The sequence below is a fragment of the Sarcophilus harrisii genome, chromosome 2, assembly GCF_902635505.1.
Source record: "Sarcophilus harrisii chromosome 2, mSarHar1.11, whole genome shotgun sequence".
NCBI classification, from domain to species: domain Eukaryota; kingdom Metazoa; phylum Chordata; class Mammalia; order Dasyuromorphia; family Dasyuridae; genus Sarcophilus; species Sarcophilus harrisii.
Window position 1 is genome coordinate 340888371 of NC_045427.1, and position 67743 is coordinate 340956113.

Sequence of the window (67743 nt, forward strand, 5' to 3'; positions counted from 1 at the left end):
TTTCTCTGGGTGTAGATGGCTCTCTTCATCACTGAACAAGTGGAACTGGTTTGAATCATTGTTGAAGAGAGCCATGTCCATTAGAATTGATCAGCATATAATCTTGTTGTTGCCATGTATAATGATCTCCTGATTCTGCTCATTTCACTTAGTATCAATTCATGTAAGTCCCTCCAGGCCTCTCTGAAATCATCCATTCTATTGGTTATTTCTTACAGAACAATAATATTCCATAACATTCATATACCATAATTTATTCAGTCATTCTCCAATTGATAGGCATCCATTCAGTTTCCAGTTTCTAGCTACAAAAGGACTGCCACAAACATTTTTGCACATGTGGGTCCCTTTCCCTCCTTTAAAATCTCTTTGGGATATAAGCCCAGTAGAAATACTGCTGGGTCAAAGGGTATGCACAGTTTGATAACTTTTTGAGCATAGTTCCAAATTGCTCTCCAGAATGGTTGGATCCGTTCACATTTCCACCAACAATGTATCAGTGCCCCAGTTTTCCCACACTGCCTCCAACATTATCTGTCATTCTTTTCCGGTCATCTTAGCCAATCTGAAAAATGTATAGTGATATCTCAGAGCTGTCTTAATTTGCATTTCTCTGATTAATAGTGATTTGGAGCACCTTTTCATATGACTAGCTTCAATTTCTTCATCTGAAAATTGACTGTTCATATCCTTTGACCATTTATCAATTGGAGAATGGCTTGATTTCTTATAAATGTGAGTCAATTCTCTATATATTTTGGAAATGAGACCTTTATCAGAACCTTTGAATGCAAAAAATGTTTTCCCCATTTATTGGTTCCCCTCTAATCTTGTCTATATTAGTTTTGTTTATACAAAAACTTTTAATTTAATATAATCAAAATTATCTATTTTGTGATCAAGAATGATCTCTAGTTCTTCTCTGGTCACAAATTCCTTCTTCCTCCATAGGTCTGAGAGGTAAACTATCCTATGTTCTTCTAATTTATTTATAATGATACGTTTCATTTCAATATTATTTTAGTATCAATTAAATTTTGTTAAGTCAGATGAATAGTAATTTTCTTTTTTTTTTTTAGTTCAAATCCTATTTTTTTATTAAAGCTTTTTTATTTACAAAACATATGCATAGGTAATTTTCATCGACCCTGCAAACCTTTTGTTCCACCCTTGCTTTCCCCCATCCCCTCCTAGATGGTAGGTAATCCAGACATGTTAAATATATTAAAATATAAAATCAAATATGTGAACATCAATAGTTATCTTTGTTAAGAAAACAGATCAAAAAGAAAAACTGAGAAACAAAACAAAATACAAGAAATAACAAAAGAGGAAAATGCTATCTTGTGGTCCACACTCAGGTCCCACAGTCCTTTTCTGGTGTAGATGGTTTTCATTTGAACAATTTGAAATGGCTTGAATCATTTATTATTGAAGAGGGCCATCCATCAGAATTAATCATCGAAGTCTTGTTTTTTGTATAATGATTCCGGTTTTATCATTAAACCATTTTTAATTAACTCTGAGAATGTTAGTCACTTAATTTCGTTTTTAATATCTCCCATCTAAAACATGTGACAATAGTATCGTGTGGTTAAATAGTATTTTTATTAGTTACCTTTACCTAAAGTACTTTCAAAATGTGAGTCCTGGGTACAGCTTTGAAACCATTTAGTCCATTTGTCAAAATTTTTTTGTAAAATTATAAAACTATTCAATTGGATTAAAAAGAAATTTTAAATTTAGCTTTAATTTTATTTTATTTATTTTGAATTTTAGGCATCAACAAACATGATTTACATATGACTAGATGAAGAGACTGTGTAATGTCTGGGCTAGCTTGAAGATCTTAGAACAGCCCCAGTCCTTGGTCTTTATTAGAGAAGTAAGAAGGCAGAGGAGCCACCACTGGGTGGTCAAACATGGAGGCTAGTGTTAAGTCTGACTGTGTCTTGGGACTGAGAGCTGTGGCTGAGAGGTCTTCTGTGTCTGAGACTCCCTTATATATCTCAGTACCATTATATCACTACAGCAAATTGAGCACACAACCATCACCATAGAGAATCATTATTTACATTGAGTAGGTGCTCAACCACGCCCATGCTGTCTTTGATTCAAGTATATCTTTTCAAAGTTCCAATTTCACATCTGCCACTTTTCTTTTTTTTTTTCTTTTTTTTTTATTTAATAGTTTATTTACAGGATATAATGGTAACTTTAGCATTAAAATTGCCAAACCCTTGTTCCAATTTTTCACCTTTACCCCCCCACCCCCACCCTCCCTAGATGGCAGGATGACCAGTAGATGTTAAATATATTAAAATATAAATTGATAATAATAATAATTTTGACCAAAACGTTATTTTGCTGAGAAAAGAATCGACTCTGAAATATTGTACAATTAGTTGTAAGGAAATCAAAAATGCAGGTATAAATATAGGGATTAAATTAATGTAATGGTTTTAGTCTCCCAGAGTTCTTTTCTGGGCATAGTAGCATTATTATTCCATTAGAAATGATTTGGTTGATCCTTGTGTTGAGGATGGCCTGATCCATCAGAACGGTCATTCAGTATTGTTGTTGAAGTATATAATGATCTCCTGGTTCTGCCTTATTTCACTCAGCATCGTTCTGTAAATTCCAGGCCTTCTGAAATCATCCTGTTTCATTTCAAGCAGAATTTCCATAATTTTCATATACCACAATTTATTCAGCCATTCCCAACTGATGGAATCCATTCAGTTTCCAGTTTCAGCCACTAAAAAAGGGGCCCACAAACATTCGTAATACAGGTCCCTTTCCTTCTTATAACTTTTGGGATATAATCCCAGTAGTCACTGTGGATCAAAGGGTATGCACAGTTGATAACTTTTGAGCATAAATTCCAAACTACTCCAAAATGGTTGGATTCGTCACAACCCACCAACAATGCATCAATGTCCCAGTTTTCCCAAGATCCCTCCAACAATCATCATTATTTTTTCCGTCATCTTTAGCCAATCTGACAGGTGTGTAGGTACGAGTTGTCTTAATTTGATTTCTCTGATTAATAATGACTTAATCTTTTCATATGACAGAAATAGTTTCAATTTCTTCATCTGACAATTGTCTGTTAATCCTTTTGACCATTTTTCAATTGGACAATGTCTTATTTTTATAAATTAGAGTTAATTTATACATTTTGGAAATGAGGCCTTTCAAACCTTTGACAAAAAATATTTTCCCAGTTTATTTTCCCCTTCAATCTTGTCTGCATTAGTTTTGTTTGTACAAAACTTTTCAGTTTGGATAATCGAAATTTTCTATTTTGTGATCAGTAAGATCTCTGTTCTGCTTTTTATAAAGACCTTCCTTCCACAGGTCTGAGAGGTAAACATCCTATGTCTCTAATTTATTAATATCTTTTTATGCCTAGGTATGAACCCATTTTTACCTTATCTTGGTGTAGCTTAATATGGATCGCCTGTTTTCCCATATTAGTTTCCAATTTTCCCAGCAATTTTTATCAAACAGTAAGTTCTTATCCCAAAAGCTGGGATCTTTGGGTTTCAAAGACTAGGTTGCTATATTTGTTGACTGTTTTATCCCTTGAACCTAATCTATTCCATTGATCAACAATCTGTTTTACAATACCAAATAGTTTTGGAACGGGCCTCTATAATATAATTTTAGATCTGGACAGCTAAGCCATTTTCATTTGATTTTTTTTTTCATTAATTCCCTTTGAAATTTTGACCTTTTGTTTTTCCATATGAACTTTGTTGTTATTTTTTCAGGTCATTAAAATAGTTTTTTTGGGAGTCTGATTGGTATAGCTAAATAAATAGATTAGTTTAGGTAATATTGTCATCTTTATTATATTTGTGCCTATCCAAGACATTTAATATTTTCCAATTGGGGATCAGACTTAATTTGTGTGAAAAGTGGTCTGTAGTTTTGCTCATAAAGTTTCTTTGATTTTCCTTGGCAGATAGATTCCAAATATTTTATATTATCGTAGTTACTTTAAAATGGAATTTCTTTTGTAACTTGACTGTTGGATTTTGTTAGTGATATATGAAGTTTAATTATGTGGGTTTATTTTATAACCAGAACTTTGTAAAGTTGTGGATTATTTTAATAACTTTTTAGCAGAATCTGGGGTTTCTAAGTATCATCATGTCATCGCAAAGAGTGATAATTTGGGTTTCTCATTGCTATTCTTTTCCTTAAATCTTTTTCATTTTATTGCTAAGCTACGTTTCTAATAAATATTAAAAGTAACGGTGATAGTGGGCAACCTTGTTTCACCCAGATCTTTTGGGAATGGGCAGTTTGTCTCCATTACATATGATGTTACTGATGGTTTTAAATAGATGCTGCTGATTATTTTAAGGAAAAGTCCAACCTATACTCTCAAGTGTTTTTAAAAGAATGGATGTTGATTTTATCAAATGCTTTTTCTGCATCTATTGAGATGATCATGGTTTTGTTAATTTGGTTATTAACGGCCAATTATATTGATAGTTTTCCTAATATTAACCAGCCCTGCATTCCTGGTATAAACTTACTTGATCATAGGTATTATCTTGGAGATGATTTTCTGGTCTTTTTGCAATATCTTATTTAAGATTTTAGACAATATTCATTAGGGAGATTGTCTAATTTTCTTTTCTGTTTTCAGTTTACCTGGTTTAGGTATCAGTACCATTCTGTGTAAGAAAATTTGGTAGGACCTTCATTCCCTATTTTATCAAATAATTTATATAGAGGGGCCAATTGTTCTTTAAATGTTTGGTAAAATTCCATGTAAACCATCTGTCCTGGGGATTTTTCAGGTTGTTTAATTGCCTGTTCTATTTCTTTTTCTGAAATGGGACATTGCAATTTACCTCCCTGTTAGTCTGGGAAGTCTGTATTTTTGGAGGTAGTTCCATTTCATTATGTTATCAAATTGGCAAAAGTTGAGCAAAATAACTCCTTATTATTTTCAATTTCCTTTATTGGGGAAAGTTCTTTTCATTTTTAAGACTACTAATTTCTTTTCCTCCCTTCTTTTTCTAATCAGATTTACAAAGGCTTATCTATTTTATTTTTTTCATAGAACCAACTGTTAGTTTTATTAATTAGTTCAATAGTTTTTTACTTTAATATTTTTAATTCTCCTTTTAATCTTGGAATTTCCAATTTAGTATTTGATTGGGGTTTTTAATTTTCCTTTTTAGTTTTTTATTGAAGCCCAATTCATTAATCTTTTTCTTTCTGTTTTATTCAAGAAGCCCTAAGGATATAAAATTCTCTTATTACCGCTTTCGCATCCCAAAATTTTGGTATGATGTCCATCATTGTCATTATCTTGAGTTAAATTATTAAGTTCTATAATTTGCTGCTTCACCCAATCATTCTTAAGATGGATTGTTTAGTTTCCAATTACTTTTGGGTCTATTTCCAACTTTTTGTTGAATGTAGTTTTTATTGCATCATGATCTGAAAAGAAAGATTTACATTTCTGCTTTCTTGATTTAATTTTGAGGTTTTAGTCCTAAATATGGTTCAATTTTGAATATTCCATGAACTGCTGAGAAGAAAGTTATTCCTTCATCTCCATTAATTTTCTCCAAAGATCCAAATACCTAATTTTTCTAATATTCTATTTACTTTTTAATTTCTTTTCATTTGTTTTGTGGTTTGATTTGTCTAATTTGAGAGTGCAAGGTTGAGATCTCCATATTAAGTTTTGTTGTTATTTTCTTCAACCTCTTAATTCCTTGAAGTTGAGTGCCATACCACTTGGGGCTATATGTTTAATATTATAGTTGTTGTTTATGTTTTCCCTTTAGCAGGATAGTTTTTCCTTATCTCTTTTAATTGATCAATTTTACTTTGCTTGATTGGATAAGGATGGCTACTCCTGTTTTTGACTTCACCTGAACATAAAGATTTTGCCCAGCCTTTTACCTTTACTCTAATCTATCCCCTGTTTAAATTGTTTTTGTAAACAACATATTGTAGGGTTCTGACTTTTTGATCCAGTCTGCTTCTGCCTCCTCTTTATGGGGGGAGTTCATCCCATTCAATTTACGGTTAGAATTACTAAATCTGTATTTCCTGCCATCCAATAACCCCAGATTATGCTTTGCTTATTCTTCCTCCCCAACCCTTTCCCCTTTTTAAACTTATTTCCCTTGTATCACGATATTATCCCTTTATAACCCTCCCCCCTTTGAGTCTTTCCCTTCCTTCCCTTATTACTCTTTTTTCTTTTTCCTTTTCCTCTCCCCGTTTTAATGAGGTAAGAGAATTTTCTAAACAAAATGTCAATTATTTTTTCTTTGACAACTCTGATGAGAGTAAGATTCACAATGTTCCTCCCCTCTCTAAATTCCCCAATAGAAAGTTTTGCCTTTTGGGATGTGGTTTCTTTTATCCCTCCTTCCCACCTTATTCTGCCCCAATCCCTTTCCTATCTACCCCTTTTTATGTTATATCAGTAAATCAAATAATGTTTCTTTTTTGTATATCCAAAAAGAAATACAATTCTCAAGATTTTTTTTACCTTTTCTGCATCTCTTGAGTTCTATGCTTGAGATCAAATTTTTGTTTGCTTTTTTTTCTTCAGAAACAAATGGAATTATTTGTTTATTAAATGTCCATCTTCTTCCTGGAAGAAAAGCTCGTTAGTGGGTAGTTTATTCTTGATCCCAAGTTCTTGTCTTGAATATCATATTCCAGGCCCTTCGCCTTTAATGTAGAGGCAGCCAGATCTTGGGGTGATCCTTATTGTGGCACCTTGGTATTTAAATGGTTATTTTTTTGGTGTTGTAAAATTTTTCCTTAATCTGATAGTTCTGAAATTTTGCCACAATTTTTGGGGTTTTTATTTTAGGGTTTCTTTAGGGTGTTCAAAATTCTTTTCAAGCCAATTCTGATTCTATTAATCTGGGCGTTCTTTTTGATACTTGTAAAATAGTATCTAGGCTCTTTTTCATATAGTTTTAAAAGTCCAATCCTCAGATTATCTCCAGACATTTTCCAAGTCTGTCGTTTTGCAAGTAGATAACCTGTTTTTGTTTCATTTTTTTTTGTTGACTGATTCTTGCGTCTCAATGAATCATTAGTTTCATTTTTGTTTAATTTTAAAGAATTATTTTCTTCATTAGCTTTTTTTACTTTTTTCTGTATATGTCCAATTGAGTTTTTAAATGGTCTGTGAATTTTTTCCATTTTATTTTTTTTTTTTTTTTTAGTGAATTATTTTCTTTTCCAATTCACAGATCCTAGTTTTTCGTGTTCTTTTGTCTTTCCAATTCAGGATCCTACTTTTTGGTTTCTTGTCTTTTTCCAACACAAATCCACTTCTAGTGAATTTTATTTTTCCAACACAATTTTACTTTCCGAGATTTTTTACTTTTTTCCACCGTATTTCAGGAAGTTGTTGCCCTTTGTAAGGCTTCTCTTTCCTTTCCCCATTTATCTTCTAACCTCTTTTGAGACTTTAATGGTTCTTTCATGAGAGCATCATGAAAGGAGGACAGTCTGATGATGTTTGCTGTTTGAGGTTCTTCGTTTGGTTGACCTGCCTTTTTCTGGGTTTAGGGTCGACGTTTTTTTCATCTTTTTATTCATGTTTTGCCTTGGGGTAGGTCTCCAGGGCAAGGGGTTACAGCTTCCTCTGCAGAGAGGAAAGATTAAACCATTCGGCCCGGGTATGGGGGCTCTGAGTGAGAGTTTTCCCTTCCCCAACAGGAAGTGATTCAGCACGGCCGGCTATCAAAGGCCCAGTTGGGCTGAGTGGGAATTGCCTCGGCCAGAGACTGGGGGAAAGTGTCACGCCCCAGGCCAGCCCTTGGGATTGGAGATTAGCAGCGACGAGACCGCAGACTGCAGACCGCAGACCGCCGAACTCTGCCCAGCATCTCGCCTGATGCAAATAGGCCCTGAAAAAGTCCCAGGCCCCAAGCCGAGCCCCCACTGTGCAGATTGGAGGCTAACCTGGCTGTGTCCTCCCCGCAGGACCAGCCCCCCAAGGAAAAACCCCGACTGGGGTTGGGGCTGCCGGCTGAGATTTGGTTTCACCTCTGAGGCCTCAGAACCCAACTCTCCCTGTCTGTGCTGATCTCCCCCGGCCCCGAACCAACCTTTTGGCTTAGACTGCAATTTTCTTCCCGGGAGTTGTTCTACTTCTTATCTTTAGGAATTGAGGTCAAGACTATTTTGAGGCTCGAATAATATTGATAAAGAGGGTAAGAGGAAACTTAGAAAGTCGCGGTGTCTTTCTGCCCTTGGCCCGCCCCTGAAAGTTTTCAAAAGAATCGGATATGAAGATAACACCTAAATGTTAATTTTTTAAATATCACAAACACTTAAGCTTTGAAATAGCATTGAACTAACTTTGAACCTAAGATTTCCATAGTGGCTTTTAAAAGGACTTTTGTCATTTACTGAGTAAATTCAATGCATAATAACATGTTCCTGATCAAATATCCTGTACCCTTTGTCCTTTTGCAATAGATATTACTTTGCTCCAGTAAACTGTTTACTGGTTTTGTAAAGTTCTCAGTGATAGTTAATTGCTTATAGCCCTTTTGTATCTTTTCAAAGTAGGTGTTTGTAAATTGTAAATTTGTTTTTCTGTATTCTTACATATTATTGTACCTTGTTAGTATAAACAATCAGCAAAAAACAAGCTCACATGTAGCACAAGAAGAGCTTTCCTTGAGTGACTTCATGGAAGGTAGAATGTACATCTCTATCCCCTTCTCTCTCCATTCTTCTCCAAGGGAAACTATTTCTTCCCAGTACTCAGGAAACAGGAAATTTGAGCTAGAAACCAGCACTTTCCTCTCCTCAGGGAGAGGGATGACTATGGTTGAAGTATATCTATCTATTCTCTTAAATATAGTTCATCTGGGAACACATGACTAATTTCTACTTAACTTTTGGTCATTTTCATTTTGGGGAAAAGCAGCCCTAAACTTTATATCAAAAATTTGACTCTATTCTCGACCCAATACCAATTCCACAAAACAAAAAGCAAAAAAACCCATTTATTTAAATCTTAGCAAAACCTTAATCAAAGAAAGTATATATAGGAGTATATTCCAGACAATTCAGAGTAAAGCTTTCCCTTTGGAAGCAAGATAACTAAGTTCAGCCAAGAGAGAGTATCTTTGATTTCACCCAAGGAGAAACTTTCCAACATCTCCAGGATAGCAAACTGGATAGAGGGACATGGTAGAGAATTGCAGTTCCTCACATGTCTTCCAGAAGTCTTTTCCTTCAGCATCCTGAAGTGAGGTTAACCTTTTCCATCTTTTCTTTTAAAGCTGGAAGCCAGAAGTGCCTGAATTGTAATAAAGTATAATAAAGAAGACTGTTTTGGAGAATCTCCAGAGGAAACTGAATATTGAAACTCTTAACTCTCACAAACTCGGCTCCACTTCTTATGCAGGGTAGGGCCTTTTATCTTCATAAATAAGCCCTCAAATGGGCTTCAGGAGTGAAGTTACAAATATAATTGCATCATATCTAAATTATCTCTGTGCATCTCCTTTGCTTTCAAGTTGAAAATCTATTGACAACTTTTGTCAACTCTAAAATAACTGGGTCTTAGTTTCTCTTTTGGGTACCACAGCAACACCTAAGAATAATTCCTGTGTTTAGAGTATAGGGAAGATCAAAAAACTCCCCTTGATCTTTAGTGAGCATGTGAATCCCTGCACATATAAATGAGGCTATTTTGCTCTCCTACTTCCTTGCACATATATATGAGGCTATTCTGCTCCCCTACTATCTGTGTATTGATAAAATTTGAATTCATCACAAATGTTATTCATCCATGGAACTTGTTTGAATTTTTACTTTTTTCAATGAAATTAGGTATCATTCATAACCTTTCTTTCTTAATGCTGAATCTGGACAACCCATTCCTTACTGATTTTAATTCAAGACTTCCTCTTTAAGAAGTGTCTTGTTGTTATTTATTTCATGGAAGTCAAATGAGGAAGAGGATAAGCCCTCAGCTCCCTCAACCCTTGTGTTGGGGTTTCATATGTTCTAGGAGTTCATTTAGGGTTAGATTTTCTTTCCAAAAAGGTATACTCAGAATTTTCTTTTTCCTATTTTCCATTTATTAGCTTATTTGAAGTTTTAATTTTTTTCCCTAGGTGTTTGAATTGAGAGAAATTTTTAAATTTATAAGCAATTAGCTTTTAATAAACTGTAAAAATTTTCATAAATTTTTATTTGGAGACAATTATAATATCCAAGTATACTAGCTATAAGAGGCTTTAGCCTTTCTAAAGATTTAAGGACAGTGCTGAATGAATTACTTAGGACTTTTTATATTGCATTTAGGAGGCCATTAAGTAATGTGCCACATAGACTTTATTGAAACTCTTTAAATGCAAGGTACTGGGTTGGGAGAGGGGAAGAACACTTGAACAGATGATGCTTAATCACCCTTCAGCCTTCAGAGACCTTTCCATAACTGGGGAATATGGGGAAAAATATGTCCCAGTTATTTTGCTGAGAACAGCAAATATTTATATATGTGAGTGGTGGGGAGTATAATGGGGGGGGAGGGAATAGATTATGTGTGAAGCTCCTGTGTCAAATTTCAAGGAATATATAGCTCATTACTGAAAGAACTGGTGTTTGGGATGAAACAGTTGCTCCCTTGGTCTTCTTATCTACTCTAAGAAGACGATTACTAGGAAGAGAAAGAACCTAAGTCTTGACCTAGTTTATCTGAAGACACAGACAGAGGGAATTGTTTGGGAAATGTGATCTAAAGTAAAACTGAAAAGCAAATCCAACAATTCTACTCTACTGATTCGCTCAACTCATTGCAAAAAGAAATTATTCCAAAACTTCTTTTCTTCTCAAGCCTCCCATTTCTCTCCTTTTCCGTCTTATCTGAAAACCTTAACTCTCAATTTACTGATAAAATTGAAGCCATTTGATATGATGTTCCTTTTCTTCTTTTTATCTTCAAGCTCCTTGAAATCAAGCCCAAATCTCTTCTCTTTTTCTCCAGTTCCTGACAAAGAGGTGCCCTTCTCCTCGCCAAAGTCTCTGGCCTTGATTGGCCTTGATTGCATACCCCTTTTGTCTTCTCCAGTAGATTGTAGCTTCTATCATCCTATGTATATATTTTTAATTTTAAAGTTAAATTTTATTTTTTCAGTTATCTAGCATCCATTTTTATTTCTCTTAGGTCCATTCTGAAAAGAAAAAGAAAATTCCTGCAACAAACTTGTATTGTTAAGTAAAACAAATTGCCAGTTGTACTTAATACCAGTTTGTTAACTGATTGACTAATAAAAGGATTTATCCAATATCATGTGTCTCATTCTGGATATTTAGCCCATCTCTTCTCTGATGCATTTTCTATCAGTGATTCTCTGGAACTATGGTTAATCAGAATTCTTAAGTGTCTCAAAATTGTCTGTTTTTTAAATCTTTTTATAGTATAAATTGTTCTGATTGTACTCTGATCTGCATTTGTTTATACAAATTTCAGATTTTTTTCTTCTGAAATTGTTTCTTTCATTATTTTTTACATCACAGTCTTGGAAGGGAAATAGGATAAGTGCAGTGGATCAGTGTTGAACTTGGAATTAGAAAGACTTGAATTTAAATCTAGCCTTTAAGGCACTTAATTTTTTTCTTTAAAATTTTTTTAATGGTAATTGATTATTTTTACCTTTTTTTTTCTTTTGAGTTCAAAATTTCCTTTCTCTTCCCTTTCTCTTTCTTCATCTCTTCCCCCTATTCAGTAAGAAGGCAAGCAATATGTAACTGTTACATATATGAAATTAAGCAAAATATTTTCCATACCAAAAAATCAAGAAAAATAAATTGAGATAATTATATTTCAATTTAAATTGCTCTAAGAGGTCATCAATTCTCTTTGGAGGTGGATAGCAATTTTTATTAAGTTCTTCCAAATTGTCTTTGTATTGATCAGAGTAGTTAAATCTTTCATGGTCAATCATAATTACAATATTGCTAATACTGTGCCCAATGATCTTCTGGTTCTGCTCAATTCATTTTGCATTCATGTATGGGGTCTCAGGTTTTTCTGAAACCATCCTTTTCATCATTTTTATAATACAACAGTGTTGCATCATAATCACACACTTGTTCAGCCATTTCTGAACTGATGGAAATCCCTTCAATTTCCAATTCGTTGACACCAAAAAAAGAGAACTGTTATAAATGTTTTTGTATATATAGGTCCTTTTTCATTCTTTTAAAGTCTTTTTGGGATACACCTAGCTAGTGGTACTGCTGGGCAAAAGGGCATATGCAACGTTTTAAAGCCCTTTTGATGTAGTTCTAAATTGTTCCAAATGGTTGGAACAGTTCCCAGTTTTATCAATAATTTATTAGTGTACTTATTTTCTCCAATCCTCTATATCATTTCTTATTTCTGACAGATTAAGTTGATACTTCAAAGTTTTAATTTTCATTTTCCTAATCAAATTTTTTTATTTGACTATAGTTTTGATTTATTCTGAAAACTATTTGTTAAATATTCCTTGACCATTTATAATTTAGGGAATAGCTCTTATTTTCATAGATTTGACTCAATTCCTTGCATGTTTAAAAAATGAGGGCTTTAACAGAGAAATCTGGTATAAAAAATTTTGCTATTACTTTATTATCTGTAGTAACTTTTTCTTTCTAATCAGATAAGACATAATAGATTCTGATCCTTATCTTAGCTATTCATTTTAATTCCTTGTGTATCTTTCCTGTTTCAAGCAGGTGTCTTATAAGCAACATAATATTGGATTCTGGTTTCTAATCTATTTTGCTATCTGTGTCTGATTGGTGGGTTGATTCATCTCATTTCCATTCACAATTGTTAATTGTGTGCATTTTTCCCTATTCTATTTTCTTCAGATTATTATTCTTTCTCTTTATGCTGTTCCTTTTCAAGAGTCCATTCTACTTCTGACTACTGCCTTCTTTAATCTGCCTACCCTTTTATCACACTTCTGTTTTCTCTTGTCCCTTTTCCTCCTAATTTCCTCCTTGAGTAAGATAGATTTCTATACCCAACTGAATATGTATATAGTCTTCTTTTATTAAAACAACTGTGATGAGAGTGATATTCAAGCACTGCCCACGACTTCCATCCTGCTTTTTCCCTCCATTGTAAAAGCTCTTCCTTGTGACCCTCTTTTGTGTGATTTCCTCACCCCCCCTTTTTTTTTATCCTTTCCCCATTCTTCTAATGTGCATTCCTCTTTCTCACCTTTTTACTTATTTTGAGATTATCCCAACATAATTTCCTCAAACCCATGTCCTTTGTCTATGTGGACTTCTAGCTGCTCTAAAAATGATAAAGTTCTTAGAAGTTATATGTATCATTTTCTTTGTAGAAATGTAAAGTTAAACTTTACTGAGTTCCTTATGATTTTTCTTTCCTGTTTATATTATTTTTGAATGTCAAATTTTCTATTCAACTCTGATCTTGTTTAGAATCTTTTAGAGTTCTCTGTTTCATTAAATATCAATTTTTCCTGACTGTAGCTCTATGGTATTTGAATGGTTTCTTTCTGGCTACTTGAAAGATTTTCTCTTGACCTGGGAGTTCTACAATTTGACTATAATATTCCTGGTAGTTTTCATTTTGGGATTCTCTTTCAGGAGATAATCAGTGATTTCTTTCAGTTTCTCTTTTACTCTCAAATTCTGAGATAGTGTTTCAGTTTTTCTTTACAATTTCATGAAATATGATATTTAGGCCCTTTAAAAAAGTAATGAATTTCAACCCAATAATTTTTAAATTATTCATCTTCCATCTATTTCTAAGCCTGATGTTTTCCCTTTTTATCTTCAGGTTATTATTATATTTTTTGGTTTATTTTTCTAGCATGTTTTTTGATTTTGAATTTAATGTTAAGAGTTAGACTCAGTGCAAGGGATAATGTAAAAAAAATTACCCTGGCATGGATTCTGTCAATAAAAAGTTACTATAAAAAAAAAAAAAAGAATCCATTGTCAGTCAAAAAAGCAAAGAGGCCAGAAACAGGATGTAAACAGGGAAAACTGAGTTGGCAAAACAAAAGCCAGAGAATCCCAGTACAAATAGGAAAATGAGACCTTAGCAATCAAAGATCAGTTCAATAGACTTAAAGCTTTTACAAAGAGTTTGCATGCAATTTTACTCAATATAACTGCCTCTGAAGGACTGGTAAGTGATCTTAATCTTGCTCATCTTGATAATCTAAAGAGTTTCAGCCATAGACTTCTCATGACAGCTTTTAAGGTTTTCCTCAAATTTGAGGATTCCAATATAATATAAGTACATTATCTCAATATATTTCTTCAACTGAAAAGATCAATAAACTATTGAAAATCATAAAAAAATATGAAAAAAAATCTTACAAATCCATACCTGGAAGAGTGTGTTATTGTGGTTATGGCATGTAATACAATATATGTAGGTGTAGCTCCGAAATATTGTAGATCTGGTTCTGGACCACCACAATAAAGTAAATATTGAACTAAAAAAAAAAAGACTGCTCACCTGCAGAGTGGGGGTCATTTATCCAACTTAAGGTTTTTTCATCTTGCTTTCATAGTTATGTGGTTCTGTGACTTTTTTAGTGTTTTCAAGATCCTGGAAGAGGATTGCTTTTCTGGTTTGGGCTGTGGTTCTTCATGAGGTTAGGCTCTTGCTTCCTTAAAACCATATGCATTAGTGCTTCTCATTGCCCTGAAACTCTGACCAGGGCCTTGGTGTTCTTCTTCACTTTGGAACTGAGAATAAAGATTGAGTCAAGTCTACTGGACTTAGCAACTAAGAAATCATTATTAACTTTGAAGAAAGCCATTTCAATGGAATGACAAGGTCAAGAGCTAGATTAGAAGAGTAAGAAGAGAAAGAAAGTGGAAGCACCTATAAGAGATAGCTTTTTCAAGAAGTTTTAGCTACAAGGAAAGAAGAAATATAGGATGACCCTTAGCTGTGATTGAATAATCAAGTGAGGGTTCTTTGCAGGATAAAAAAATCATGGGAATGTAAGCAGTAGAGAATGAACTAACATACAGAAAAAAATTAAAAATAAGTTAAAAAAATTAGGGATGACAGAGGGGGCAATCTATTGGAAAAGACAGGATGGAATGGGATGAATTGAAAAAGTAGAAAGATTTGCCTTGGTAAGAAAAATGCTTCATCATATGAAATAGGATTAAAGAAGGAGATAAATGATAGTAAGCATCTGAGTGATAGAAGAAGAAGGGAGAAAAGGGACCTCATGGAAGATGGCCTTAATTTTTGAGCAAAATGTTAGGAAAAGTTTTCAGCTGAGAGAGTGGAGGAAGGGAGACCCATGGGAAGTTTGAGAATGGATAAAGTTTAGAAAAATGATTGTGGAGAGTAGGATAGTAAGATAGGAAGGTAAAGTAAGATTGTCTAGAATTAGTGAGAACACAGTTGAAATTATATGAAACTTGTAATGGATCTAGTCAGAACAGTTGTAATTTTCTCCAATTCTATTTTTGTAACGTGTCTAAGAATAAAAGTGATGAATTTTTGTTTTAAGAAGTCATTCAAGGTTAAGGGTTGTCATGGTATTTTGAGACACCATGTTTTCTAGAGTTATACTCAGCAAGCAAACTGTGCTGTGAGCTTGGCATAACAACAATTTTTTGAGCTTAGCTTCTGGATAATCTCACCCTCTGGCAAAATCACATAATTATTTTTATTGCTTTTACCAACACCAGGTGTTTTCTGAGCTTAGACATCTGAGCTTAGACAAGCAATAGACAATCTCAGACAAGTTCCAGTCATGAAGCTCTGCCCCGAATCAAACTTGCCACATTGTTGCTGTTCATTTCCATTGTTCCCTCTTTGTCAGGGTCACAGCTCACTCAGTAGCCATATGTATAAATATTGGGATTGGCCTATACTTAAGTAGGTCCCACCACCAGAGGTGGGCTCCTAGCTTGCAAATCGTGACTCTCCCATCTAGAGATAGAGATAGACTGTTCTGTTTGGCTTCAGCTGCCCACAATTTAGAGGCTCATTTATCCAAGTTGACAAAGTGACTGGGTATAGTATATATATATATGACAGTATAGAATTGAATTGGTTTTGAGAAAGAACCAAGATAAAGATGATAAAATGGCTAGTGGAGGGAAGATGGCTTGGAAGAGAACTGAGGGGTAAAAGAATTGGAAGTCACAATGCAGATGAAAAATAGGGTTTTGTAAAGGAAGGCAGCTATTTCAGAATACTTGAGCAAAGAGGTAATGCATCAGTTGGTGATGACAAGATAAAGATTATAAACATCCTTGTCTGTGTTTGAAGAGATTAGAGGAATACTTAATGAGAAATCAATAGGTTAAGGAAATGAATGGTAAAGGTGTTTGAGGGAGAATTAATATATGTGAAGTTCCTAGTGTGAATCTCAAAGGAAAAGAGGTGATGAGAGATGAAAGCAGAGGGAGAACATGGAATACGCAATGGGATTATTACAAGGAGTATTACAACTCCCCTGCCTCAAACCAATGAGCTGAATCAAATGAGGAAAAGTGAAGGCAGTACTCAAAAAGTTGACCAGAAAAGATGGAGAGCCAGGTTTCAATAATTGTCATTTATCCTTCATTTTCATCTATTGAGATTATCATATGATTTCTGTTAATTTTGTTACTGATATGGTCAATTATGCTAATAGTTTTCCTTATATTGAATCAGCCCTGCCTCATAGCGTATTATTTTGCTATTAAGTTGTTGTAATCTTTGCTAATAGTTTATTTAAAAATTATCAATTTTTAGTTTATTTAATAAGTAGTTTATTTAAAAAGTATCAATATTTTTAGGGAGATATGTATAATTTTCTTTCTCTATTTTGGTTCTTCTTACTTTAGGTATCAGCACCATATTTGTCATTCTTCATTTTCAGAGGACCAATGACATTACAAGAGTGCTATCTTGACTTGTGAGTAAATTGGATTTAAGTGAGGCACCCTCACTGTCTCTATCAGAGTTAGGGGAGTTCAGTGACTAATAATGGCCCAGGATGTTTCTTGTTTAATCACTAGTCTTTGAAGTGATGAGGAGTTACAAAATTGAGCCTCACAAATGACCATGTGTCTTCCATATCATAATGCATTTGCCTCATCCCTACAGCATTCATTGGTACTGAGATTAGTATTTGTCCAAGTTCTCTCAAACTCCATCTTAAATTTCACTAGCTGATCAGCCTATCTTGGCAGCCTAAATCCAACCATGATACAGTTTGGAATACAGGGTCTAATTATTCCCCAGATAGGTTGGTCATGGAGTCTTGCAGGTAGTGGGAAGAATTAACATAGATATAATCTATGAAATATCTTTTTTTAAGAACTTCACCCCTCCTTTGTTTCTCCAGTTTCCTTATGAGGAGTTGACTATAGTGGAAATTCATGATTATTATTCCTGTGTAACTTCCTATTTTAGTCAAATGAACAGTGACCAAAAAATGATTTCTGTGTGGAGAATATAAATGGTTCATATTTTTTATTTCCTATTTCTTATTTCCTATATATTCTTATTTCATAAAACATTTCTTGAGGCTTTGGAATTCTGCTGTAGAAAGAGGTTTCTTGTTGGCTTCAGAGCCATCAGAAACTATTTTTCTAATGCATCTTTAGTCTTCTAGGTGAACTTCTCTTGCAATTTTCCCAGTTCCTCAGTGCAGTGGTCCTTCCTTGCTCTTTGTGGAAGAAATTATATTCCAAGGGGAAGTAATGAAATAAATCTGAGGCATTCTTATAATCAGTTCTAACATTTTCTCTGCACTCAGTCTTTGATGTGATGCAAGAAAACCTTTGGGTTGGAGATTGTGTTTCAGAACATTGAAGATCTGTTAGTTACTAGCAATTTTATGTTGCAAAGTCCTTAAAAGCCAAGAGTTCTATTTTTTATTTCTGAGTGGGCTGGTCAATTTACTTTTAGAAATCCTATTATGCTGACACTCCAAATTCCTTCTCCAGCACCTGCCTTGGACAAATTGATTTTCATCAATGGTAGATTGTTCAATTTATACCTAGCAAATTTCTATTGCTTTCAGGTTCACAAAGAGCTTTACAAATATTTCATTTTATCCTTATGCCCATTCTGGGATTGGTGCAATTTTGATCTCAGTGACTTTCCATAACTAGTAAGTATCTGAGGCTATATTTGAATTCAAGTCTTTCTGATTCCACATATTAGCTGTTTCACTGAGCAGATTCTCCACATCCCTTCAGAAATCCTGACTTAGAATACCTTAGTGTAATATGTTGTCCTCCAATCTCTCCACATTATTGATTTGCATTGCCTTTCTACCTTTTCAACTACAATTCTATCTTGTCTCAGTTACCACACCAAACCTTAATTAATAGCATTCTGGCCTTGATCAAGTCAAGTTGAGGTTTGGTGTTGTTTCAAAATGAAACACTCACTCATAGATGTTTAGCAGTTAACAAAAAAAGTTTATTTACCTATCACATAGAAAGGATAGTAATTAAACAAGGATACTGAATCATGTAGCTTTGGTTGATGTGTTCCCCTTCCTTGCATATGGAAGCCTGTCAGGTCAACAAAGCAAGTCTGAAGGCCCTTGATTTCACTTAAGTGGATCTAATCCATGATAAGGACATGGAAACCTTAGTACATCGTGGTTTTATAACATGAAATGACAGATCACAAGACCCTGAAAGCCTCAGACATTTCTGGAGCAGCTAGGTGGTGTGGTGGATAGACTGCTCAGCCTGGAGTCAGAAAGACCTCACTGCAAATCCAGCCACACACACTTAATAGCCAAAATGGGGATCTATAAAATAAATATTAAATGGGGATAATAATGGTGCCAATACCTTCTAGAGCTGCTATGAGGATCAAATAAGATAAAACATGTAAAGTCATGGTATCACTTTCCCTGCTGTTATGGTGGTCTTCAAGAATGAAGAACAAACAACATATTTGGGATATTGATGCATATTTAGAGGATTTACAGGAATAGAGAAGAGCTCAATTTGTAATACTGAGCTTCTGGGTGTGTTGGGAATCTGTCATTGTAAACATAAACATGTAAACTGTAAACATTCCCTTTATCTGGTTACAGCATTACAAAAATTCTGACAGTGGCATCATGGAATTCTGGGTCATCCAAAGAGGCTGGCTAGGATCAACTGAGAAGAGGAATTGGAAAAATTGTATAGTAGCTGAGGAATAAATAAGCCTTCATGTTGACTGGCTGAAGTATAGGTATTGATTAATAGACGTCAGCAAATTATTAACATCAGACAGAAACAATGAATTTCTAAAGTGGGACTAACTTCTGACACAAAAATAGGGAAACTCTTAACTGGGGAATTGTCTCTCACACCCACTCCCCTTCTTTCCATTTGCTTTCAATAAGAACTTCTCTTAAATCACATAATCTTATAGTCCAGCAGCCTAACTCACAAAGCAAGGATTAATACTGATATAAAATGGAGTTGGGTGATTAATTAATTTCACATTTTGAATCTTTCTTCTCTACTTACTTACATTACTATCTTAGTTCAGAATGGTACCTCTTGTTTGATGTATATAACAGAATCATAATTGCTTTTCTTGTTTTGAATCTCAATTTTTTAACCCATTCCCTCAAAAGTAGCAAAGTAATATTCCTGAAATATGGATCTCTGAGCATGTCTTTCTCCTGCTCATTAGCATCAGTGACTCGCTAATGCTTATAAGATAAAATACAAACTACACAACTCTTTATGTAAATGATGACAACTCATAGTGTTTTGGAAGTCCTTTATATATCTCAGTAACCCTGTAAAGTGGAGGTACAATTATTGTTCCCTTTTTGCAGATATGGAAACCAAGATTCTAAAGGTCATCCAGGATCTTTCTGTGACCAGCTCCTGCCTGCTTTCCATTATACCATGTTGTCTCTCAAAATCTAGTTTTATCATAACTTCACAGAACTATTGCATATAATTCCAATTTATAGGTTCCATATATCATTCAAACAGACCTACATTCATTAATCCAATCTCATATATGGATACGATTTACAGGGCAAATTTGATTTGATGTCAAAATATCAAGTTTGAATTTTGACTCTTCTGTTTTATTACTTGTATGATCTTGGGAAATCCAGTTAACACTTCTGCTTTAGTTTCCAGATTCAGTTAAAATTCTACAAGCGTTTTGTTAGGTATAAATAAGGCATATAAAGCTAACAATCAAATATTCCATTCCTCCATGGAGCTTATAGTCTATTGAAAAGAAGCAACATATACATAGCAAATTAAATAAAAGTGCATACAAAATTTTTCAGGGGAGTATACAGATCTAATATAAAGGGCAGTGTGTTAAGTTGAATACAGAAGATTACAAATAGAGGGGTAAGATAGATTTGAATGAGTACAGGAAGAATGATGGGTTTGACTAGATGTTTTTTAAGGTCATCCAATTCTAACTCTGTGATCCTATGATCCTTTCCCCAGGTTATCTTTCAACCTTGGAATGCACGTCTGCCTATGATCCTTATTCTAAGTTTATATCAAATAACACATTTTGTGAAAAGCCTTTGCAGACCCACCTAGTTGTCAGTACTATCTACTTCCACAAACAGTATTTTTATTTACTCAATCTGGGTAAAAGTATACTCCCAGTAGAATATAAGTTTCTTGAGGGAAGGAACAGTTTTTCATTTTGTTTTTGTATCCCCACCCAGTACCTAGAACAATGCCTCATACATAATAGTCATTTCATAAATTCTTGTGTAATTGAATTGAATATAGAATAATATTCTAAACAGACTAGACCAGATAAGTCAGCTTCACATGTGAATTTGCAATTGCATAATGTTTTAATCACTATGTGATTCTCTATTTCAAGAATCTAATCTTGTGAAAAATCAATTCTAGTTGATAATCCTTCTTAATACTGTCCAATAAACAGCATCTTCAGATATATTAGAAACCTGCCTTCACTCAGTCATGAGCCATAATCTAGACCAGTTCTGGGAAAGGAAATTTACTTCAAACTGAACACAAAACATTACCTTTTTCATTAAAAGTCTGCTACATTCTCACTGGATCTGAATTTCATGACCTACACAAAGCAGGTTTGGCAAAAGAATTTCACTGGGGGATAAGTGGAAAAAATAAATAATAACTACTAAGAACAAAGCACAATTGCCCATCTTGTTTCCAAAATGTAATTTTTAAAATTTTAGTTGGTGGGCTGAAGAAGGTTAAATTAAAAAAAACAAAGCAGGGAAAAACTTAAATTCTAAACCAAGATCGTGCTTATAATGTTATCGTCACACTTGGTTTGAACGGGTTAGAGTTAACAACTCTAAAGTCCGGAGCCCTAGGAACTACTTATCAAATTTACCTTACTGAAGAAGACGAGGCTGCATCCTAGCCCAAGAAAAAAGGAGGAAGGGGGAGCAGAGCTTTTGAGGCTTGTAGGAGGAAGGCGTGTAGGAATAAACAGGAAGAGATGAGGCAGACTAGGCGGAGTTTGTGGTTTAGAAATGAACCACTGCAGGGAGGCAGAGCGGGTGCTAAAATAAAAACCAAGACTATGGGAGAAAAAACCCTGGTCGTTGAAGTGACAACCGAAGTCCCAGCCCTTAGTCTTGGGTACCGAGACCAGTCCCACGACCGGCCTGGCTATGTCAGATCCTGGTTTAGCATGGTGTTTAAGGCGCTAAGGTGAGTATACTTGCTTCCTCCTCCCGGTTCAGCCACCATTTCTGGTTCCTGGGCAGGCCTCAGGACCTCCCTGGAAGACTTCGCCTTCTAACTTGTTTGCACTTTATAATTTCCGCCTGTACTAGTGAAGTACCTGGGGTTTTGGGGAGGGGCTACTGATTGGAGTCTGTTCAAGAGCCAGTCTCTAGCATGTCAGAGCTGATCTTCCTTGAAGAGGAGAATCTAATAAACCGAAAAGTGGAACCTATAATATTTTGACTTGATGCCCAGCAGTAAAGGCAAGGTAAAGACAAAAACAAGGTAAGAACAATTAGGGAGTAATTCCTCATTGGCAAATTATTGGATTGGGAAGGAAAAGAGTCCTTCAAGTTTTGTTCATACTACTATTAGCCTTAATCTCAGAAATGTGTCTGGGACAAGGTTGCTTCAAAGTTGAATAACTCACTGCTCAATAAATTTTAGTGACTTTGTCCCCTTTGGATTCTACTGCCTATCTGTTTGGCATTAAACACATTGTTAAACTCTTCACAACCTATCCCCTAACTATATTTCCATGCTTATTTTATGTTCTTTCTAGTTAGGCAAAATTGGCTTTCTTGCTATTTCTCCTATGACATCCTGAGTTCCATTTAAGTCAACTTTTACTAACTGCTCCGTATTCTTTCTTCTGCAACATTCCCAGACAGGATTCCCATTCTCTCCTTTCTTCCCCTCCTTCCCCTTTTTCTCCCCTTTGATGAAGTTTGTCACTGAGAGGAACAGATGGAAACAATTATAGCTTCACCCTGAAAAGCAAAGCTAATAGTTTGTGTTGAACACACCCAATGTATGAGAAGGCTAAGGATAAGTAGAGGGTGAGTCAGACATTTAGATTGTTTAGTTTGCTGATATGTTTTATTAAAAGCTTTATCTTGAAGGAAGTGTTCTATCTTATTGTTGCAGCTATAATTATGCTAAACCGATTGAAATTTTTTTTTTTGTTTTGAGTCAAGGAAATATGTATTTATTAAACACTTACCATGTACCAGGTGCACTGTGCTAAATACACAGTCTAATTGGGAAGACAACAGCCAAAAATATGAGAAAGGAATATTAAAAGTTATTGACAGTATCAAAGAATGCAGGTGTAAAGAAAAATGATGACTGAGGAAAGACCACTCAATTTGACAATTAAGAGATAATTAGTAACTTTAGAGAGAATAATTTACATTGAATGATAAAATCCAAAGGCAGATTGTAGAATTAAGCTAAGAATGAGGATTGAGGTACCAATTATAGATTTTTTTTTTTTTAAGAGTTTAGCCAGAAGGAACTGGAAAGTGAGTGAATGCCCATCAGTTAGGAAATGGCTTGAATAAGTTATGGTATATAAATGTAATGGAATATTATTGTTCTATAAGAAATGATCACCAGTGTGATTTCAGAAAGGCCTGAAAAGATTTACATGAACTGATGCTAAGTGAAGTAAGTAGAACCAAGAGAGCATTGTACACAGCAGCAAGATTATGTGATGATCAATCCTGATGGACATGGTCCTTTTCAACAATAAGGTGATTCAGGTCATTTCCTGTTGTTCTTTTTCCAAAACACAGCCAGGTGATAAAAGTTCAGATCTTTTATTGCGTCCTTCAATATAGCCCGGTCAGTTCAGAGGCCTATCTCTCTGCTTGGTTCCAAGAGCTCCCTCCAAATGTCTCCAAATCCAAAGGTTTGTCCTTCAGACTCCAGCCAGCACCAAGATGGAAGATGCAAAGAATCTCTCTTGCCTCAAGAGAGGGCTTCTAGGCTTCCTCCCAGAGTGCTCCTCTCTGACCCCTGGGAATGTTCCCAAGTAACTCTTTCCAGCTCTAAGAGCTTCCTGTATATATATGATCTCCCAAAGGTTAACTCCTCCTTCTGGAGAAAGAGGGATTCTGGGTTATCTCCCAGAGTGCTCTCTGGCCCTAAGAACTTCAAGGGAGGTGTGAATTCGGATATCTCATACTAATCCCTGAAATCTCCCAAACATGTGAACGCCATTGAGTACTTAGATACTTATGAGTTCTCTAAAGGTGTGAACACAAGCATAGTTTCTATCAGTTGTACTTAGTACCTTGTTTCAAGTTCTGGCCCAAAATATCTCCTTCTAAGATCAAATTAATCATATTGAACCATGCCAAATTAGATAATTATTGTCTATATCAACTCCAATGGCTTAACAGTTTGTAAAGATTCCAACAATTTCCAAAGTTCTTGTGATGAAGAGAGCCATCTGTATTCAGAAAGAGGACTATGGAGATTGAATATGGATCACATCATAATATTTTCACCTTTTTTTTGTTGTTTGCTTGCTTTTTTTTCTTTCTACTTTTTTCTTTTTAATCTTATTTTTCTTGTGCAGGATGATAAATATGTAATTATGTATAGAAGAATTGTGCATGTTTAATCTAAATTGGATTATTTGCTGTCTAGAGGAAGGGGAAAATAGGGAGGGAAGAAGAAAAATTTGGAACACAAAATTTTGCAATAGTGAATGTTGAAAACTATCTTTGCATGTACTTTGAAAATAAAATATATATATATTTTAAAAAGTATAACCAGAAATCAGGAGATAAAATATGGATACCAGTTATGGATGGATCAAGGGAAGGATGGGGAAACGTGAGCATTTTTTAAAGATGCTGGTGGTAGGCAGTAGGTAAGCATGTAGCTAGCAGGCAAAGAAAGACTGAAGATTTTTGAGAGAGTAGGGATTATGGAGAGGGCAAACTGTTGGGACAAGAGGAGATGGAATGGTATGGACAGGATGTAGAGGGCTGGAACTAAGTACTGAGGTCGGGATTGCTGAGCACTTGAGGCTAACTACCGATTGGACAATACTCTATGTACATATGCTTGGAAAATGATCCTTTCCACTGTCCGTACTGGCTCAATGATTGGTGTATAGAGGATTATAGTCCTGACCTCAGTGCATAGTTCTAGTCTTCTACAACAGTGAAAGAGATGGTGGTCAAAGGCATTTGAGTGATGTGAGGTGAGGAGGAAGGTAAAAAAAAAAGTTTTTAATAAGTGGTTGAAGTGTTTTCTGTAAAAATATGAAACAAATTTGTTAGCTGATGATGGAAAAGGGGATCTATGAGAGTTTTTAAGGAAGAATAAAAAGATTTGGAAAAGTTGTGGTGAGAATAATAGTCAATTTAGAAGATCTCAATTGACTCACTAAAGTGAGGGCACATTTGAGAGCATATAAAAATTTGTAGTAGTCTGTCAGCAGATGCAATGTTCGGGCTAGCTTTCTGAAGGACCTCGGGATCAGCTCGTGTCCTTGGTCTTAGTCCTTGGTCTTCATTTGGAGGAGTGAAGGAGGCAGGATAGCCACCACGAGGCTGGTCCAAGATGGAAAGTCTCATTTCCAGTCTTTCTCAGCCCCCTTATATACTTTAGTACAATTACACCATTGCAGCATACTGAATATGTGTGAACTAGAGAACCATCATCTCATCAATTTCTCTGAGTTAACATCTTATTTCAAGTATACTTCTCCAGAGTTCCAGCCCTCTACAAGCAGAGGTCATGATTTTTTTCCCACCTTCTTTCAGAAGTACATGAATAGAAAAGAAGGCAATGAATGATTATTATAAGTCTGCAAAATTGGCAAAAGAATAAGTGGACAATTTGGAAGGTTAGTGTGTTTGAGGGAATATCAATATGTATATTTAAGTCCTCTCTTATAAAGGCAGAAGTAGAGGAGGAAGTACTGTGAGCCAGACACTAAATTCATTAGCAAAAGAAGAGTTGAAGTTGGTAGACTGGAATTCCACTCACCACTGGAATCTTAATTGAATGGAAAATATATGGATTGAGTGAGCCTTAAAGGAGGAGTAATTACTGAGTGACAGTGGTAAAAAGGAAAGCCTGGAAGTGGCAATGGGGAGTAAAGAATAATTCATCCCTTCTGCCTTTAGCAGTTATTCATAAATGAGTGAAAATGTAATCAGAGCTGGAAAGAGGAGCCTGGGAAGTTTGGTTACTGGGAGAATCTCACTCACTTAAAGAAAGTGAAAAATGTATATTTCAGTCTTAATCTAGAGTTCATCAGTTTCCTCACTAGAAGTGAGAAGTGTTTTTTCATCAGGGATTTTTTGGAATTGACTCATTGCTTTGATCAAAATTGCTAAATCTCTTACACAGTTGATCATCCTTACAATATTGCTGTTACTGTGTACAGTATTCTCCTATTTCTGCTCACTTCACAGTTGATCATCCTTACAGTATTGCTGTCACTGTGTACAATATTCTCCTATTCACTGCATCACTTCATATAAATCTTCCCAGGTTTTTCCAAAACCATACTATTCATCATTTCTTATAGCACAATAGTATTTCATCACAATAATGTACCATAATATGGTTAGCTATCACTCAATTGATTGACCTCCTTTCAATTTTCAACTTTTTGCCACCATAAAAAGAAATGCTAAAAATATTTTTGTACAAATATGTGTTTCCCCCCTTTCTTTGATCTCATTAGGATATTAACTTAATTGTGGAATTGCTGTGTCAAAGGATATGCAATTTCTTTTTTTTAATATTTCAAAATATATGCAAAGATAATTTTCAACATTCACACTTGCAAAACCTTGTGTTTCATTTTTTTCCCCTCCTTTCCCTTTATCCCTCTCCTAGAGAGCAAGTGATCCAATATAGGTTAAACATTAGCAATTCTTCTATATATATTTCCACACAAGAACAATCAGATCAAAAAGAAAAAAATGACAAAAAATAAAAAGCATGCAAACAATAAAAAAGTGAAAATAGTATATTGTGATCTACATTCAGTCCCCAGAGTCCTCTTTGTGGATGCAGATGGCTCTCTCCTTCACAAGTCTATTGGAATTGGCCTGAATCAACTTATTATTGAAAAGAACCATGTTGTCCATCAGGATTGGTCATCACATTCTCTTGTTGTTACCATGTACAATGTTCTCTTGCTTCTGCTTAGTTCACTTAATACCAGTTCATTCAAGTCTGTCCAGGCCTTTCTGAAATTATCCTGCTGATCGTTTCTTGTAGAATAATTATATTCCATAACATACATATACCATAATTTATTCAGCCATTCTGCAACTCAGTTTCCAATTCCTTGCCACTACAAAAAATGCTGCTACAAAACATTTTTGCACAGGAGGGTTCTTAGGATATGCAATTTCTATTTTACCTTCTGGTTCTGACAATAATGGGGCAATTTTCTTTGATCATTTATTGACTCTTCCTTTCAGCATGGCATTTAGGTAGTCCAGCAATTTGAAAATCATCTCTTTTTGATTTATTTTCTAGGTCAATTGTTTTTTCAATGAGATTTTAATATTTTCTTCTTTATTTTATTAATTGACTTTATTCTTTTTCTTGATGTGTCATTAGCTTCCACTTGCCCAATTCTAATTTTTAAGGAATTATTTTCTTTAGTAAGCTTTTGTATCTCTTTTCCCATTTGGCCAGTTATGTTTTTAAGGTATTATTTTCCTCTGTTTTTGTGCCTCATTTACCAAACTGTTAATTGTCTCTTCGTAATTTCTTTTCTCACTCTCATTTACCAAATTTTTCCTCTACCACTCTTATTTGATTTTTTAAAAAGAAGCATTCTGGGTTAAATGACTTTCCCAGGTTTACACAGCTTATAAGTATCTGAGACCAAATTTAAACTCACGTCTTCCTGAATCAGGGCTCTATTTACTATAGTCCCTCTTATTTGATTTTAAATGCTTTTTGATTCTTCCAGGAATTCTTGTTTGGCATGTGTCTATCACAGTTTTTTTCCTTGATGGTTTGCTTGTGTTTATTTTAATTAACATTGTCTTTTTCTGATTTTGTGTCTTGATCTTTTCAATCACTTTAGTATCTTTAGATGGTAAGGATTTTTAATTTTATTTACTCATTTCCCTGCCTATTTCTTGATTGCTAGACTTTGTTCCTAGCATGGGAGTCTGGGGGAGAGGCATTATTTTAATTCAGCCTTAAGCTTTTTGGCATTTCTGTGTCCCTGCTCCTATTTTACAGATTTTTTTCCTTCAGACCTGTAAGTTATCTTGTGCTTGAAGAATGTCTGACCCTGACTTTTTGTTGAGTTTGCCTCTCCAGAATTCAGTTTGAGGCATTATTTCAAAAAAAATTTGGAGGGCAATGTTGGGAGATCTTGACTTAGTGCTTACTCTGTTCCACCATCTTGTCTCCATCCACCAAACAATGATCTAGGGATGTTGGAGTAGTAGAAAGATTTTGAAAATAATTCCTCCATGAACTTGATTGAATAAGATGTGTGTTTTAAAAAAATTGTTAATTGTTGGGCTCCCTTTTGTACACACATTTTCAAATAGTTGTCCTTTCCCCTCTGCAATGTAATTATTTTATTTGTCTTCAGAATTTTTTTCTGGAGTGCTTCTGACTCCTGACTCCTCCCTATTTTCATTCTTTCCTTTTTTCTTTCTTCTTTCCTTCCCCTTTCTTTTCTTTCTGCCATTTTTCTCTTTCCTTCCTTTTTGTTTCTTCTGTCCCTCTTTTTCCTTTTTATTTATTTTATCCTATTTATCCTACTTATTTTTCTTATGAATACTTTGAAATATATTTTTTTGGGGGGAGGGGAAGGTGAGATAATTTGGGTTAAATGATTTGCCCTTGGTTACACAGCTAGTGTCAACTGTCAAAACCATATTTGACCTCAGGTCCTCCTGATTTCAGGGCCAGTACTCTTATCTACTGCACCAGTTACCTACCTCTTGAAATACAAAATACAAAAAATTTCTAAAATACATGTCAGATTATGTCAGAGTTTCTTCTCTTCTTTCCCAAACTCCAAGAGGAAGTGATAACTTATCCACACAGTTTTTTTTTTTTTTAATAATACTGTTGTATAGAATATTTTCTTCTTGGTTCTTTTAAAAATTAAAATGATCTTTAAAATAAAACTAAAAAATTATGGTCTATTCAGCAATAATTCCATGATTCCGTGATTCTATATTCTGGAAATAAATCCTTTTACTTTCACATTTTGATTTCTTTCACCATAATCAACCTTTTGTAAATTAACAAAAGAGATAACATACTAAAGGCAAAACCTACAATATAGGTAGGTAAGATAGGGAAAAATTGATAACTTTTGAGCAAATCCAGTAGTTATCCCAAATCTGCCCTTCCTTTTATTCTTATCTCCTTTGACACCCTGTCATGATGTAGTTAATGTCTGAAAGGACTACTCTGGGAAAGCAGAATCTATTTTTCTTTTTCCCTTTCCCCCTCTCTTCCTTTAATATCTCTGTACCCATTATGTTAAAATACTCCCTCCTTATTAGCATCTAATTAAGATTCTTTCCTTTTAACATTCTCCACATTTCCCCCCTCAGCTCCCAGCTCCTAGATTTGGTGAATATCAAAGGATAATGTTTTCGTAATTATAATGCCAGCTGTGACTTTCATCATTAGTCCCTATAATTTAAATGTGACAAACTGAATGTAGGCATGAGATTTTGTAAACTTTGTATGCTTTGTATTTTTTGTAGATCCTTTTCATACTCTGGACCAAGACTCAGAAGAAAGGTAGTCTCTCTCTATGAAAGCTTTGTTAGCAAATCCTTAAAAGAATGCTTTTTCCCAGCCATTATAGAAAAGATTATTTTCTTTAATTTTTGTAAGTATTAACATTTTATGGGTTTGACTGTGATAATAATAGCAAAAACAGTAATTATGTATATTTTTCTGGATATATAATAGAGCATTTGTGAAGTGACAGATTGTGAATAGTTATTTCTTCCTTATTTAAAGTGGATTGTTTAAACTTCATGTAATTAAAATGATCAGTTTTATTTCCTATAATCTTCTGTCTTGATTGGTCATACACTCTTCCATGAGAGGTATATTTTTCTATGTTTTCTTAGTTTACTTATGATACTTTATGATTAAATCATGTACCCCTTTTGACCTTTTCTTGTTACAAGAGGTTGTTCATCTATATCTAGTTTCTGCCAAACTACTTTCTAGTTTTCCCAGTAATTTTTGTCAAATGGTGAGTCCCAAAGCTAGGATCTTTGTACATAGTACTTTAGATTACTATGGTCACATTACTACTGTATATTGTGTACCTGATCTACTCCACTGATCTATCATCCAGTTTCTTAGCCAATAGCAGGTTATTTTCATGATTACCACTTTATAATGTAAATTGAAATTAGATACTGCTTCATTGCCTCACATCACATTTTTTTTCCTTGATTCCTTTGATATTCTTGACTTTGTGTTCTTCCAGATGTATTTTGTCATTTTTTCTAGCTCTATAAAATAATTATTTTTGATTTGATTGATATGGTACCTAATAAGAAAATTAACTTAAAGATAATTGTCATTTTTATTATACTGGCTTAGTTTATCCATGAGTAAGTAACACGTATTTTCTTCAGTTTTTTAGATCTGTGTTTATTTGCATTCAAAGACATTTTGTAGTTGGGCTCATAAGAGTTTGTCTAGACAAGTAGGCTTTCAAGTATTTTATGCTGTCTGCAGTTATTATTTTTTTAAACATTTTATTTTCCCACAATTATCTGTTAAAACAATTTTAAACATTAAAAATTTTTTTCTGTTCTAAATTCTACTTTTTTCTTTCTTTCTCCACTTCCTTCCTTCCTCTTCAAGACAATAAACAGTCTGATATAGGTTATACATGTTCTGCAGCTGTTTTAAGTGGAATATTGCTGTCCATCTTTTCCTGTTGGATTTTGTTGGTAGTTTATAGAAATGTTGATTTAGTTGTTTTTATGTCCTGAAACTTTGCTGAGATTGTTAATTATTTCAACTATTTTTAGTTGACAATGCAATTTTGTAAGTATAACATTGTATCATCTGTAAAGAGTTATAGTTTTGATTTTGTTGCTTATTTTTATTTCTTCAAATTCTTTTTCTTGTCATTGAATTAGACTAGAATTTCTAGTATTATATTGAATAATAGTAGTAATAATGGACATTCTTGTTTTACCTTTGATCTTATTGGCAAGTTTTTTCCCTATTACACAGCATGTTTTTCCTTAGTTTTGGATCAATTACTACTTACTGTTTTAATATAGCTCATTTTATTGCTATGCTTTCTAGTATATATATTTTTTAAAAAAAGGAATTAGTATTGCATTTGCCAAAAGCTTTTTCTTTATCTTTTGATTTAATCATATGCTTTTTGTTGTTGATAGGATCAATTATTCTTTCAATTTTTCTAATGTTGAACCAGCTCTGTGTTCCTAACATAAACCTCACCTGCTTATTGTATATTGTTTTTGTGATATATAACTAATTTCCCTTCTAGTATTTTATTTGAAAATTTTCCATTGATATTCACTAGGGAAATTAGTCTACAATTTTCCTTCTCTATTTTTACTCTCCCTGGTTTAGGTATCAAAATCATATTTGCCTCTTGAAAGGAATTTAATCGGATTCTATTTTTTCAAATAGTTTATTTGGTATTGGTATCAAATGTTCTTTATATGTTTGGAAGAATTCATTTGTGAATTTATCTAGTTCTGCAGATTTTTTTCTTAGGGAACTCATTGATGGCTTGTTCAATTTATTTTTTTTAATCTGGGCAATTAATATTTTTTCTAAATATTCACCCCTCTCAGAGTGTTCTATTTAACTGTGATTGGGCACAATAACTGCTAATAATTGCTTTACTTTCATCTTCATTTGTTATGTATTCACCTTTTTCACTTTTGATATTGTTAATTTGTTTTCTTATTTCTTCTTTAAAAATCAAAACTAATAATTGTTTATTTATATTTTTATTTTCTCTATCCTTACAAAACCAACTTCGTTTTATTTATTAGCTCACTGTTTCTTTTTACTTTCAGTTTTATTAATCCTTTCTTTGATTTTTGAGATGTTCATTTTGATGTTTAATTGGGTATTTTGTCCTTTAAAATTTTTTTTTAAATTAACATTTTTTTGTTTCTTTTCTGATATTTTAAATCCAATTCATTGATATCTGCTTTTTTTCTTTCTCTTTTTAATTGATGTATTTTTTTTAGAAATTTAATTTTGCTGTCTCTACTCTGCCATCTTTGCTCCTCATTTAACAATTATTTTCTTGGGAATTAAATACAGTAGCATAAATACAGAAAACATGTTCACATCGACAAGAGATCATTTAGCTCATAATAAAAAGATACATTTTAGTAACTGATTTGTATTTCTAGGGAAAGCTCCATTTCTAGTGGATTTGAAGAAACCAGAATCTTGGATTCCACACACTGTTAATTTCTATATTAAACCTGAAAATGGAATATCTTTGGGTGTATGGTAAGTATAGTGATATGAAAAATATTTTTAGGTACATTTTAATGTAAAAGGGATAGGGAAGAAGCATCAGGAGCTTATCTTCATTCAATGTGGTGGAGAGAAAGCAGAGATGTAGAAAAAATTTGTGAGTGGCCATAGTCTATGTTGAATATTTCTCTCTGTGTATGAAATCTTTGACAACCTTCTTGGGGTAGGATTTGGGGGGCATATGAGCAGATAGTGAGGCAAGTGGGGCCATTGAATCATAACTTAAGAGCAACAAAATTTAGTAATGCTTACTAAGTACAAAGTGGTCTAAATGTTAGAAATATATCCTGGCATACTGTGGCATACTGAGTGAATTTAAGTAAGCCATTTAACTTATTTGACCTTTAGTTTTCTTATTCATAATATGAGAATATGAGATTAGGTGACTTGTAATGTCCTTTCCAATGCTAAAATCTTATGATTTTATAAACCTTACCAAAGCAGAAGCTATATTAATTTATTTTTATCTTTCATTAATCTCAAATTCTGTTTGAGTAAATTTCTAGTCTGCTTTTTAATGATATTTCATCTATTTTTATTTTTTATTTATTTTTATTTATTTTTTGCTGAGGCATTTGGGGTTAAGTGACTTGCCCAGGGTCACACAGCCAACAAGTGTTAAGTGTCTGAGACCAGATTTAAACTCAGGTCCTCCTGACTTCAGGGCTGGTGCTCTATCTACTACACCAACTAGTTGCCTCCTCCATTTTTATTTTTATGATAAGTCTTTGATATACTTTTCAGCTTTCTGGATTTTTGCATCAAGCTCTAGTGTTTTTATCTCAGTCCTCCTTATAAATATTTTTTCATTCACCCTTGCAAAACCTTGTGTTCCAGATTTTTTTTCCCCTCCCTCCCACTCTCTCCCCTAGGCAACAAGTAATCCAATATAGGTTAAACATTGGCAATTCTCTCTCTCTCTCTCTCTCTCTCTCTCTCTCTCTCTCTCTCTTTCTTTATATATATATATATATATATATATATATATATATATATATATATATTTCCATACAAGAAAAATCAGATCAAAATGGAAAAAATGAGGAAGAAAGCAAAAAGCAAGCAAACAACAAAAAAAGGTGAAAATACGATGTTGTGGTCCACATTCAGTCCCCACAGTCTTCTTTTTGGGTACAGATGGCTGTCTCCATCATAGGTCTATTGGAACAGGCCTGAATCATCTCATTGTTGAAAAAAGCCAAGTCCATGAGAAAACTCTAGAGTTTTTAAGACTGTGCCATGCCTTTTCAGTAAAAATATACTAGGAAGCCTCAAACTTAGTTTTATATTACAATTGACTTGATTCATTGCTCTATGTAAATAGGTATTCAATTAATAGGAATTTTTTTTTCTGTAAAACCTAGGCTCTCTTTATATTCTCTCCTTGATATTTTCTTTGATATAGCCATGTTATATTTCAGTTTTCACTTTCCATTTGTTTCTTCATAGCGGTAGATGCAAGTAATTAAAAAGGCTACAGAGGATGGTGGAAGAAAGAGGAGAAATAAATTATTTGAAAAGGCTGGAGAGGGAAGTATATGTACAAATACTTGTTATTGTCTCTTTGCTTTTCAGGCATATTGTCCCAAAAAGCAGGGGGAAAGAAGCTAAAGGGAAGGACCGAAGCTGGTACGAGGCAGCTCTTCAAGATGGCAACCCAATTATAGTTTATCTCCATGGTAGCGCAGAAAACAGGTCAGTAGCCTGCCCTAAGGTAGCATTAAAAATAATTTCAACTCCGAGAGAAGTAAGAAGTCATTATTGTTTTAGCTGGGGTGCATTTTAAACTCTATAAACATATCCTGTCATGCTACCTTTTCCTGATGAAATCTGAAGGTATAATTCATGGGAAATTATTGCATTTTATGAAAGAGAGCAGAGAAAAACCATGAATATGGGAGACTTTGCTATTGCTACGTGGAAGGAACAAAGAAAAGATTTTCTGCATTTGCAAAGTGATATTTTGTTTTAAATTTGAGGGTTATTTTACAGAGTGGATCCATGTTTTTGAAAAGATGATTCAATTTTAAGAAGATATAGTTCATATGAAATGAACATAATAAACTTTTAAGTCAACATACTTTTATTGAATATCTGTACCATATAAAACACTAGAAATGAGTAACATGAAACAAAGTTTGAGGCTTACTCCTTTTTACATTATTAATTTTTTTTTTACTTTTAATTTCAAATTCTGTCTATGCCTTTCCGCTTTGACTGAGAAGACAAGAAATATATCTATTCTACATATTAACTCACATTAAAGTTATAAATGAATTACATGATGACAAAAGGGCAATCTAATATTATAAATTTATTTGTCCATGTAGTTTCATTTTCTCATTTTCTCTTCTACAGGGCATCTTGTCACAGAGTTAAGCTTTTGAAGGTATGTTTGGGTAGGCCTCAGTTCATTTATTTGACAAGTTTTTCTCCTGGACTACAAATGCTGTGTCTCTTAAGTATCCAATTCAGGGACTGGTAACTTCAGAATGATAATCTATATGAATACTTACATTGTCAGGGCCTTTGGAGCACAGATCTATGCCTAAGAGTTGGATGTAGTTGGAAGCAATGTTTTTATTTCTCATTTTCTTTGGAATAGAATAGATTTTCTTTGTGTCTATTTCTGTCTCTTATGTCTTTCTGTCTGTTTGTCTTTGTCTTTGTCTTTTTCTCTGTCTCTGTCTTGTGTATGTGTATGGCACAAGTTATGAGAATTAAGTTTCAGCTTAGGGTCACAGAAGTATCCTATGAGTTAATTCACATCTTTTGGATCTCTTGGAAAGATGGAAAAAAATGAATTTTTTTTGGTTTTATTGTGTGTTGAAAGGAAGAAGGGATGGTGCGTGAGAGAGTATGTGCAATTTTCTATAAACAAGATCCTTTGAATTGTATTCAGTTAGACTTTGGTCTCAGCTCTATTATGTTTTGTGAAATAAAATGATGACATCTTTCTCCTGTTTCCTAATATTCTGAATAATCTTAATTATTGGGAAATCTCCCCAGTGATATCTGATTTTAAAAGTATATCAGGCTTTCTAATTTATCAGCATCTGACACATAACTAGGTCAACGGGTTGAGTTACATATTCAACTTCTCCCATGTTTTAATTGGTCAATCTATTTATGAAATTCAGTTACAGATTTTTTAAAACTCATTTTAAAAATATTTACTCCAGGAGAAAAATTCTTTGGGTAAATAAGCTGCTTCCCAGAACACAAATAATAGGAAAATCAATTTTAGCTAAAACTAGGATTTTAAAAATCAGACATAGAATAGCAGGGTTGCTTTTTTTTTTTTTTTTTTTTTTTTTTTTTTTTTGGTATATGGGATTAACACAAAAAGTGAGAGGATCAAGATTTTTTTCAAAGTTAGAGATATAAGAACTAGGGATAAGAATCACAGCCCTTAGGCCACTAAATTAGATATAACTCTTCATACCACAATTCAGCCAAATTTGTCCTCTCTTTAATTTCTACAGCGTAGTTTAGGACAAGTACTTGAAAGTGTGCCTTTTAAAACAGTGGTTAAATTTTTTCTTAAAATTCCTATCCTTTTTAGTATTTATAAGTTTTAAAATTTAGTACCATTTTAAGATTAAGGAAAGACAAGAAGTGTCATGAGTCTGAAAATGCTACTTGTTTACAAACATATAAGGCACAAGATTCTTTTTGGGAAGGTATTCAGGAGGCCTGGCAAAAAACCTGATTTATTTCTGGAATTATCTAAGCACTCTTGGAGAGATATTTCAGAACTATGGCATATGTTCTTTAAATTCTGGCTCTGCTACTTGCTATATTTGTGATCTTGGGCAAGTGGCTTAGCTTCTGTGTGCCTCAGTTTAGGTTCTCTGGATCTCAGTTTCCTCACCATAAGATGAATAGGACTTTAAAGTTTCCTTCTATTCAGAATCTTATTCTGTGAAAATAGAAATGCAAATATTTGAAGACATCAACACATTTATTATGCCACCACAACTAGGGATACAAAATCCTATTTAACTTATTGATCAGGAGTGGTACTTAAATGATATTTTTACCCACGTTTTTGAGTTTGAAGGTAATAGCTTGTTTCTCATCAAGGTGCTGAGTGAAGGTGGATTCCATGTTCTGGCTGTTGATTATAGAGGTAATATATTAAGAATTGTGAACACAGATTTTTAAATTTTATTCCTTTATTGCATTTGTGAAGTGAAAACCATGGACATGGTTTTTGCTTGCAGGATTTGGGGATTCTACAGGTAAACCCACAGAAGAGAGCCTGACCAAAGATGCCATTTATCTTTATGATTGGACCAAAGCACGGAGTGGAACTACACCTGTTTGTCTCTGGGGTCATTCTCTAGGAACAGGGTAAGTGAGTAAACAAGTACTTCATCTTCATTCCACCAGAATTGTTGTGTTCCAAGGTGGAATCTGACCCATAGTCATAAAAAGCTTATGAACTTATTTGCTAAAACAGCTGCAAACAATAATTAATTGAAAACTAGGTACAGTAACCTCCCACTGCTTTATAAATTGATAGTTTTGTTTGACTCACAAATGATGTTATAAATATCCAAATAGTCATTGTCAGAAAAAAGTCTCCTGACCCCTGTGCTATACAATGGAAACAAGCAATGTGGCATGAGACCAGACCACCTAATTTCCACTCTCCCCTTAGTTTGTTATTTGACTTTCAGAAATTTACCTCAGCCTTCTGTACCCTCAGTTTTCTTATCTGTAAAATGAGTTGTTAGACTAGTCATTGTCACTGAAAGTATTTAAGAAAAGACTAGATGACCACTTGTCAGACATATTGCAGAGAACAAACTGTAGACTCATGCTACTGAACTGAGGGTTGAACTGTTCCACTGAAAGTCCCTTCAAAGTCTTAAGATTCTGTAATAGGTTCTACAACTAGACAATTTCTAATTTTTTTTCATTCCTGTGATCTATTATTATATCCTTTTCGGGAAATTACTATCCTCTTTATTCCAAGCAAACAAGGGCTATCATGTTGAAATTGTACTAGAATCTAACATTCAACCAGAGAATACTCTTCTCCCAGGTTTATATCCTATTACCTCCTCTTCTCTTGTAAAATAATTTATTAAAGTTAAATTATTATACTTTGTGAAGTATTTGAATAAAATTAATTTATTATACATTAATTTCCTCTTAGCATGTATTGAATAGACACATTTTTAGTAGTTGGTCATTTCTTTAAAATTATAATTTTGGTTTTTCTGAGTACTTTTTAAGCATTTAATTTCTACCATACTAAAAAACCATGATGCCAATTATTGTAGAAAGAGCAAGAAATTCTAGTTCTACTACATACTACTGTGTGAACAATCAATTTATTTTCTACTTTGTAAAATTTAATAATAAATATAATGCCTCCTTTATAACATTGTTCTGAAAATGAAATAATGTTGGAAAAACAAATTGACATGGAATACTATATGGAATTACAGTGTAATAATATGTAATAGTATTTACTGTTGCCAGAATATATTTAATTTTATAAAACAGAATTAATAACATTTATTTAAAGTGGCTTGTGGTGAAGTCCAAATGTAGTAAGTAGTAAGAAGACAATCAAGCACCAAGCATTTATTGAACAGCTACTATGTGTTAGGCACTAAGTTAATTGCTAGGAATACAAAGACAAAAGTGAAAATCTGCTGTACTTTAGGAGCTTACTTTGATGGAGGATCCAATATGTGTGAATATAGTTATATACAAGATACATAGGAATAAAAAATAAGGTAACCTTAGGGGAAAAGTACTAGCAGCTATAGGAAACCAGGAAAGGACTTCTACAATAAGTGGTGCTTGAGCTGAATCTTGATAAAACACTATATTCTAGGAAGTGGAGGTGAGAGTTAATATCATTTCAGAGAAGGAGAATAGATAGTACCAATAGATAGGGAGTGATTAATGATTATAGGAAAAAAAGTGATTTTGAGGCAACTGCTTAAAGATTATGGGTTATTATTATTTAGTCATATCTGACTCTTTGTTGACCCCATTTTGAGTTTTCCTAGCAGAGATACTGGAGTGGTTTATGATTGGTTTCTCCAGATCATTTTACAGATGAGGAAACTGAGGAAAACAGTGTTAAGCGACTTGCCCAGAGTCACACAGATAGTAAGCACAGATAAGTCTTCTTGACATTCTATCTATTATGCTACCTAACTGCTCCAAAGAATATGGAAGAAGATGGGAATTAAGTGGACATATAGAGGAGTTGGTGTTGGTGATGAAAAAATCACCCTTTCATCAGAGGAATTAATAGGGGATCAATAGAGCAATTATGAGATGGAAAGAAGAAGCCTAATGCAAATAATTACATCCTTAGTTTAGAAGTAGTATGGGAAATAGGATAGAAAATCAGTTCAGGAGTAAAGGATTAGTTCTCTGAAATGAGAAATCAGTTGAGATTAGATATTGTAAATTTTTGGTGGACCTAGTCAACTTCCTAACATATAAATCTTCTTGTATTGTTTATGAGTATGCAAGCAGAAACAGAGGATGCAGATACTAGGAGTAATCCAGGATTGAGAATCAGCAACATATAAGGGGTGTTAGGACAAGGGAAAAAGGAATTTGAGGCTAAGCAATATTTTAGATTTAAAATGGCTTACTAAGAATTCAAAATTACAAGTTTGGCATGAATAACCTTATATGGAGGTTGGCAAGATGAAGGGGATGGTACAATAAGGGAACAAGGGATTTGAAAGAAAAAAAATCATAAAACTAAAATGGTTCACTAAAATGTAATTGGTAAGAAGAGGACAACATAGTTAAAGCAAGGGTAAAGGTAAAGACTTGGGAAAGAAATGAAAGGTATAGTGAACATGAATGAAGAAAAGATTTAATAGAAAAAATATGGCATTAGGAGCTGGATTGATGGAAGATTTTAAACAAAGAGACCTATAATGTCTTGATCATGAAAATGGACGTGCAGGTGATGGCAAGATCAGGGATGTGGCCATCTTTGTAGCTGAGGTGAAGTAGAAAAGTAGAGTAGATTTGAAGGACAGAGAAATTTGAATGAAAATGAAGATTCTGGGTCAGGCGTGAATTCTTTGAGAAAAGTGGGAGTATGTCTTAGAAGTTGGTAGACAATAGGCACCAAGACAAATGCTCATGGAAACACTCTGCACAATCCACATCACTTCTACTGGTCCTCTGAATAATGGTTGGATAATTATGGGAATTAGTATTGAGTTTCTAACACTGATTTTATGTTTATATGCTATTTAAATCTGTTTGAATGTTCTGTTGTTTGTATACTTTTTTTTTTCAATAGAGTTGCAACAAATGCTGCAAAAACATTGGAAGAAAGAGGTAATTTAAAAGTGGCCTAAAACTATTATTTTAAATAAGAAAAATTTTAAAGTCTGCTTATTGATTGAAACACTCAAATTGCAAAATGCTTGTTATGATTAAAAAGATATTTTAATTGTTTAAACCAGGGATAGATAAATATTTAGTTTTAATTTTCTTTTATAATTGATATAAAACAATAGCTGCTGCCCTAATATATGAAATTCAGGAAGGAATCTTGGTGGAAAAATTAAATTATTTTAGAAAAGGCACTCTTTGGAAAGCACTAGTTTCTTTAATGAATTAACAAAGATTGTAAAGACAATTTCTGATGTCTTTCCTGACAAAAAGACTCTAATCTTCATCTGACTAGGCAGAAACAATAAAGCATTTTCAAATAATGTATCCACCATCCTCTTTTTATAAAACAGTTTGCTAATCAAGTAATTCAGATGGAGTGAAGAATTTTTCTTAATTACTTAGATACCTGACCTAACTGAAAACCTTAATTCTTTTCCTTTTCTTTTTGTATATTTTTTCATTTTTAGAATAAGCAAATTATAAGAAAATGATCTCTTATCAGGATTTAAACATTTTTTGGTTCAGTATATATTCAATCTAATCTCCTATACCTTCTATGTATAATTATATACTATATACTTAATGCTTCCTACAATAAAAATATTATAGGTCATAGAACAAATATATGCAAAGTATATAGTGAATATTTTTGATTGATAGGGTTGCATATACTGATATAGATTCCAATATTCTCCATCACTGAAGGATTAGACTTAATTATATTTATGATTCTCTATTTAGGAAGGATGAATGTAGATTAATGCTTGAGAAATCTTTTTTTAACAATGCATTTTGAAGTAAAGAGAGCTTTCTAGTTTAATACTATGTAAGTTCAAAAAATCCAGCCAATCATAATTCTATTATTAATCTCAATTAATACCATTTCTTGAGCATATTGATTAAGGAGACTTTAGCTATAATTGTAGATATATGGGTATAGTCCTCCTTGAAGAATATCCAAAGTAATATTCTTTGGTTAGCCTGGTCATTGTATTAGCATGATATTGTATAGGACATATAGCTTCTTACTGAAAATGTATTTGCAAATGGTATTGAATTTTGGAGAAACATTAACAGAGACAAAAGTTTAGTATTGGAGACAGTGTAATTAATTTTAAATAACAAGGTAGGTTTAGAAGACTTAGTAAATCACTTCATTTCTTTGGGCAATCTGGTGAAATTTATGGAGCTCTTCTCAGAATGTTTTTAAATGTGTAAAGTAAATTATGTAAGATTACAGAGGAAACCAGTTATATGTAAATATAATACTGAAATATTTAAGAAAAAATAAGTTTACATACCCCAGATTTAAAAATCCACAAATTAAAAATAAAATAATTAAAAAAAAATAAACCCTGGACTAGATAATCCCTAAACTGTCTTCCAGTGCTGTTTTCTAAATTGACTAATAGGGATTTAGATTTATGGTTCATTCTTACAGTAAGATTTTCACTTCCTCTTTTTAACCCCTTTGTACTGCTTTGATGTAATAAGGCCCTTTAGAGAATAGTAGTGTGGATCTGGGGAAGATAAGATTTTAGTTAAGAAGTAACAGGATGAAATTAGATTGAGATAAGCATGTTAGATGTGTTAATGATTTCTTTTTGATCCTAAAAGGATTCCCAGTGGATGCAATTGTCCTAGAAGCTCCATTTACCAACATTCGTGATGCAGCTATCAACTATCCCTTATTAAAGGTAAGAAATAAACTGTATCTTCATATTTATATTAAGGTATTGGAAAAAAACACAAAGTTCTTCAACAGTATAATCATTTGTCTTTTTGAGGTTTTATTAATTGGCAGTTTTTCTGAAATTCAGTAGTGGGTTTGTGATGTCTTGAATTTTGGCTTTAATAATCTTTTTCTAAAACATTAGGAATATTAGTTTCAGAGTTTCTATCCAGTTTGTGAGATCTGAGTGTTGCCATGGTAATGACAGAATCAGCCCATAAATTAAAAAAAGAAAAGAATTTCTGCAGGATGGATGTTCAACAAGCTTGAATTCTTTGTTTTTCAATTTTTATTTCTTTTATATTCAGATAAAACCGATGTAGATCTTAAGTATTTAAGTTTGCAGGTCAGAGTTTTCTCCGTTTTCTTGATAGAAAAACAAACGTCATATTTCTCTAGATGAGTGGATCTCTTCCACTTCCACTTTGCATTTTTTAAAGACATTCCCTAAATCCTAAATTTATTTTGGAAATTTTGAGGGAGGTTATACCCACTTTAAAATAAGATTCTAGGTAGAACTGACAAGTTCATACTACAAAAGAGAGAAAATGAAAATAGAGGGACACTACTACTTCAGAATATAGATAATGAGATATATAGCTTGCTTTTCAAGAGGGAGATTATGGGCATTCATTTTTAGACAGTATTTGCTTGTTTGGCTATATGTGTTCTATGGAAAGATTTGATTTGGGGGATCTTTGGACATTGAAAAGTGGCAGTGATGTGAAAGAAAGAATATCATTTAAATGTTTTTGTTTTTTTTTTAATAAAATGAAGCCAATTTACCTAGCACTTGATTTTGTCTTATCCTGTGCTATGATGATAATTGATGTTTGTGATGACTTCAAACTATCAAAAAAATTAAATTGCACTATTTGGTTTATATATATTTTAAATATTATTCCTTGGGAATTATCATACATCTATGATGCCTATTAGCCACCACTATACTTAAATAATCAGAATGTTCTATTCCTTAACTTCTGGTTAAGAATATTTATGGGAGAAGAATAGTGTACTCCTCTATTTAGTACTCTTAGTTATGAGTAGGTTCTTCAAATCACCAAAGTTTACAAATAATGAAATTTCTGTCATAGAAAACATTAATTTTTCTTTTCTTAAAATAGGTGTACCATAAAATTCCAGGATTTGTACGTTTGTTTCTGGATGCACTGACAGTAGACAAAATTGTCTTTCCTAATGATGAAAAGTAAGAGTGATATATTTTCTTTATTTCTTATACCTGCCATAGCACTTTTTAAAGTAAGTTTTTATTGATGTCTATTTTTACATCATCATAGTTTTCCTTGCATCTCTTTTTCCCCTTTCCTTCCTGGGGAACCATTCCATAAAAATATAAATTTTTTAAATTACAAGACTTTTAAAAAGAAAAAAAAAACCAAGAGGAAAAAAATCAGAATAACCAATCTAATCTTTGAAGGCTGAAAACATGTGCAGTGGGCAGTATCTGTGGATCTCTTTCATAAATTTCTAAAAAAATTTCTTAAATCTTAAAAATTAAATATCTTAAATAAAGAGCCCTCTTTTCTAATTTCTTCTTTTGGGTCTTGCTTGAAATTTATAATTTTGTAATGTTTGCTTTTGACTTTTTGAAGTGAGGTTATAATTTACATCTACATTTTTCTAGTCTTTGGGTATGTTATTTTCTTGGCTTTGATAACTTAGGTGATTTTTCCATGATTCTCTATATTAATCAAAAATTCTACAGCACAGTAATATTCCATTCTATTTATATATCATAATTTGTTTAGTTATTCCCCAATTGATGGTTATTTTGCTCTATTTTCAAAATTTTGCTCACAAAAATGTATGCTATAAATTTATTGTTGTATATGCATACTTTTTTCTAATCAATTGGGATTTAATACCAGTAATGGAATCTCTATGTCAAAGAGTATAAACATTTTCGTTATTTTGTATAATTTCAAACTGCTTTACAAATGATTTAAAATTCATAACTCCACCAACAATGCATCTAATATTGACTATTGGCATTTTTTGTTATCTTTGCCATTTTACAAGCTAAACTTTAGAATTGTTTTGATTTTCATTTTTCTTATTAGTGATTCAGAGAATTTTTCACATGGTTTCACAATTCTTATTTTGAGAACAATATGTTTATAGTCTTTCCCCACTTATTTATTGGAGACTGACTATTTGTCATACACACAAGAATACATGTATTTTCATTGTATCTATATCTGAGACACCAAAATCTTTTTAGAGAAATGTGATACAAAGATTTCCCCCCATTCATTCAACCACTTGCCCTCCTTGTTCTAGCTACTTAATTTTGTGCAGAAGATTTTCAGTTTCATGCAACCAAAGTTATCTAATCATTTATAATTGCTTCTGTCCCCTCTTTAATTAGAAATAATCTCCTGCCCATAGCTGTAAGAAGTATAGAATATGCTTCTCTTCTAATTATTTTTATCATATGATCTTTAATAATATAATATGCATTTATTGTGAAATATGATAGAAGGTGTTGATCTAAGTCTAATTCCTGCCAGACTGCTTTTTAGTGGGCTGTAATTGGGGAATAAATGATAGTATGGATTACTCTCCTGAGAGATGAGAATTTTGAATCCTATTTGTCAAAAATCAAGTCAACATTTATTATGCACCTTCTATATGTTTAAAATTATGTTATGTGTAGGAGGATTTGAAATCACTATTTCGTCAAAAATATATAATCTGAACTTAAATACAAAGAAATCATTTCCATATAAATAGCAAAACACAAAAAGAATTGTATATCAAATAGTGAATCTGCATTTCATGTCATTTATTTTTAAAGAAAGTATATTTCGATATTACTTTTTTTGTTAATTTTTTTCTGAGGCAATTGGGGTTTAAGTGACTTGCCCAGGGTCACACAGCTAGGAAATATTAAGTGTCTGAGGCCAGATTACTCCTGACTTCAGGGCCAGTGCTCTATCCACTGTACCATCTAGCTACCCTCTGATGTTACTTTTAAAACAATTCTTGTCATCTTTATTTTCTTCCATTGTCTTCTGTGCATTTACATATATTTTAATGATTTGATTTATTTATTTATTTTTGGTATTGCTATTCTTCCTTTTCTTCACACTCCTTAAACTAAAAACCAAGAGAAAGAGAATAAAATGTAACAATTAAACATAGTCAAGCAAAAATTAACCCACATATTGCCCATGTTGAAAAATTTTTGTATCTTTCTATGCCTTTTGAGTCTATCAGTTCTCTATTACATAGTAGTAAATTCATCACTGGTCCTATAGAGACACTATTGGTCATTACTTTGATTGGAATTCTTAAGCATTTCAAAGTTTTTTTTTTTTATCTCCTCCAAAATATTGTTGTCATTGTATAAACTGTTCTGGTTTTATTCACTTTATTCTGGATAAATTCATTTAATCTGGTATCCTCTGAAATGGTCATTATCATTCCATTAAGCAATAACGTTTTATTACATATAATTTGTCATAATTTGTTAAGCTGTTCCCTAATTGATGGAAATCCTATTAGATTCTAACTCTTTCTTTCTCCTCTTTTATTCACAATCCAGAAGTTTATTATATTTATGACTATTTGTCCTTCAGTGTTAGCCATCTTCTTAATACATACTTTTTTCACTTTTGAATTTGATGTATTTCTGTACTAAATTGTGTGTTTGTTCAACCCTCCTATGTCCATTAAAGGGAAGAATGAGGTCCATTTGATGCTTATACCCTCCTCCCTCCTTCATGTTTTATATTCATCTCACATATTCCAATTATGAAAATTAACAACTCTCTTTTTCTTCCTTTCCACACCAGTCAATTTTTTTAAACTCTTTCTTCTTTTTCCCCTTTCAAAAGCCTCAGAACAGAATCAATCCATTATCAGTTCAATTGTTTTCTTTCCTTGTATTTTATTTCTTTACTTTTCTTTTTTTTTTAAATCCCTAAATATACTTTGAAATTTTTAAAGATCTGTAAGGCACACTTTTTTCTTTTTTTCCGTTAGAATATTAGTACTACATTATTAAACAGCCCGTTCCAGCTGCACAAATAAATGTACTTTTCTCAGTTTATCTTGATGCTTTTCTTTAAATTTCATAATTTTGATTCAACTTTGATCTTTTGTTCAGAAACACCTGAATGTGTTCTATCCCATTAAAGGTCTACTTTTCCCTTCCCTATTCCCCGGTAGGAGATGAAACTTAAAAGGGCAAGTTACTCTTGATTGTAAGCCTGTATCATTTGCCTTGTTGAATGTTTGTATTTCAAATCTTTCATTTGTAGTAGAAATTGCCAAACCTTCTTACATTCCTTTGGTATTTAAATTATTTCTTTCTAGATACTGGCAGTGTTCTTGCTTTGATATGTGAGATTAAACTTTTGCTTATGAAATAATTGAGACTTTATTTTAAAAAATTTTAATAAGTTTTGGGTGGATTCTTTCTGTTTTGTAAATTTTTGTTGATGTTCAGTCATTTCAATTGTGTGTGACTTTTTGTGACCTGATTTTAGGTTTTGTTGACAAAGATATTGGAATGGTTTGTCATATCTTTCTCCAGCTCATTTTACAGATGAGGAAATTGAGGCAAAGAGGGTTTAGGTATTTACCCAGGGTAACAGAGCAAATGTCTGAGGCCAGATTTGAACTTAGGTTTTCCTGACTCCTAGCTGCTCCTATCTTCCAGGATCAAATCTGAATCAATTTCTTCCACATTTTGGAGGGAATATGCTGTCCAGTTCTTAAAATCATTATTTACAGAGGATCCACTGACTCTTAAGTGTTCTCTCCTTGACCTGTTTTTTGACTTAGTTGCCCTGGTTAGATCTCATCAGGAATATTGTGTTTAGTTCTGTGCAGTATAAAAGCTACATTAGAAAGGATACTGTTATGTTGTAAGATTTCCTAAGGAGGGCATCTAGAAAGATAAAGAGGCTTGAGATCATACTGCATAAACATTAGAAATGTTTAGTCAAGAGAAAAATACATTTAAAGGCAACACAAAGTAGTATTTGAAGGGTTATCATTTAGAAGAGTGATTACAATTGTTTTGGTTAGGCACAGATGATAAAGTGAGTAATAGATTGAAGTTACAAAGTGGAAGAGTCAGACTTGAGTAAAGGAAAAACTTCCTAACAATTAGAACTCTACAAAAGTAAAGTAGGCTCTCCCAGGAGGTACACAGAGGATTCTTATTCAAATGTAATTTGAACTAGACCGTTTCTAACATTTCTTCTGACTCCGATATTTTACAATGAGTTTTATCTCTGCTTGCTCATAATTAGCCTAGGCAAAAGATCAGTAGAAATAAAATTGTAATCTTCCACCAGTATTTATTGAAGGGTAGAAATTCAATGAAAATCTTGATTTTGGATCTTCTTTCAAAGCAAACCAACATATACTTTAATTCTTAGTGACTTCAATGCAAAGAGGAAGAGGTAGCATATTAAAGGATTTTTGGAAACAGTTTTGATTTGAGGAATAAAACAAATTTATTGATTATTTAATTTCCTTTCCTTTATATATAATAAAAAATTGTCAATATGATATTTATAAAGTTACCAAGCATGATGAACAGAAATATCACAACAATATCACCTATATCTTAGCAGAAATGGATTTGTTACTAAATGGGAAATAATTTTATGATAAAGTGTTTATTTCAAATCAGATGAAAAAATAGAAAATAATACCGTTATGACAGCTTCTATAAGTTCAGTTTAAATAAGTTCAGACTCTTTTTATTGCTATTTTAAGAACAATTATTATGTAGCAATAGCAAATATTATATAGCAAGGAAGTCAAATGAATATGGAAACTACTGCTCAATAGATACTTGATCTCATTGGCAAGGAGACATATAAGCTAAGGAAAATGACAGTCATTGCTTATTTGATATATAATGCAGAATAAGAAGTTTGAAAATTACATAGTTTCACCTCAGAAAATCATGGAAGGCAAAATGAATCTTCAGAGTATTTTACATAACATACAAATCAGTGAAATCATCTGAAATCCATTTGCAAATAAAAGAGCAGTGGATATATCACTATTTCTTTAGCTATCTATTCTTATCTTCATTATAATACATGAGAAAATGGCACTAAAGAAGTTGAAAAGAATAACTGGATTTGAACCAATGCATAAAATCCCATGTCAAATACAATATTTGTATACATGTCCATACAGTTATTTTGCTATACAAAAAGAAATGGACTTTGATATAGTGTAAAGAAAATCAAAAATGCAGGCAGACAAAAATAGAGGGATTGGGAATTCTATGTAGTGGTATATACGAATTTCCCAGAGTTATTTTGCTGGGTGTAGGTGGTTCAATTCATTACTGCTCCATTAGAACTGATTTGGTTCATCTCATTGCTGGAGATGGCACAGTTTGATAACTTTTTGGGCATAATTCCAGACTGCTCTCCAGAATGGTTGGATTCGTTCACAACTACACCAACAATGCATCAGTGTCCCAGTTTTCCCGCATCCTCTCCAACATTCATCATTATTTTTTCCTGTCATCTTAGCCAATCTGACAGGTGTGTAGTGATATCTCAGAGTTGTCTTAATTTGCATTTCTCTGATTAATAGTGATTTGGAAAACTCTTTCATATGAGTGGTAACAGTTTCAATTTCATCATCTGAAAATTGTCTGTTCATATCCTTTGACCATTTATCAATTGGAGAATGGCTTGGTTTCTTATAAATTGAGTCAATTCTCTATACATTTTGGAAATGAGGCCTTTATCAGAACCTTTAACTGTGAAGATGTTTTCCCAGTTTGTTGCTTTCCTTCTAATCTTGTTTGCCTTAGTTTTGTTTGTACAAAGGCTTTTTAATTTGGATGTAATCAAAATTTTCTATTTTGTGATCAATAATGGTCTCTAATTCATCTTTGGTCACAAATTTCTTCCTCCTCCACAGGTCTGAGAGATAAACTATCCTATGTTCCTCTAATTTATTTATAATCTCGTTTTTTATGCCTAAATCATGGACCCATTTTGATCTTATCTTGGTATATGGTGTTAAGTGTGGGTCCATGCCTAATTTCTGTGAAATTTTATATTTTTAGGGGCTTACTTGAATAAAATAGAGAAAGAGAAGATCAATGAATTGGGCTTGCAACTTAAAAAGCAAGAAAAAGACCAAATTAAAAACAAAAAATGTTATCAAACTGTGCACACCCTTTGATCCAGCAGTGCTACTACTGTGCTTATACCCCAAGGAGATACTGAAGAAGGGAAAGGGACCTCTATGTGCCAAAATGTTTGTGGCAGCCCTATTTGTAGTGGCTAGAAACTGGAAAATGAATGGATGCCCATCAACTGGAGAATGGTTGGGTAAATTGTGGTATATGAATGTTATGGAATATTATTGTTCTGTAAGAAATGATCAGCAGGATGAATACAGAGAGGCTTGGGGAGACTTACATGAACTGATGCTAAGTGAAATGAGCAGAACCAGGAGGTCATTATATACTTCAACAACGATACTGTATGAAGATGTATTCTGATGGAAGTGAATTTCTTTGACAAAGAGACCTAATTCAGTTTCAGTTGATCAATGATGGACAGGAGCAGGTAAACCCAAAGAAAGAACACTGGGAAATGAATGTAAACTGTTTGCATTTTTGTTTTTCTTCCTGGGTTATTTTTTACCTTCTGAATCCAATTCTCCCTGTGCAATAAGAGAACTGTTTGGTTTTGCACACATATATTGTATCTAGGATGTACTGCGACATATTCAACATATGCTTGCCATCTAGGGGAGGGGGTGGAGGGAGAGAGGGGAAAAATCGGAACAGAAGTGAGTGCAAGGGATAATGTAAAAAAATTACCCTGGCATGGATTCTGTCAATAAAAAGTTATTATAATAAAAAAAAATAAATAAAAATAAAAATACAACATCTCCCCTTATTACCACTTTGGCTGTGTCCCACAAAATTTAGTATGATGTCTCATTGTTGTCATTATCTTGGGTGAAATTATTATTGTGTCTATAATTTGCTATTTCATCCAACCATTCTTTAAGATGAGATTATTTAGTTTCCAATTACTTTTTGGTCTATTTATCCCTAACTTTTTGTTGAATGTAGTTTTTATTACATCGTGATCTGAAAAGAATGCATTTACTGTTTCTGCCTACCTGCATTTAATTTTGAGGTCTTTATGTCCTAATATAGGGTCAATTTTTGTATAGGTTCCATGAACTGTTGAAAAGAAAGTATACTCCTTTCTGTCACCATTCAATTTTCTCCAAAGATCTATCATACCTAATTTTTCCAATATTCTATTTACCTCTTTAATTTCTTTCTTATTTGTTTTGTGGTTTGATTTATCTAATTCTGAGAATGCAAGGTTGAGATCTCCCACTATTACAGTTTTGCTGTCTATTTCTTCTTGCAATTCTCTTAACTTCTCCTTTAAGAAGTTAGATGCTATACCATTTGGTGCATATATATTTAGTATTGTTATTGCTTCATTGTCTATGAATATGTCTATATTCCTTTAGCAAGATATAGTTTCCTTCCTTATCTCTTTTAAGTAGATCAATTTTTGTTTTTGCTTGATCTGAGATAAGGATGGTTATCCTTGCTTTTTTCACTTCACCTGAAGTGAAGCATAATAGATTCTGCTCTAGCCTTTTGCCTTTACTCTGTATATATCTCCCTGCTTTAAATGTGTTTCTGGTAAACAACACATTGTAGGGTTCTGACTTTTGATCCAGTCTGCTATCTGCCTCCGCTTTATGGGAGAGTTCATCCCATTCACATTTATGGTAAAATTACTAATTCTGTATTTCCTGCCATCTTATTATCCCCAGATTATGCTTTTCTTTTTCTTCCCCCCCCCCTTTACTTCCTTTCCCAGTATTAAACTTATGGGCACCACTTACCTTATGCACCTCTCCCTCTTTAGAATCCCTCCCACCCCCTTTGAATCCTTTCTCCTTTCTTGTACCTTTCCCTTATTACTCTTTTCCTTTTCCCTTTTCCTCTCTCACTTTTTAATGATGTGAGAGAAGTTTCTCTGTAAACCAAATATGTCAATTATCTTTTTTCCATTTCACTAATTTTTTTTTTTTACTGAGTTATTTTCTTTTTCCAATTCACAAATCCTACTTTCCTGGGAATTCTTTACCTTTTCCAATTCACAAATTCTGTTTCCCTGCATTCCCTGGGAGTTCTTTACCTTTTCCAATTCATCTTTCAGGAAGTTGTTTTCTTTTTCCACTTTATGAAATTTTTCTTTAAGTGAGTTATAAGCCTTTTCTGTACTCTCTTGCATAGCTTCCCTTTCCCCATTTTTTGTCTAGCTTTCTTTTAATATTTTTTATAGTTTCTTCTAGAAGAGCCTTGTGTGATGGGAACCAGGTTACATCCCCTTTTGGGATTTTGTCTGGAGACTGTATGCTATTAGTCTCCTGGAGTTGAACACCAGAACATCTCTTTCTGTATAGAAGGCATCGATGGTTCATTTGGCGTTTTTACTCATTTTTTTTTTAAGCCCTTAGAGTCTGCCTTCAGGGCAAGGAGGTTACCAGCTTCCTCTACAGAGCAGGGATAGGGACAGTAGCTATCTTGCCAGTGGGCTGCAAAGAATGGCTGAGTTGCAGAAGTATTCTGGGAAAAGCTCCGCACAGGAAGCATCTTGCCCTGGGGAGCAGCAGTCACACAGCAGAAGTTCTATTGCCCCAAGACGAGCCCCCCACTGTGCAAATTAGAGGTTGCCCTGGGCTGAGCCCCCCTGCCATTTGTGACTGCCCTGGGTAAAAGCCCCATGGTACAGAATGGGGCTGCACAGCTGTGCTGTGATCTGTGCTGAATCACTCACTTCTGGTTTTGGGTGGGTATAGCCAGATCCTATTAGATTCTGGCGTTTTTTGGAGTATATTATACCTTTGGCTTTAATTTCTCTTCTTGTCTACTGCTTTGCAACCAAAGCAGAGCAGCGAATCTATGGTAGAGTCTTCCCTATAAATTTTCCAACTACAGAGACCACCCCTGCCCCAGTGTGCTCAGTATGGTAGCCTCTCTTATCTCCCTGCTTGCGCTAGCCTGTTCCTGCTGCTCAGGACAAACCTTTTCTGACAATCTTCCAGATTATCTTCAGCTGGTAAGTTGTTGTACCTTTCAATCTTCGTGAATTTTGCCAGTCAAGCACTATTTTTGAGGATGAATTTGGTAATTAATAGTGAGGGAATGAGAGGAGTTTAGAATGTCACGTGTGCCTTCTCTGCCATCTTGGCTCCCTGGTTCAATGATTCTTAACCATGTAAGGCAAAAACTGGAAGATGTGATTATGAAAAGGTGTTCATCATTATTTTGGAGGGTCGGTACAAATTTCAGATGGAAGAAAGATTAGAGCATTAGTTATTAATAGCAAAAATATTTATATATTTCTTTAGTTTAATATATTTTTTCTCCTTCTCTCCTAGTGTTAAGTTCTTATCCTCACCTCTTCTAATCTTACATGCAAAAGATGATAAGACTGTACCTATAGAAAGAGGCCAAAAGGTAACTGTTACATTTAAAGTTATATTTGTTAAAATATTTTATTATAAATAAATATATTTTATTTATACAAAAGTTATTTATATAAAAATATACAAAAAATTATACATTAAAACATGTTTAATAAACACTTTTTGAATGAAATTAATAACATCTTGCCAATCTTATTTACCCTGTTTTCACTTAAAGAATTATCTTGATTTGGGGAGTTTATGATGTTTTAGGAGGTGTCTGTATTAATTTTTATTTCTTCTTGATAGAGGCAATGATTATAGTCCATTACAGAAAAACATGGCGGTTATGAATACATCATTGCATATTTTCTTTTATAACATGTCCAAAAAGTGACATTGAAGACATCATTAAGTAAATTACTGCTAATTATGAAGTCTCAGGCAAGAAACTGAAAATCATAGGGACTATGTTTTTCATAGCTGCTGCTCACTGAAGATAAAAATACAAAAGAGAAAAAATGAGTTTGTAAAATCATCATTTGATTAAGAAGGTGGGGTCTGAGAATGAGATTTTTATTTCTGGACCATGTGATTTATACTATCAGGAATAGTGATCTTTTTGTCACTGTTGGAGAAACTCTAATTAGGTATGTAGGTATGTTAAAAAATATTTTCCAATCATCTTGCAAATTTAATCCAAGGGGTTTTATATTATAAATATAGATGAGGGAGAGAGAAAACAAAGTATATTCCCAAGTTAAATACTACAAAGAGAGAAGAAAAGGGGAAGAAATTCTCCAAATTATGGAATACAAAGTCAAGAAAAATAACAGTAAATATCTCAAATATCTACATACAAGGACCTCAAATTTAGGCAACAAAGAAAAGAAACTATTTCCTGGATAAGAGAAATGATATTGATACTAATAATTTCATTCAAAAGGTAAACCAATGTAAATTTAATGGCCATATGAAATCCAAGAACTTAGAAAGTAGCTTGGTCAGCAAACATCTGACAGTAAAAAGAAAAAAAGTCTGTCAAAAGCAACATTGCTTATGAACTTGCTTATAAGATACTATGAAAAAGTATAGTAGTTATTATAAATACTATCTCATAAAACAGAGAGAGGGGAAGGTAAAACTAGTTTAAATAAAGCTTGGCAATACATTCAACTAAGAAAAATCATTCCAAGGAGACTCAAGTATGGAAAAAGAAGACCTACAAATGGAAGAAAAATGGAAGAGATTTACAAAAATTGTTTAAACAAATTAAAAAAAAATCGAATATGCCAAAACTCATGTAGTTTGGTTTTAACCATTATAGTTAGTCCTTCAAATTCATATTAAGAAGATAGAAATTCCATGAAAGAGAACAAAAATGGGAAAAATAGGTAGACTAGAATAAGCATACATAGAAGACATCCATTCCAGATGGAATACAACTGTGAAGACATGGAAAGACTGATATACGCAATATTTAAAGAAGGAGAAGATAACAAAAGGCATGGTAAAAAAAACTTTGACATTTTAATAATGAAAAAAGACAACTAACAGAACATCTGCAACTATAAGATATATGCTTACTCTACCATATATATAATTTCTTTATTAGTAATCCATTCATGAAGTGAAGATATTCTTGATAAACATATATCTTTATACCTTTAGCTCTTTAAGTCCAGTCATACTATGAAAGCAAAGTCAGTAGTTAATAAACATTTATTAAGTGATAACTATGTTTTAGGCACTATACTAATGGCTGAAGATAAAAAGATAGCAAATTATAGTTGCCTGCACTTAAGGAACTCAGAGTCTAAAGAAAGAGAAACACAAAGAAACAAACAAACAAAAAACAAAACCCTGTACAGATAAGTTTTATACAGGATAAATTGAGAAGACTCCATGGAGGGAATGTCATGGAATTGAAATTGGAAAGAGCTTCCTGTGGAAAGGAAGAAAGCAAGCAGACTTTGGAAAACAGTGTTCAAAAGAGGACCTCATCTTTGTTCTATTACTTATATATGTACAGCATATAAGATTTCATTGTACTTTTCATTTGTTGATTATGGTTAGGATTTTATTCAGTAGAATAAAACATTTCTTGTTATGGGCCAGAACTTGAAAGGTGTTGACTAACTGGAGTTGATAGAAACAATCCACATTTGGGCGCCAAAATGTAATGTTCTCTTCTTTTCTAGAATATGATGGTTCTCTGGGAGCAGGTTTCTCTGGGGGGGGGGGGAGTTCTGGAAGCAGCCTTAGTTTCAGTTCAGAGTAATAATCACCTCAGACGCAGGCAAGAGTTAAAATCCAGTTCTTTATTGTCTCTTCCAAAATGGCCCAACTAGTTTTCTTAGAGGCCTATCTCCTTCCTTGTTCCAAGAGCTCCTGTTGCTAGTCCTTTGCTTCTGCCTCAGCTTCAGCCTCTCCTCTTCCGAATCCTTCGTTCTTCCCAATTGCAGTCTCTGGCTTTTCAGTCTCCCCCACTGACTCCTCCTTTCTCAATCTTTTTCAACTGACTTCTGACTGAAGCTCCAAGAGCTTCTTATATATGATCTCTTCTAGGTGTGAACCCAAAGGTTGACTCTTCTTCTGAGAGAGTGGGATTGTGGATTTCTGACTTGTGAATCTCCCGAATTTGTGAACTCTAATGTGTGAACTCTCAAAGGTGTACACTTAAGCATTGTTTCTATCAACTCCAATGAGTCAACACATTGTTTCAAGCTCTGGCCCATAAGAATTTCTTGACAGTCTTCTTTTATATTAATATGTATCATACACACATACATGTATATATGTCTCTTTCTTTTTCTCTCTCTCTCTTTCTCCTTCCCCCTCTCTTTCCTTGTCTGTTTCTCTTTCTGTCTTTCTGTCTCTCTTTCTGTCTCTTTACCCACATATACATATTTGTATGCATATATATCATTATATCTTCTTGGAAGATATAATAACAAATATAAGTTTGTTCAATGATATTATGATAATAATTATCAGGCAATGTGTATATGATAGGTAGATATGTATCTGCCAAAAGGACAGTGAGCTGGGTTCAGAGTTGAAAATCAGGAGAATAGGTTGGATTATTTTAGGCCAATTGAAAAACTCTTTGACTGTAAATATCCCTGAAAGCAGTCAATTAGTCAATAAACATTTATTAAGTGCCTGCTATGTTACTTAGTGCTAAGGATACAAAGAAAGGCAAAAAACTTTCCCTGCACTGAAGGAACTCAAATCTGTGGGGAGGTCAATGTGCAAACAGCCATGTACAAAGTATATACAGATAAATTGAAAAGAGCCCACAGAGGAATAAATTGGGACTGGGATTGGGAAAGATTTCTTATAGAATATGAAGTTTAACTTGAAGGAAGCCAGAGATAAGAAGGGAGAGCATTCTAGGTATAGGGAATAGCAAAAGACACTTCATCTCCCAATTCCGGGCATTTTCACAAGCTATTCCCTTTGAATGTCAAAGACTTTTTGATCCTGCTGTTTATAGGGTACCACTGGAGTTTTACTAAATAGAGGGGTAACATGGTCAAATTTGAGCTTTAGAAAAAACTGAATGATATCTGGTGGTATCCTAATGGAGGAAGGACTGGAGTGGGGAAAAATTTGTGGTTAGGCAGGCCAGTCAATAAACTATTATAATAATTTAGGTATGAATGGATAAGGTTGTGCAGTTGTTGCAGCATCAGGGAGAAAAGGGGACATATTTGAGAGATGTTGCAAAGGTGAAAACAATAGACCTTATCAATAGATTGTTTTTGAATAGTGGGAGAGAATAAGGAGTGAATGATGATACATAGTTTGTGAAGCACAGAATTAGAAGGAACTAGAATTAGAAAGAACTGGAATTGAAGCATGATGGATAATATTTGAGTGAAGAAAATTTTATTTTGTCATTAGATTACTTATCCTACAGTCCATTTCATAGAAATAGGAAATAGGTAAGGAGTTTGGAAAATAGATCACAATCCTGGGACAGAGGCATGATGAAGGGGAGCTTAGTTATCCAGACATCTGCTGAAAATCTCTCTGCCAAAATAAGAGCACTTAATAACTGCATAAAATTTCCCTATGACAATTTCATCCTCCAAAAGATTAGGTGTATAACAAGAAAACATTCTCTTCTGAATCTGATTCTTACAAATAGGGAAGAATTAGTACAGTAGAAAATATGGGAAGTGAAGAATATCTTTCCAATTTATCCTGTATATAGCTTGTTTGTAAATAATTGTTTTATGTTGTTTGTTTACTCTATTGGATTGTGAGTTCCTTAAGTGGAGACAACTATGTCTATTTTTTTATCTTCAGCCATGAACACAGTAGTTACTTAATAAATGTTTATTGACTGACTGACTTTGCTTTCATAATATAACTGAAGTTAAAGAGCTAAAGGTATAAAGATATACTTTTATTAAGAATATCTACGCTTCATGAGTAAGTTACCCACAATGAAATTATATAGATGGGAGAGAGGCATATATTTTAGTAGTTGTTGATATTCTCTTGTCATTTTTCATTAATAAGAATGTCAAAGACTTTCCCTCCATGCCTTCATTATCTTCTCCTTTTTCAGATACTTTGTAGTATAGGTTCTATGAGAGAGGAGAAGTGATCCGGGTATAATTGATGTGTACTATAGATTTTGATAAAATGGATTTCAAGGGGTTCAAAAGAAAAATAGGTAGTGTTGTATGGATTAAAATGTTTCATTTAAAGCCAGTCCTGGAGAGATCGAAGTGACTGAAGAATGAAATTTTGAAGACATTAAAAGAAATTCTAATTAGGAAGAAAAATGAAATTGTCTGAAGAGATTAATGTAAATGCCCAGAGAAATCATTAATCAATTAGATTTTTTTATTTTTAAATTTTATTTTTAAGTTATGGAATAAAACAAACATTTCCATAACATAGTACAATAAGAATGAAACTGCAAATCTACTATGGACAACTTGCTATTCTTTTCAAATATACAATAAAATAATTATATAAATTTATTTTTTTTTCTTCTTTCCTCCTTACCCTAGAGATGGCCACCATTACACATAAATAGGTGTATATGTGTAAAATTATTCTATACACAGTTCTATTTATTAATTCTTTCTGGATGTATATAACATCTTTCTTGATATGTTCTTTATAGTTAATTTGAATATTTATAAGAATCAGAAAAACTTGGTTCTGCTAATTTTGCCCTTAATTATTGTGCAAGTCTTTCCATGTTTGTTTGTTTTTTTAATTATCAAGTCTTCATTTCTTAATAGCATCATAGTATTGTACCACAAGTTGTTCAGCCATTCCCCAATGGAGGAAATGTCCTCAGTTTCCAACTCTTTGTCACCACAAAAAAGAACTTTTATAAACATTTTAGAATATATTGATTCTTTTCCTTTCCCCCTAATTAACTTCAGAAATAGATTAAGGAGTGGTAATACTGGTTCAAAGGATATGGATTGTTTAATAACAATTCCAGGTTGTTCTCCAAAATGGTTGGATAAGTTTATAATCCCCAATATAATGAATTAGTGTCCTAATTTTTCCACATTCCCTCCAACATTTGTAATTTTCTCCTATCATTTTAGCCAATGTGATAGGTATAAAATGATATCTCAAATGAAATCATTACATTTATCTAATCAATAATGATTTAGAGCATTTTTTTCCATGTGATTATGAATTATTTTGATTTCTTCACTGAAAATCTGACTGTTCACATTCTTTGAGTATTTATCAGTTGGGAAATAAATTTTATTATTATAGATTTGACAGAGTTCTTTATATATTTTAGATAAGACTCTTTATCTGATAAATTATCTATAAAACATCCCTTCCCCAATTTTTTGTTTTCTTTCTGGGCATGATTAAATTTGTATTATTTGTACAAAAACTTTAAAGTTTAATATAAAGTTATCTATTTTACACCTAACTTTTCTCTCCATCCCTTGTTTTGATTATAGAGATATTTATATCTCTAAATACTTACATCAATAAAACAGAGAAAGAACAGACTAATGAATTGAATATGCAATTAAAAAAACAACAAAAAAAGAACAAATTAAAAAGTTAACAATTAAACACCAAATTGGAAATATAAAAAATGTTAAGTCCAAGCTAGCTCCCTGGAGATCTCAGGATCAGCCAGAGTCAGGATAAGTAAAAGTCCTTGGTTTTTAGGGGAGGAGTGAAAGAAGCAGGCAAACTGCCAGATCTTTTGCCAAAGATCTTTTCTTGATCTCTACTCTCTCAAGTCCAGGATCTCCACCTTTCTCCTCCTCATCCTGCTGCCAAGTGAAGTCTCACCTCTCTCTCCCCATCCCCCCCAAATCTTGCCTACGATTAGCTTAACATCAAACATTGAGCCCACACCAATGGTGAGAAGAGCCATTTATCTAAAACTTATACTAATAGAGTCATTGTCTCATATCGAATAGGTAATTAGCCTTAAGTGCTCAGTTTTCTGATTCAAGTACACCTTTTCATAGTTTCAGCTCTTTACATAAAAATTAAAGGTGAGACTAATAAAATTAAGAGTAAAAAGCCCATTGAATTACTAAATAAAACAAGGAGTTGGTTTTATGGGGGAAAAAACCCCAAATAAAACATAAATAGGATAATTCTTGTTAAGATGAAATTCCATAGGAATAGCTGTAACATCTTATATGAAGAGATAACAACAAACTTTCAGATACAAGATGATGGAGTCAAGTTTATATAGTTTTTGTACTAAGATCTGTGAATTTTAGTGGACTATAACACAGACTCAGTGTGGGTCAGCAGTATCATGTGGCAGCCAAAAAGGCAAATGAGATTTTTCATCTGAATTCAGGGGTATAGCTTTTAGGAATAAAGAGATGATTTTTATTGTTTAGTTGTTTCAGTTGTGTCTGACTTTTTGTTACATTATTTGGGGTTTTCTTGGCAAAGATAGTAGAATTATTTGCCATTTCCTCTACTTTTTTTTTTTTACAGATAAGGAAACTGAGCAAACAGGGGTCAGTGTCACACAGCTAATAAGTGTCTGAAGTCAGATTTGAGGTTGACTCTTCCAAATTCCAGGCCTAACACTCTATTCACTGTGCTACCTAGTTGCCCCAGGAAAGTGATAGTCCTATTTTAATCTTTTTTTTTTCAGATAACATATGAAATACTGTTTAGATACCATAAGACATTGATAAACTGGAAAGTATTCAGAGGAGGCAATTAGGATGGTAAATAGCTGTAATAAGTCTATGTCATATGAGTATTGGTTAAAAGAACTGAGCATACTTAAAGTATAGGGAGATGAGGAGGGTGAGAAAGGACATGATAGTTCTTTTCAAATATTTGAAGGGTTGCCCTGTGGAAGGGTTACCAAGATCAAACTTGTTCTGTTTGGCCATGGAGTCTAGGTGGATATAACAAAGGAACAAAGTTAGGCTTGATGTTAGGGGGAAAACTAACAATTAGAGCTATTTAAAAATAGAATAAGCTACTTAGAGAAATGGTAGTTTCCTTGGAGGTCTTTAAGCAGATGCTATATGACTGCTTTTAATGTATATTATTATGTATATTATTATTATTGACTCTTTTCATGTACAGGTTGTATTGTAATGATTATTGAGATCTCAATGAAAATTTTGTGATTCTATTCAAACTCATTTTCTTTCCTGAGGCTATTTAGAAGCCTAGTTGCTACTCCACTGAATTCTTTTGGATTTACAGAAATGGATGAAACTCTGGGCAGCTGTGGAGGGGAGATATTAAATCTCCAGCAAGAACAGAATTATCATTTTCTATTTAATTCCCAAGAACTCCAGGTACAAGAGGTGGATCTAGGAGAATTCTTGTATAGGAATTTCTAGGTTGTTGAGCCCCACAATCACAGAAACTGGATACTTATTTTGTGAATCTTGGATTACATTTTTCTGGCTAGAGAGCCATTACTCTGAATGGTTAACAGATATTCTTAGGAGAGAAATTTTTTCACAGACATTCAGAAAAGAACATAAGGGAGGCAAAAAAGTATAAGTGAGAGACAAGTAGATTTATGAGAGTACTACAGAACCAAAGGATAGAAGATAGGACTATAGGGGAGAATGGACTAGAGCTGAGCGGAGGCATTAGGTGACAGTGAGAGGAATCTAGTGAGCATTTGTAGCTTATTCCTTGTTTATATCTATTAATTGCTATAACAAAGTTTGTATTTTGAAAAGAAGAGAATGGAAATTAGCTCCTTAGAGTTTTATCTGATTGAACTTTGGGTATGTGGTTGAGGAAATTAGAGAATTTTTATAATTTTTTGAAAATATTCAAGAACATACTGATTAGATTCATAAATTTTCTCTTGCCAATAGCTTGAGGGGTAGGAGTAATGAAACAGGTCAAGGAGTTTGGTGTTTTTGTCCTTGAGTATCCCATGTACAGTGTGCTATGATATATTTCATCCACAGTTTTCTAAATCAGAAAATTTTTGTTCCCATCACAGGTGGGACAAGGATGAAGTCTTTTTGAGATGCTTCTACTGTGTTGCTATGAAACTAATTAGGAATATAGTAGCATCACTATGTTTCCCAAGTTTAAACAAAAAATTAAAGAAATAGTCTTTTTTTTTCAATAAGACAAACATTCATTGAATTTTGTTTTAGAATATACTTAATTCAAATTCAAACATTGATCTTATTCCTCTAAGACTTTTATTCTCTACTCTTACAGGTATATGAAATTGCCCATAATGCATACAAAAATAAAAATAGAGTTAAGATGATTATTTTTCCACCTGGTTTCCAACATAATTTTATATGCAAAAATCCTAGATTGGCAATGATTGTAAGGTAAGGATCAACTGCCTTAAACAATATTCTGTTAATGAAAACTGAGTACATGAAGAATCAAAAGCTAACATGAGTACTTTTTCTTCAGAGATTTCCTGAGTGAGCAATGGTCATGAATAAAGAGAGTAAATTCTGCTATGAAGAAGATAGTCAAGATTTGCAAATTCTCTGCATAATAAAAATACACAGTTTATGTAGATGAGCTGGAGTGATTTATATTCTTATACACTAATTCTCATATGCCTATCCACTAATTCACATATATTCAACTCCACAATGAAAAATAACATTACAATGTCTGAAGTATCTTAAACTGGTTCATCAAGAGCTATTGAATGAAATTTACTTAAGCCTATTATTTAAGATGAGATGAGGCAGCATGATCTAATGGAAAGAACTTTAACAGATAGTTTGAAGACCTTGGTTCAGTCATCTCTGCAAGACTAATAATCATGTTCTTTACTCAGGAAATCTTCAGTATTTCCCAATAGTTTCTTCACCTTGGCATTTGAAGTAATTTACATTCTGGTTCAGTTGGTTTTTTGTTTTTAAAATTATTATTTATTTAACATTCTTTTTACATTTTGATTTCCAAATTTTCTTCTTTATTCCCATCCCCTGAGAAGTCAAGCAATATGATATCATTTATACATACGAAATCATATTAAACATATTTCCACATTTCAAAAAAGCAAGAAAAATAAAGAAAATGAGAAAATCATATTTCAGTTTGTACTTATAATTTTTCAGTTCACTTTATGGAGGTGGATAGCTTTTTTCATAATGAATCCTTTGGAATTTTCTTAGATCATTGTATTGATTAGAGTGGCCAAGTATTTCACAATTGATTATTATTACAACATTGCTACTACTGTGCACAGTGATCTCCTGGTTCTTTTCACTTTTCACCAGCTCATAAGGAATTTGAAATGTTTTTTTCAAACTACCTCCCCCTCGTCATTTCCCACAGCACAGTAATTAGTATTTCATCACAATCATATGCCACAAATTGTTCAGCCATTTCCCAAAGGATGAACATATCCTTGATTTTCAATTCTTAGCCACCACAAAAAGATCTGCTATAGATATTTGTATGTGTGTATATTTGTGTGTGCATGCATACATATATACATACATATACATATAAGTCTTTTTCATTTTCTTTGATCTCTTTGGGAAACAGCTGTCTTTTGGGCCTAGTTCTAAATTATTCTCCAGAATAAATGGACCAATTCACAACACTGCTGTTTGTTCACAACACAAGCCAATTGTTTTAATTTAATTTAATTTACATTTACATTTCTCTAGTACATAGTGATTTAATCATTTTCATGTGACTATAGTTTTGATTTCGTCTTCTGAAAACTGACTACTTATATCCTTTGACCACTTATAACTAGAGAATGGTTCTTATTTTCTATAAGTTTGATTCAGTTCTTTTTTTTTTTAAATTATAACTTTTGATTGACAGAACATATGCATGGGTAATTTTTTACAACATTATCCCTTGCACTCACTTTTATTCCGTCTTTTCTCTTCCCTCCCTCCACCTCCTCCCCTGAATAGCAGGCAGTCTTATACATGTTAAATATGTTATATTATATCCTAGATACAATATACGTGTGCAGATCCATATAGTTCTCTTGTTGCACAGGAAGAATTGGATTCAGAAGGTAAAAATAACCTGGGAAGAAAAACAAAAATGCAAGTAGTCCACATTCATTTCCCAGTGTTGCTTCTCTGGGTGTAGCTGATTCTGTCCATCATTGATCAATTGGAACTGAATTAGATCTTCTCTTTGTCAAAGATACCCTACTTCCATCTGGTAGCAGACCAGATAAAATAGAAAGAGAATAATTAAATTAGATCAAGAATGAAAAAAAGAATTTACAACAGTTGAAGAGGAAACAAAACAAATGCTTTCAGTACATGCAATAAAATGGTCATACATTAAAAAGTCCTTGAGCTACAAGTTAAAAATTACCCAAACTATAAATTAAAAAATTAAAAATTCAAATAAAAATCTTAAAATATAAAAATGATTAGCATTGTCAAAAAGAAGTAAAGACAATCCTCTCCAATACTGTAACAATATGAAAATATATCAATGAAAATATTGTATCAAAAATGTAACAGTGGTTGGAGATGAAATAAAAAGAATGAATAAAAACTATTTTGCTTAATTATGTTTTTTTTCTTTTACTTCTTATTATAGCTTTTTTATTTACAAGATATATGCATGGTAATTTTTCAGCATTGACAATTGCAAAACCCTTTGTTCCAATTTTTCTCTTCCTTCCCTCCACCAACTCCCCCAGATGGCAGGTTGACCAATGCATGTTAAACATGTTAAAACATGTTAAATACAATATATAATATATTCAATATATACATGTCCATACAGTTATTTTGCTGTACAAAAAGAATTGGATTTTGAAATAGTGTACAATTAACCTGTGAAGGAAATCAAAAATGCAGATGGACAGAAATAGAGGGATTGGGAATTCTATGTAGTGGTTCATAGTCATCTCCCATAGTTCTTTCACTGGATATAACTGGTTCAATTAATTACTGCTCTATTGGAACTGATTTGGCTCATGTCATTGCCAAAGAGTGCCATGCCTGTCAGAATTGATTATCATATAGTATTGTTGCTGAGGTATATAATGATCTGGTCCTGCTCATTTCACTCAGCATCAGTTCTTGTAAGTCTCTCCAGGCCTTTGTGAAATCATCCTGCTGGTCATTTCTTACAGAACAATAATATTCCATAATATTCATATACCACAATTTATTCAGCCATTCTCCAACTGATAGGCATCCATTCAGTTTCCAGTTTCTAGCCACTACAAAAAGGGCTGCCACAAACATTTGTGCACATACAGGTCCCTTTCCCTTCTTTAGTATCTCCTTAGGATATAAGCCCAGTAGTAACAGTGCTGGATCAAAGGGTATGCACAGTTTGATAACTTTTTGAGCATAGTTCCAAACTACTCTCCAGAATGGTTGGATTTGTTCACAACTCCACCAACAATGCATCAATGTCCCAGTTTTCTCGCATCTCCTCCAACAATCATCATTATTTTTTCCTGTCATTTTAGCCAATCTGACAGGTGTGTAGTGATATCTTAGAGTTGTCTTAATTTGCATTTCTCTGATTAATAATGAATTGGAGCATCTTTTCATATTACTAGAAATAGTTTCAATTTCTTCATCTGACAATTGTCTGTTCATATCCTTTGACCATTTTTCAATTGGAGAATGGCTTGATTTTTTATAAATTAGAGTTAATTCTCTATATATTTAGGAAATGAGGCCTTTATCAGAATGTGGCTTGATTTCTTATAAATTAGAGTCAATTCTCTGTATATTTTGGAAATGAGGCCTTTATCAGAACCTTTGACTGTAAAAATGTTTTCCCAGTTTTATTGCTTCCCTTCTAATCTTGTCTGCATTAGCTTTGTTTGTACAAAAACTTTTCAATTTGATATAATCAAAATTTTCTATTTTGTGATCAATAATGATCTCTAGTTCTTCTTTGGTCATAAATTCCTTCCTCTTCCACAGGTCTGAGAGGTGAATTATGGTATGTTCTTCTAATTTATTTATAATCTCATTCTTTATGCCTAGGTCATGAACCCATTTTGCCCTTATCTTGGTGTACAGTGTTAAGTGTGGGTCAATGCCTAGTTTCTGCCATACTAATTTCCAATTTTTCCAGCAGTTTTTGTCAAACAGTGAATTCTTATCCCAAAAGCTGGGTTCTTTGGGTTTGTCAAACACTAGATTATTAAAGTTATTGACTGTTTTGTCCTTTAAACCTACACTATTCCACTGATCTATTTCTTAGCCAATACAAAATGGTTTTGATAATCCCTGCTTTGTAATATAATTTTGGATCTGGTACAGCTAGACCACCTTCATTTGATTTTTTTTTTCATTAGTTCCCTTGAAATTCTTGACCTTTTGTTTTTCCATATTATTTTTTCTAGGTCATTAAAATAGTTTTTTGGGAGTATGATTGGTATAGCACTAAATAAATAGATGAGTTTAGGTAGCATTGTCATCTTTATCATATTCCCTTGGCCTATCCAAGAGCACTTAATATTTTTCCAATTGTTTAGATCTGACTTTATTTGTGTGGAAAGTGTTTTGTAGTTTTGCTCATATAATTCCTGATTTTCCCTTGATGGATAGATTCCTAAATATTTTATACTATCAGTAGTTACTTTAAATGGAATTTCTCTTTGTAACTTTAACTGTTGGATTTTGTTAGTGATATATAAGAATGCTGATGACTCATGTGGGTTTATTTTGTATCCTGCAACTTTGCTAAAGGTGTGGATTGTTTCTAATAACTTTTTAGTAGAATCTCTGGGGTTCTCTAAGTATACCATCATATCATCAGTAAAGAGTGATAATTTGGTTTCCTCATTTTCTATTCTTATTCCTTTAATCTCTTTCTTAACTGTTATTGCCAAAACTAGCATTCCTAATACAGTATTGAATAGTAATGGTGATGGTGGGCTACCTTGTTTCACTCCTGATCATTTTGGGGATGGTTCCAGTTTATCCCCATTACATGTGATTCTTACTGATGGTTTTAAATAGATGCTACTGATTATTTTAAGGAAAAGTGCATTTATTCCTATACTCTCAAGTGTTTTTTAATAGGAATGGATGTTGGATTTTATCAAATGCTTTTTCAGCATCTATTGAGATGATCATATGGCTTTTGTTAATTTGGTTATTAATATGGCCAATTATACTGATAGTTTTCCTAATATTGAACCAGCCCTGCATTCCTGGTATAAATCCTACTTGGTCGTGGTGTATTATCCTGGAGATAATTTTTTTGTAGTCTTTTTGCTAATTTCTTATTTAAGATTTTAGCATTAACATTGATTAGGGAGATTGGTCTATAATTTTTTTTCTCTGTTTTCAACCTACTTGGTTTAGGTATCAGTACCATGTCTGTGTCATAAAAGGAATCTAGTAGGACTCCTTCATTCCCTATTTTTTCAAATAGTTTATATAGCATTGGAGTTAATTGTTCTTTAAATGTTTGGTAGAATTCACATGTAAATCTATCTGGTCCTGGGGATTTTTTCTTAGGGAGTTGATTAATAGCTTGTTCTATTTCTTTTTCTGAAATGGGACTATTTAAGCAATTTACTTCTTGCTCTGTTAATTTGGGAAGCCTCTATTTTTGGATGTAGTCATCCATTTCACTTAGGTTATCAAATTTATTGGCATAAATTTGGGCAAAGTAACTCCTTATTATTGCTCTAATTTCCTCTTCATTGGTGGAAAGTTCTCCCTTTTCATTTTTAAGACTACTAATTTGGTTTTCTCCTTTCCTTTTTCTAATCAGATTTACCAAAGGTTTATCTATTTTATTGGTTTTTTCATAAAGCCAACTCTTATTTTTATTTATTAATTCAATAGTTTTTTTTTACTTTCAATATTATTAATTTCTCTTTTTAATTTTAGAATTTCAAATTTAGCATTTGATTGGGGGTTTCTAATTTGGTTTTTTCTTACTTTTTAAGTTGCAAGCCCAATTCATTGATCTTTTCTTTCTCTATTTTATTCAAGTAAGCCTCTAAAAATATAAAATTTCCCCTTATTACTGCTTTGGCTGCATCCCACAAATTTTGGTATGATATCTCATCATTGTCATTATCTTGAGTGAAATTATTAATTGTGTCTATAATTTTCTATTTCCCCCAATCATTCTTTAAGATGAGATTGTTTAGTTTCCAATTACTTTTTGGTCTATTTATCCCTAACGTTTTGTTGAATGTAGTCTTATTGCATTGTGATCTGAAAAAAAAGCATTTACTATTTCTGCCTTCCTGCATTTAATTTTGAGGTCTTTATGTCCTAATATAGGGTCAATTTTTTTATAGGTTCCATGGACTGCTGAGAAGAAAGTATACTCCTTTCTGTCACCATTCAGTTTTCTCCAAAGATCTATCATACCTAATTTTTCCAATATTCTATTTACCTCTTTAATTTCTTTCTTATTTGTTTTGTGGTTTGATTTATCTAATTCTGAGAATGCAAGGTTGAGATCTCCCACTATTACAGTTTTGCTGTCTATTTCTTCTTGCAACTCTCTTAACTTTTCCTTTAGGAAGTTAGATGCTATACCACTGGTGCATATATGTTTAGTATTGATATTGCTTCATTGTCTATGCTACCCTTTAGCAAGATATAGTTTCCTTCCTTATCTCTTTTAAGTAGATCAATTTTTGCTTTTGCTTGATCTGAAATAAGGATGGCTACCCCTGCTTTTTTGACCCCACCTGAAGCATAATAGATTCTGCTCTAGCCTTTTGCCTTTACTCTGCATGTATCTTCCTGCTTTAAATATGTTTCCTGTAAACAACATATTGTAGGGTTCTGGCTTTTGATCCAGTCTGCTATCCACCTCCACTTTATGAGAGAGTTCATCCCATTCACCTTTATGGTTAAAACTATTAATTCTGTATTTCCTGCCATCTTATTATCCTCAGGTTATGCTTTTCTTTTTTTGCCCTCCCTTTACCTCCTTTCCCAGTATTAAACTTGTGAGTACCACTTGCCTTACGCACCTCTCCCTCTTTAGAATCCCTCCCACCTTCTCTGAATCCCTTTCCCTTTCTTGTACCTTTCCCTTATTACACTTTTCCTTTTCCCTTTTCCTCTCCCGCTTTTTAATGATGTGAGAGAAATTTCTCTGTAAACCAGATATGTCAATTATTTTCTCTTTGAGCCAACTCTGATAAGAACAAGATTCACACAATGTTCCTCCCCCTCTCTTGAGTCCCTCAGATATGATAGGTTTCCTTTGTCTCTTTGTGAGATGTAGTCTCCCTCTTTTTATCTCCCCTTTTCTCTTTTTCTTACACTATCTCCTTTCCATTTCTAGTTTCCTTTTTTATGTTATATTAATAAAATCAAATTATACATGTACTCTTTATGTATATCCATTACAGAAATACAGTTCTCAAGAGTTTCTTTTTACCTTTTTCTGCTTCTCTTGAGTCTTATGGTTGGAGATCAATTTTTTTGTTTAGTTCTGGTTTTTAGCTTAGAAACAAATGGAATTCATCTGTTTCATTAAATGTCCATCTTCTTCCCTGGAAGAAAATGCTCAGCTTAGCTGGGTATTTTATCCTTCCAAGTTCTTTTGCCTTTCAGAGTATCAGATTCCAGGTCCTTCAATCTTTTAATGTGGAAGCAGCTAGATCTTGAATGATCCTTATTGTGGTACCTTGGTTTTTTCCTGGCTGCCTGTAATATTTTTCCTTA

At 33.2% G+C, this 67743-nt stretch overlaps 1 protein-coding gene across 2 annotated transcripts; it reads left to right on the forward strand.

Annotated features, from left to right (window-relative positions):
• Positions 1-16873: 16873 nt before the first annotated feature.
• Positions 16874-60643, forward strand: ABHD12B (abhydrolase domain containing 12B). Of its 2 annotated transcripts, none has more exons than XM_031952988.1 (13): positions 16874-16940; positions 29220-29347; positions 31893-31995; positions 33598-33717; positions 34381-34411; positions 36109-36154; positions 36249-36378; positions 39326-39363; positions 41041-41120; positions 42283-42365; positions 51602-51680; positions 60326-60444; positions 60533-60643. In XM_031952988.1, the coding sequence occupies exons 1-13, from the start codon at positions 16912-16914 to the stop codon at positions 60558-60560; spliced, it is 1014 nt and encodes a 337-aa protein (XP_031808848.1). In that variant the 5' UTR covers positions 16874-16911; the 3' UTR covers positions 60561-60643. The 2 variants fall into 2 exon arrangements, with proteins under 2 accessions (XP_031808848.1, XP_003759159.3); XM_003759111.4 differs by lacking the exon at positions 16874-16940 and adding an exon at positions 20543-21687.
• Positions 60644-67743: the final 7100 nt, after the last annotated feature.

Excerpts from the sequence above, each read along its gene's own strand:
- ABHD12B (XM_003759111.4), top strand. The coding sequence starts at position 21,473 with ATGAGGCAGACTAGGCGGAGTTTGTGGTTTAGAAATGAACCACTGCAG. Across the intron at positions 29,348-31,892 it reads GATTATTTTCTTTAATTTTT|GGAAAGCTCCATTTCTAGTG; the intron begins GTAAGTATTAAC and ends TTGTATTTCTAG. Across the intron at positions 42,366-51,601 it reads GTCTTTCCTAATGATGAAAA|TGTTAAGTTCTTATCCTCAC; the intron begins GTAAGAGTGATA and ends CTTCTCTCCTAG.